Source organism: Camelus bactrianus, chromosome 29 (genome assembly GCF_048773025.1).
Source record: "Camelus bactrianus isolate YW-2024 breed Bactrian camel chromosome 29, ASM4877302v1, whole genome shotgun sequence".
NCBI lineage: Eukaryota > Metazoa > Chordata > Mammalia > Artiodactyla > Camelidae > Camelus > Camelus bactrianus.
Genome location: NC_133567.1, coordinates 31,502,805 through 31,574,893, shown reverse-complemented (window position 1 = coordinate 31,574,893; position 72,089 = coordinate 31,502,805). Strand labels below are relative to the sequence as shown.

Genomic DNA, 72,089 nt, shown 5'->3' with positions numbered 1-72,089 from the left:
GCGTGCATTATTATTCATAAATATTGATTCATAAGTGCAAATCGTGACCCAAATCAAATGACGGTTTTGAATAATATTGGGTCATAGAACATGATAAAGGCTTACAAGTTTTCCAACAGAATGAACGAATGCCATATTGTACCCTACTTAGCGAAGAAATGGCATTAGAATTTAGCAAAGACAAGTAGGTCTGCAAAACTGTACTAAGAGCAAACGATACAGACAGTAAAGTGCACATTGGGATTGGTTTCACTTCTTGGAATTTCACACCCATGAAAAAAATGGATCCATTTCCTGAGAGTGTGGGTGTTTCAGCAGAAAGAAACAGAAGGATATGTATTCCGGGTGAATGGATTTTACACAAACATGAGTTTTCTTTAGTGGGTCTCTTTGTACTGTGAACTCTTAGAACGTTTCAAGATGTGTGAAACCGTAAACTGTAAATGAACACAATTCCTTCAGTTTGTACAGAGTAAAAAGATATGGAACAAAGGAAAGAGGGAAGAAAAAAGGACCATGGGACGCTAGTGGATTGAATCACATATCCCTTAGGAACCTCTATTTTAATGCAGCCCCTCCACCATCACTGTAATTATGCAGCAAACATTGGGGAAGGCATTTATCGGATGGAATTCCTGATGGAATGTTGGTGTGTACAGCGAGGCTTGTTGTTGCTGGTGGATCCAAGGTAACTGGGCAGAATTCTGTCGGTGGATCAGTGTGATGGAGGGGTTGCCACCCTCTGTGGAGATTGGCTTTTGTCTTTTTCTCAGGAATCTCTGTTAGTTCGAGTTACTGCTGCTGCCCTAAGACCTGAGTTTAAGGGTAAGTTTCCAGAATCTGAAAGGGCAGACAGTTGAAGATCTGCCTATCATCAGATTACTGGTGAGGCTCCGAGGTACATTCAGACTTCCCAGTCCTGTTGAAGTCAACGTTATGGGAGACAAGAAGAGAACCTGGCAGAAAAGCTGGCTGGACGGATTGAGCTGAGATGCGAACATATTGATGAGAGTTCTTCTTCTACAATGGAGAATACCAGCATGGAGACATCTCTAGAGAATACCAGGCTCGAAAGCCTTTCATGAGACCTACTGAACCTCAGTGATACTGGTAGAAATATACGGAGTGTCAACGTGCACTAGAGAAATTTACTCAATTCCCTGCTCCAAGAATGGGACCAAGATTCCTGAAGGCTAAAAGAGAAGAGATGGCAGAGTTGATAAAAGCACTCATGTTCTTGGAAGAGGTCATGAGAATCCACAGGTCCCAAGGGGCATTTACAAACCATTCAGACCAAAATGCACCAAGACCCGGTAAGCCTTTTCCCAGTTTTGGGCATAGCTATCAAGCACTTGCTCTTCCCTCCCCTGCACTAAGTCATCCATTTTAAAGGATCAGATCCTGAGCTGCAATGAAGCCAGTAGGAGAAGAGCAAGCCCCTCCTAGAATCAGAGTTCCTCCAAATTCACACACTGTGAACAACGGTGTTCTCCTTAAAGTTCAAATACTCTCGACTATAATAGATAGGCATTGAATACTTAGCTCACACGAAGAAATGATGACCTTCCCCTAGATTCAGCAAATGCTGGGTTATGAATTCTTTTTGGTGAAGGGAGTGTGGTAAGTGAGGGGAATCTTTGACTGAATTTGAATATGTATTCTGCCTCAGATTTTGTAGACAGTATAATCAAATATTAAAATCAGATAGTGAACTGAACTGTAAAAACGTGAAAGACTATAAAGAGACAGGTTTTGTGGAGCGTCTTTCCCTTCTGTCAAGCCACGGATGCACGATATCATGGGGGTGCACTCTTGGTTGTGTTAAATTGCTTTACCCTATATGATCGGGTGTTTAAGCGTTCTCATCAATGATAGAAGAACACCTGGTTCTCAATTGCCCAGCATAGATGCATCAGGTATCTCATAAATAAAATGCCTGTAGGTGCTTATGGAATCAAGCCTAAATGTATATATTTTGTTTGGTTTATCTTCTATATTCCTAAAGGTGAATGTTACCCCTTGAAATGCCAACATTGGCCAGTATGTGTCATTGGGAGTAAAGGGAACCACATGCACAAGAGAAACCCAGGTTCTCGGCTATTTCATGGTTCCAATAGGAACTTCATATTTCTGGTTGGTGTTGGAGGCTTCAACAGTAAATAGTTGAAATATCCCCTTCAACATATTGGACAGTGATTTTACTTTCTAACTGTCTATATTTTTCTTAGAGATGACAAAATATTACAAACTGACAATTCTGGAATCTAGGTGGATTTAGTATGTTTCAAAAACTAACTTCATTTTCTTATAAATCACAAAACATGTAAACAAATTCTATTAACCTTCTTAAAAACTGCAACTGGGTTATCAACACAATGTCAAAAATTTTGTCTATGGACAAAACCTCCCACCATGTCTGTATAGAAAACAGAGCTAAACAAACATCACTTTTCTGTGAATTATATTTGGAAAGTGTTGATTTATCAATGCTCATTTGGCAGAGTACCATTGTAACTGTTGCTCCCTCACTCCCATGTACACAGCAATGTAAACATCCACTCACCCTGCCCTTGGCACAGGAAATATGCCGAAGAGGTTTCTGTTACTTCCAAAGACTGAATGAGGCCTAAGAAAACCTGGAAGCAGGAGAAGGTAATGTAGAGAATGGAAACCAGTGCAGGATCTGACCTCTGGTAATGAAGTTTCAAAGGTGAAACTCTGTTTTACTTAGATGCACACTCTCAAGCGGGCAGCACACATGGGATTGAAGGTGATGCGCTGAGTGTTAGAAGCGTTCACAGCAGATGCTTGGCTGACAGAACTCAAAGCAATCAGCACAATATATCCCACCAATTGAATCTGACACCAAGATTCGAGCTGTCAAATTTGATCTAGCAGAGGCAGCAGAAAAAGTTGTATAGGGCTATGGATGATGGCACACGCAGGACTCAGGGTTCTAGAGTGCATTGTCGGTTATGGCGGCATCAAGAGAGCAAACTGAAATGTGACTTCAGTGAGAAAGCAAACAAACTTGCGTGTGAGATAGGGTTTATCAATATGTCCTATGGCCACATCCACTGCATCTTCAAGACCAGGGACAATTTGTCATTTTGCAACTAGAGAATGTGTGGGGCTAAATCAGAGATATCATGCATCTGGGCTGAGGTTACCAGGGGGCGTTGGGGTTGAAATCAGTATTAAAAGTTTTAGTATATGCTACATTCGTAAACTGGACAGGGATTATGGTCTGGTTTGAGTCAGAGGATGCCGAACAGCCCTGTGGTTGCCTTCGTGAACCCATGACACAAGGATGAGGGAACAAGGAATAGTGGTCAAATTCCACAGAGTGAGAAGATGAAGCATTTCCTTCAGCATTATCTCCCAAATGCAGAAGCTACATTTTGGATGGCACTCACATGGTACTGCACAGAGGAAATATAGGTCGGTCTGTGGGATCATTCCAGCAGGCCCTGAAGTATGACATCCATACATATGTTTCCACTGGTGTTTCTGAAGACAGGGAAGCTCTGGGAAGAACTGGTAACATTGGGACATTCCCATGGAAATAAAACTTAGAAGCGCACTGTCAGTTGGCTGTGTTGGAAACACACCAATAAGACATACAGAAGAATGCAAAGCTGAAACTCTTTAGAAGCTTCATTTCCACTAGAGGAATGGCCCTGTGCACTTTCTGAACTGTGAGATTTGCATAATAAAACAGAGGTTATACTAATTGAAATAGTATGGTGTGTTCATCACAACAAATGCAACACCAGCAATTAGAGATATACCAGACAACACACAGAGGAACAGGACATGGCATCAATGTCTAGGGAAAATTGTCCTCACAGAAATATCATGGAATTGTGTACACCAAAGAGTCTAAAGTTTTCACTTATCCAAGCCTTTTAAGTCTATATTAGATACCTGATATTACTTGACCAGTAGAGGAATAGAAGTATAGTAAAAGAAACAGGAAGTACAATTTTAGTTCCAAAGAGACTGAAGGCCCAAACAATAAGCTTTCAAGCATCTGGATGGCAAAATGCTACCAGAGCAAGCTTTGAAAATGGAGGTGAGGAAAACACAGAAGAAAAACTGTGTCTCAGAATCACAAAAGGCAGAATACACGAAAAGGGGAAGGGAAACTCTAAAGAAGAACCAAATAATATAAGAAAACTCAATGGATGAGATAATAACTGGGCTACAGTCAGTCCTAAGCAGACTAGATAATGCAGAGGGACTCGTGAATGACTGTGAAGACAGGGGAACCGAAATCCCTCGATCAGAAGAAGACATAGGAAACCAAGTGCAAACCAATGCAAACATCGCTGTTGAATCCTGGGGTAAGACAAAGAATGAAAGAATAGGATTCATAAGAGTCCCAAATGGAAAAGCAAGAGATAAAATAAAAAATTCTGAAAAGGTATTTGTAGAAAAATCACAATGAAACATGCTGAAAGCCAAGAAAGGATCATCTATACGAATTCAGGAAGGACAAAGTGTCCAAAGAAGGTGAAGAAGCAATAGACCAAAAAGCAGCTGTAGAATTCAAATAACCAAAGTTCATGATCATCCCAGTGATCTAAAATGCACCTTGAGGTAAACAACTTAGTCACAACAGAACCTCCAGAGGGGTTTCAGCTCATATCTTGGCCAAAATTTTGCAAAATAGGGAGGAGTGCCAGGACATAGGCCATATCCTGAATAAGAAAAAGCTGCAATCTAAGGTAGCCAATGCCAAATGCCCGCCATTTCTAAGAACGGCAGAGCTAGGGAATTTCACTGACCGGCAAATCTTAAAAGAATTCAGCAGTTTGAAACTGATCCTAAAACACAAGTTGAGAATAGTTAACTGAATAGAAAAGTAGCAAGATGAAATGGAAATAAGAAAACCATTATTGGAAATGCAAGAAGAGCATGAGTTGCAAAGAAGAAATAGGAAGAAGGCAAAGAGGACATCACAGTCCTAAACATGGGAGATTTTAGCAGGAAATCATAGGTGATTTTAAGCACTATCTTAAGTGAATCAGCTTATATGACTGTCTGTCTGAAGCCAAAGGAGAGATGCATGGCCTAATGTGTTTGCAAAACAAACAATCAAACAAAGAAACAAACACCAAAATGTTAAAGTTTGCTGACATATACCAAATAACCATATATTTTCAATACAAGATACTCAAAGTGATGTCAAGGATCATTCAGCACGCATCAACCCAGTATGGCGGCTAGCATGTATTCAACACACTTGTATTCAGAAAACAGATGCGTGCATTATTATTCATAAATATTGATTCATAAGTGCAAATCGTGACCCAAATCAAATGACGGTTTTGAATAATATTGGGTCATAGAACATGATAAAGGCTTACAAGTTTTCCAACAGAATGAACGAATGCCATATTGTACCCTACTTAGCGAAGAAATGGCATTAGAATTTAGCAAAGACAAGTAGGTCTGCAAAACTGTACTAAGAGCAAACGATACAGACAGTAAAGTGCACATTGGGATTGGTTTCACTTCTTGGAATTTCACACCCATGAAAAAAATGGATCCATTTCCTGAGAGTGTGGGTGTTTCAGCAGAAAGAAACAGAAGGATATGTATTCCGGGTGAATGGATTTTACACAAACATGAGTTTTCTTTAGTGGGTCTCTTTGTACTGTGAACTCTTAGAACGTTTCAAGATGTGTGAAACCGTAAACTGTAAATGAACACAATTCCTTCAGTTTGTACAGAGTAAAAAGATATGGAACAAAGGAAAGAGGGAAGAAAAAAGGACCATGGGACGCTAGTGGATTGAATCACATATCCCTTAGGAACCTCTATTTTAATGCAGCCCCTCCACCATCACTGTAATTATGCAGCAAACATTGGGGAAGGCATTTATCGGATGGAATTCCTGATGGAATGTTGGTGTGTACAGCGAGGCTTGTTGTTGCTGGTGGATCCAAGGTAACTGGGCAGAATTCTGTCGGTGGATCAGTGTGATGGAGGGGTTGCCACCCTCTGTGGAGATTGGCTTTTGTCTTTTTCTCAGGAATCTCTGTTAGTTCGAGTTACTGCTGCTGCCCTAAGACCTGAGTTTAAGGGTAAGTTTCCAGAATCTGAAAGGGCAGACAGTTGAAGATCTGCCTATCATCAGATTACTGGTGAGGCTCCGAGGTACATTCAGACTTCCCAGTCCTGTTGAAGTCAACGTTATGGGAGACAAGAAGAGAACCTGGCAGAAAAGCTGGCTGGACGGATTGAGCTGAGATGCGAACATATTGATGAGAGTTCTTCTTCTACAATGGAGAATACCAGCATGGAGACATCTCTAGAGAATACCAGGCTCGAAAGCCTTTCATGAGACCTACTGAACCTCAGTGATACTGGTAGAAATATACGGAGTGTCAACGTGCACTAGAGAAATTTACTCAATTCCCTGCTCCAAGAATGGGACCAAGATTCCTGAAGGCTAAAAGAGAAGAGATGGCAGAGTTGATAAAAGCACTCATGTTCTTGGAAGAGGTCATGAGAATCCACAGGTCCCAAGGGGCATTTACAAACCATTCAGACCAAAATGCACCAAGACCCGGTAAGCCTTTTCCCAGTTTTGGGCATAGCTATCAAGCACTTGCTCTTCCCTCCCCTGCACTAAGTCATCCATTTTAAAGGATCAGATCCTGAGCTGCAATGAAGCCAGTAGGAGAAGAGCAAGCCCCTCCTAGAATCAGAGTTCCTCCAAATTCACACACTGTGAACAACGGTGTTCTCCTTAAAGTTCAAATACTCTCGACTATAATAGATAGGCATTGAATACTTAGCTCACACGAAGAAATGATGACCTTCCCCTAGATTCAGCAAATGCTGGGTTATGAATTCTTTTTGGTGAAGGGAGTGTGGTAAGTGAGGGGAATCTTTGACTGAATTTGAATATGTATTCTGCCTCAGATTTTGTAGACAGTATAATCAAATATTAAAATCAGATAGTGAACTGAACTGTAAAAACGTGAAAGACTATAAAGAGACAGGTTTTGTGGAGCGTCTTTCCCTTCTGTCAAGCCACGGATGCACGATATCATGGGGGTGCACTCTTGGTTGTGTTAAATTGCTTTACCCTATATGATCGGGTGTTTAAGCGTTCTCATCAATGATAGAAGAACACCTGGTTCTCAATTGCCCAGCATAGATGCATCAGGTATCTCATAAATAAAATGCCTGTAGGTGCTTATGGAATCAAGCCTAAATGTATATATTTTGTTTGGTTTATCTTCTATATTCCTAAAGGTGAATGTTACCCCTTGAAATGCCAACATTGGCCAGTATGTGTCATTGGGAGTAAAGGGAACCACATGCACAAGAGAAACCCAGGTTCTCGGCTATTTCATGGTTCCAATAGGAACTTCATATTTCTGGTTGGTGTTGGAGGCTTCAACAGTAAATAGTTGAAATATCCCCTTCAACATATTGGACAGTGATTTTACTTTCTAACTGTCTATATTTTTCTTAGAGATGACAAAATATTACAAACTGACAATTCTGGAATCTAGGTGGATTTAGTATGTTTCAAAAACTAACTTCATTTTCTTATAAATCACAAAACATGTAAACAAATTCTATTAACCTTCTTAAAAACTGCAACTGGGTTATCAACACAATGTCAAAAATTTTGTCTATGGACAAAACCTCCCACCATGTCTGTATAGAAAACAGAGCTAAACAAACATCACTTTTCTGTGAATTATATTTGGAAAGTGTTGATTTATCAATGCTCATTTGGCAGAGTACCATTGTAACTGTTGCTCCCTCACTCCCATGTACACAGCAATGTAAACATCCACTCACCCTGCCCTTGGCACAGGAAATATGCCGAAGAGGTTTCTGTTACTTCCAAAGACTGAATGAGGCCTAAGAAAACCTGGAAGCAGGAGAAGGTAATGTAGAGAATGGAAACCAGTGCAGGATCTGACCTCTGGTAATGAAGTTTCAAAGGTGAAACTCTGTTTTACTTAGATGCACACTCTCAAGCGGGCAGCACACATGGGATTGAAGGTGATGCGCTGAGTGTTAGAAGCGTTCACAGCAGATGCTTGGCTGACAGAACTCAAAGCAATCAGCACAATATATCCCACCAATTGAATCTGACACCAAGATTCGAGCTGTCAAATTTGATCTAGCAGAGGCAGCAGAAAAAGTTGTATAGGGCTATGGATGATGGCACACGCAGGACTCAGGGTTCTAGAGTGCATTGTCGGTTATGGCGGCATCAAGAGAGCAAACTGAAATGTGACTTCAGTGAGAAAGCAAACAAACTTGCGTGTGAGATAGGGTTTATCAATATGTCCTATGGCCACATCCACTGCATCTTCAAGACCAGGGACAATTTGTCATTTTGCAACTAGAGAATGTGTGGGGCTAAATCAGAGATATCATGCATCTGGGCTGAGGTTACCAGGGGGCGTTGGGGTTGAAATCAGTATTAAAAGTTTTAGTATATGCTACATTCGTAAACTGGACAGGGATTATGGTCTGGTTTGAGTCAGAGGATGCCGAACAGCCCTGTGGTTGCCTTCGTGAACCCATGACACAAGGATGAGGGAACAAGGAATAGTGGTCAAATTCCACAGAGTGAGAAGATGAAGCATTTCCTTCAGCATTATCTCCCAAATGCAGAAGCTACATTTTGGATGGCACTCACATGGTACTGCACAGAGGAAATATAGGTCGGTCTGTGGGATCATTCCAGCAGGCCCTGAAGTATGACATCCATACATATGTTTCCACTGGTGTTTCTGAAGACAGGGAAGCTCTGGGAAGAACTGGTAACATTGGGACATTCCCATGGAAATAAAACTTAGAAGCGCACTGTCAGTTGGCTGTGTTGGAAACACACCAATAAGACATACAGAAGAATGCAAAGCTGAAACTCTTTAGAAGCTTCATTTCCACTAGAGGAATGGCCCTGTGCACTTTCTGAACTGTGAGATTTGCATAATAAAACAGAGGTTATACTAATTGAAATAGTATGGTGTGTTCATCACAACAAATGCAACACCAGCAATTAGAGATATACCAGACAACACACAGAGGAACAGGACATGGCATCAATGTCTAGGGAAAATTGTCCTCACAGAAATATCATGGAATTGTGTACACCAAAGAGTCTAAAGTTTTCACTTATCCAAGCCTTTTAAGTCTATATTAGATACCTGATATTACTTGACCAGTAGAGGAATAGAAGTATAGTAAAAGAAACAGGAAGTACAATTTTAGTTCCAAAGAGACTGAAGGCCCAAACAATAAGCTTTCAAGCATCTGGATGGCAAAATGCTACCAGAGCAAGCTTTGAAAATGGAGGTGAGGAAAACACAGAAGAAAAACTGTGTCTCAGAATCACAAAAGGCAGAATACACGAAAAGGGGAAGGGAAACTCTAAAGAAGAACCAAATAATATAAGAAAACTCAATGGATGAGATAATAACTGGGCTACAGTCAGTCCTAAGCAGACTAGATAATGCAGAGGGACTCGTGAATGACTGTGAAGACAGGGGAACCGAAATCCCTCGATCAGAAGAAGACATAGGAAACCAAGTGCAAACCAATGCAAACATCGCTGTTGAATCCTGGGGTAAGACAAAGAATGAAAGAATAGGATTCATAAGAGTCCCAAATGGAAAAGCAAGAGATAAAATAAAAAATTCTGAAAAGGTATTTGTAGAAAAATCACAATGAAACATGCTGAAAGCCAAGAAAGGATCATCTATACGAATTCAGGAAGGACAAAGTGTCCAAAGAAGGTGAAGAAGCAATAGACCAAAAAGCAGCTGTAGAATTCAAATAACCAAAGTTCATGATCATCCCAGTGATCTAAAATGCACCTTGAGGTAAACAACTTAGTCACAACAGAACCTCCAGAGGGGTTTCAGCTCATATCTTGGCCAAAATTTTGCAAAATAGGGAGGAGTGCCAGGACATAGGCCATATCCTGAATAAGAAAAAGCTGCAATCTAAGGTAGCCAATGCCAAATGCCCGCCATTTCTAAGAACGGCAGAGCTAGGGAATTTCACTGACCGGCAAATCTTAAAAGAATTCAGCAGTTTGAAACTGATCCTAAAACACAAGTTGAGAATAGTTAACTGAATAGAAAAGTAGCAAGATGAAATGGAAATAAGAAAACCATTATTGGAAATGCAAGAAGAGCATGAGTTGCAAAGAAGAAATAGGAAGAAGGCAAAGAGGACATCACAGTCCTAAACATGGGAGATTTTAGCAGGAAATCATAGGTGATTTTAAGCACTATCTTAAGTGAATCAGCTTATATGACTGTCTGTCTGAAGCCAAAGGAGAGATGCATGGCCTAATGTGTTTGCAAAACAAACAATCAAACAAAGAAACAAACACCAAAATGTTAAAGTTTGCTGACATATACCAAAGAACCATGATTATTCAATACAAAATACTCAAAGTGATGTCAAGGATCATTCAGCATGAATCAACCCAGTATGGCAGCTAGCATGTACTCAACACACTTGTATTCAGAAAACAGATGCGTGCACTAATATTCATAAATATTGATTCATAAGTGCATATCGTGACCGAAATCAAATGACGGTTTTGAATAATATTGGGTCATAGAACATGATAAAGGCTTACAAGTCTTCCAACAGGATGAACGAATGCCATATTCTACCCTACTTAGAGAAGAAATGGCATAAGCCTATAGCAAAGACAATTAGCTCTGCAAAACTGAACTAAGAGAAAAAGAGACAGACAGTAATGTGCACATTGGGATTGGTTTCACTTCTTGGAATTTCACACCCATGAAAATAATGGATCCATTTTCTGAGAGTGTGGGTGTTTCAGCAGAAAGCAACAGAAGGATTTGTATTCTGGGTGAATTAATATTACAAAAACGTGAGTTTCTTTAGTTGGTCTCTGTGTAATGTGAATTGTTACAAAGTTTCAAAATGTGTGAAACCGTAAACAAAAATTGGGCACACTTCCCTCCGTTTGTTCTATGTATAAACAACTTGACGAAAGGAAAGAGGGAAGAAAAAAGGACCATGGGACGCTCCTGGATTGAATCACATTTCCCTTAGGAACCTCTATTTTAATGCAGCCCCTCGCCCATCAATGATATAATGCAGCAAACATTGGGGACGGCAGTTACCGGATGGAATTCCAGATGGAATGTTGGTGCATACCGCGAGGCGTGTTGTGGCTGGTGGATCCAAAGTAACTGGGCAGAATTCTGTCGGTGGATCAGTTTGATGGAAGAGCTGCCACCCTCTGTGGAGATTGGCTTTGTTCTTTTGCTCGGGAAGCTGTGTAATTTCGAGTTACTGCTGCTGCTCTAAGACCTGAGTTCAAGGGTAAGTTTCCAGAATCTGAAAGAGCAGACAGTGGAAGATCTGCCTGTCATCAGATTACTGGTGAGGCTCCGAGGTACATTCAGACTTTCCAGTCCTGTTGAAGTCGACTTTATTGGAGACAAGAAGAGAAACTTGCAGAAAAGCTGGATGCACAGATTTAGCTGAGATGCGAACATATTGATGAGAGTTGTTCTGCTACAACGGACAATATCGGCATGGAGACATCTCTAGAGAATACCAGGCTCGAAATACTTTCATGAGACCTACTTGACCTCGGTGATACTGGTAGAAATTTACGGAGTGTTAACGTGAACTAGAGAAAGTTACTCAATTCCCTGCTCCAAGAACGTGTCCAAGGTTCATGACGTCTAAAAGAGAAGAGATGGCAGAGATGATAAAAGCGCTCATGTTCTTGGAAGAGGTCATGAGAATCCACAGGTCGCAAGGGGCAATTATAAACCATTCATACCAAAATGCACCAAACCCTGGTAAGCCTTTTCCCAGGTTTTGGCATAGCTATCAAGCACTTACTCTTCCCTCCCCTCCAGTCAGTCATCCATTTTAAAGGATCAGATCCTGAGCTGCAATGAAGCCAGTAGGAGAAGAGCAAGCCCCTCCTAGAATCAGAGTTCTTCCAAATTCACACTCTGTGAACAACGGTGAACTCCTTAAAGGTCAAATACTCTCGATTAAATAGATAGGAATTGAATACTTAGCTCACACAAAGAAATGATGACCTACGCCTAGATTCAGCAAATGCTGGGTTTATGTATTCTTTGGGGTGAAGGGAGTGTGGTAAGTGAGGGGAAACTTTGACTGAACTTGAATATGTATTTGGCCTCTGGTTTTTATAAAGTATAGTGGAATATTATAAGACAGATTGTGAACTGAAGTGTAAAAGTTATGAAAGACATTAAAGACACAGCTTTTGTAGAGCGTCTTATACTTCTGTCAAGACCCGGGTGCACGATATCATGGGGGTCCACACTTGGTTGTGTTAAATTCCTTTACGCAATATGATCGGATGTTTAAGCGTTCTCATCAATGATACAAGAACACCTGGTTCTCAATTGCCTAGCATACCTGCATCAGGGTTCTCATTGCTAAAATGCCTGTAGGTGCTTTTGGAATCAAGCCTAAATGTATATATATTGTTTGGTTTTTGTTGTATTTCTCTAAAGAATAATGTTACCGTTGAAATGCCTACATTGGCCAGTATGTGTCATTGGGAGTAAAGGGAACCACATGCACAAGGGAAACCCAGGTTCTCGGTTATTTCATGGTTCCAATAGATACTTCTTGGTTCCGGTTGGTGTTGGAGGCTTCAACAGTAAAGAGTTGACATATCCCCTTCAACATATTGGACAGCATTTTTACTTTATATCTTTCTATATTTTTCTTAGAGTTGACATAATCTTACAAAATTGACATGTCTGGCATCTAGGTGGATTTAGTATGTTTCAAATTCTAACTTCATTTTCTTATAAATCCCAAAACATATAAATCAATTCTATTAACATTCTTAAAAACAGCAACTGAGTTATCAACACTTGTCAAAATTGAAGTCTACGAACAAACCCACCCACCATGGCTGTATAGAAAACAGAGCTAATCAAACATCACATTTCTTTGAATTATATCTGGAATGTGTTGATTTATCAATGCTCAGTTAGCAGAGAACAAGTGTAACCTGTGCTCACTCCTTCCCATGTACACAGCAATGTAAACATCCACTCACCAAGCCCTTGGCACAGGAAACTTGCTGAAGAATGTTCTGGTATTTTGAAAGACAGGATGAGGCCTCAGAAAACCTGGAAGCAGGAAATGGCAATGTAGATAATGGAAACCAGTGCAGGATCTGACCTCTGGTAATGGAGCATCAGTGGTGAAACTTTGTTTTACTTGGACGCACACTCTCAAGCGGGCATCACACATGGGATTGAAGGTGATGCGCTGAGTGTTAGAAGAGTGCACAGCAGATACTTGGCTGACAGAACTCAAAGCAATCAGCACAATATATCCCCACAATTGAATCTGAGACCAAGATCCGAGCTGCAAAATTTGAGCTAGCAGACGCAGCGGAAAAAGGAGGATAGGGCTATGGATGACTTCACACGCAGAACTCAGGAATCTAGAGTGCTTTGTGGGTTATGGTGGGTCCTATAAAGACAGCAAACAGAACTGTGACCTCAGTGAGAAATCAACCACACTGGCGTGTGAGGTTGAGTTTATCAATATGTCCTAATGCCTCATCCACTGCATCCGCAGTATAAGGGACCAATTTGGCATTTTTCAAATAGAGAACGTGTGCAGCTCAATCAGCGTCATCATGCATCTAGTCTGAGGGTTACAGAGGCATTGGGGTTGAAATAACTGTTAAAAGATTTAGGATAAGCTACATTCATAACCTGGACTGGGATTATGGTCTGGTTTGAGGCAGAGGATGCGGAAAAGCTCTGTGGTTGCCTTCGTGAACCCATGACACAAGGATGAGAGAACAAGGAATAGTGGTCAAATTCCATAGAGTGAGAAGATGAAGCATATCCTTCAGCATTATCTCCCAAATGCAGAAGCTACATTTTGGATGGCACTCACATGGTACTGCACAGAGGAAATATAGGTCGGTCTGTGGGATCATTCCAGCAGGCCCTGAAGTATGACATCCATACATATGTTTCCACTGGTGTTTCTGAAGACAGGGAAGCTCTGGGAAGAACTGGTAACATTGGGACAATCCCATGAAAATAAAAATTACAAGCACACTGTCCGTTGGCTTGGTTTGAAACACACCAATATGACATACAGAAGAATGCAGAGCTGAAATCCTCCAGAAGCTTCATTTCCACTAGAGGAAGTGCCCTGTGCACTTTCTGAATTGTAAGATTAGCATAATACAAATGAGGATATACTAATTGAAATATTATGCTGTGTTCATCACAACAAAGGCATCACCAGCAATTAGAGATATACCAGACAACACACACAGGAACAGGACATGGCATCAATGTCTAGGGAAAATTGTCCTCACATAAATATCATGGAATTGCGTACACCAAGAGTCTAAAGTTTTCACTTAACCAAGCCTTGTAAGTCTATATTAGATACCAGATGGTACTTGACAAGTAGAGAAAAGGAAGTATAGTAAAAGAAACCAGAAATACCATTTCAGTTCCAGAGAGTTTGAAGGCCCAAACTATAAGTTTCAAGCAACTAGACAGAAAAATACTACCAGAGCAAGCATTGAAAATGGAGGTGAGGAAAACACTGAAGAACCACAGTGTCTCAGAATCACAAAAGGCAGAATACCAGAAAAGGGGAAGGGAAACTCTAAAGAAGAACCAAATAATATAAGAAAACTCAATGGATGAGATAATAACTGGGCTACAGTCAGTCCTAAGCAGACTAGATAATGCAGAGGGACTCGTGAATGACTGTGAAGACAGGGGAACAGAAATCCCTCGATCAGAAGAAGACATAGGAAACCAAGTGCAAACCAATGCAAACATCGCTGTTGAATCCTGGGGTAAGACAAAGAATGAAAGAATAGGATTCATAAGAGTCCCAAATGGAAAAGCAAGAGATAAAATAAAAAATTCTGAAAAGGTATTTGTAGAAAAATCACAATGAAACATGCTGAAAGCCAAGAAAGGATCATCTATACGAATTCAGGAAAGACAAATTGTCCAAAGAAGGTGAAAAAGCAATAGACCAAAAAGCAGCTGTAGAATTCAAATAACCAAAGTTCATGATCATCCCAGTGATCTAAAATGCACCTTGAGGTAAACAACTTAGTTACAACAGAACCTCCAGAGGGGTTTCAGCTCATATCTTGGCCGAAGTTGTGCAAAACAGGAAGGAGTGCCAGGACATAGGCCATATCCTGAATGAGAAAAAGCTGCAATCTAGGGTAGCCAATGCCAAATGATCACCATTTCTAAGAACGGCAGAGCTAGGGAATTTCACTGACCGGCAAATCTTAAAAGAATTCAGCAGTTTGAAACTGATCCTAAAGCACAAGTTGATAATAGTTAACTGAATAGAAAAGTAGCAAGATGAAATGGAAATAAGAAAACCATTATTGGAAATGCAAGAAGAGCATGAGTTGCAAAGAAGAAACAGGAAGAAGGCGAAGAGGACATCACAGTCCTAAACATGGGAGAGTTTAGCTGGAAATCATAGGTGATTTTAAGCACTATCTTAAGTGAATCAGCTTATATGACTGTCTGTCTGAAGCAAAAGGAGAGATGTATGGCCTAATGTGTTTGCAAAACAAACAATCAAACAAACAAACAAACACTAAAAGGTTACAGTTGGCTGACATATACCAAAGAACCATGATTATTTGATAAAAAATACTCAAAGTGATGTCAAGGATCATTCAGCACGCATGAACCCACTATGGCGGAAAGCATGTACTCAACACACTTGTATTCAGAAAACAGATGCGTGCACTAATATTCATAAATATTGATTCATAAGTGCATATCGTGACCGAAACCAAATGACGGTTTTGAATAATATTGGGTCATAGAACGTGATAAAATCTTACAAGTCTTCCAACAGGATGAACGAATGCCATATTCTACCCTACTTAGAGAAGAAATGGCATAAGAATATAGCAAAGACATGTAGCTCTATAAAACTGTACTAAGAGGAAAAGAGACAGCCAGTAAAATGCACATTGGGATTGGTTTCACTTCTTGGATTTTCACACCCATGAAAAAAATGGATCAATTTTCTGAGAGTGTGGGTGTTTCATCAGAAAGCAACAGAAGTTTATGTATTCTGGGTGAATTAATATTACAAAAACATGAGTTTCCTTTAGTGGGTCTCTGTGTACTGTGAATTGTTACAAAGTTTCAAGACGTGTGAAACCATAAACTAAAAATATACACAATTCCCTCTGTTTGTTTTGTGTATAAACAACTGGACCAAAGGAGAGAGGGAAGAAAAAAGGACCATGGGACTCTAGTTGATTGAATCACATTTCCCTTAGGAACCTCTAGTTTAATGCAGCCCCTCCCCCATCAATTAAATAATGCAGCAAACTTTGGGGATGTCAGTTACCGGATGGAATTCCAAATGGAATGTTGGTGTGTACCACAAGGCTTGTTGTGGCTGGTGGATCCAAGGTAACTGGGCAGAATTCTCTGGGTGGATCCGTATGATGGAGGGGATGCCACCCTCTGTGGAGATTGGCTTTGATCTTTTGCTCGGGAATCTGTGTTAGTTCGAGTTACTGCTGCTGCCCAAAGACCTGAGTTCAAGTGTACTTTTCCAGAATCTGAAAGGGTAGACAGTGGAATATCTGCCTGTCATCAGCTTACTAGTGAGGCTCCGAGGTATATTCAGACTTGCCCAGTCCTGTTGAAGTCGACTTTATGGGAGACACGAAAAGAACCTGGGAGAATAGCTGGCTGGAATTATTGAGCCAAGATGCGAACATATTGATGAGAGTTGTTATGCTACAATGGAGAATACCGGCATGGAGACATCTCTAGAGAATTCCAGGGTCAAAAGTCTTTCATGACACATACTGAAACTCGGTGATACTGGCAGAAACATCCGGAGTGTCAACGTGCACTTGAGAAAGTTACTCAATTCCCTGCTCCAAGAACGGGTCAAGATTCCTGACGTCTAAAAGAGAAGAGATGGCAGAGATGATAAAAGCACTCATGTTCAGGGAAGACGTCAAGAAAATCCACAGGTCCCAAGGGGCATTTAAAAACAATTCAGACCAAAATGCACCAAGACCCGGTATGTCTTTTCCCAGGTTTGGGCATAGCTATCAAGCACTTGCACTTCCCTCCCCTCCACTCAGTCATCCATTTTAAGGATCAGAACCTGAGCTGCAATGAAGCCAGTAGGAGAAGTGCAAGTCCCTCCTAGAAACAGATTTCCTCCATCTTCACACTCTGTGAAGAACTGTGAACTCCTTAAAGGTCAAATACTCTCGACTAAGATAGATAGGAATTGAGTAATCAGCTCACACAAAGAAATGATGACCTTTCCCTAGATTTAGCAAATGCTTTGTTTATGTCTTCTTTGGGGTGAAGGGAGTGTGGTAAGTGAGGAAACTCTTTGACTGAACTTGAATATGTATTATGCCTCAGTATTTCAAGACAGTATACTCAAATATTGTAAGTCAGATAGTGAACTCAACTGTAAAATTCGTGAAAGACATTAAAGACACAGGTTATTTGGAACATCTTTCTTTTCAATCAAGCCCCGGGTGCACGATATCTTGGGGGTGCACACGGGTGTGTTAAATTGCTTTATCAAATATGATCGGATGATTAAGCGTTCTCATCACTGGTAGAAGAACACCTGCTTTTCAAAAGCCTAGCATAGCTGCAGCAGGGTTCTCATAGCTAAATTGTCCTTAGGTGCTTTTGGAATCAAGCCTAAATATACATATTTTGTTTCGTTTTTCTTGTATTTTCCTAAAGAGGAATGTTACCCCTTGAAATGGCAACATTGGCCAGTATGTGTCATTGGGAGTAAAGGGCACCACATTCACAAGGGGAACCCATGTTCTTGGTTATTTCATGGTTCCAATATGTACTTCATGGTTCATGTTGTTGTTGGAGACATCAAAATAAATGTTTGACATGTCCCCTTCAAAATTTTGGACTGTGATTTTAGTATGTGTCTATTTTTTTCTTAGAGCTTACATAATGTTAAAAAATTGAAAAGTCTGGCTTCTAGTTTGATGTATTATGTTTCAAAAACTAACTACATTTTCATATGAATCCCAAAGTATGTAAATCAATTCTATTAAACTTCTTAAAATCTGCAACTGTGTTATCAACACAATTTCAAAACTGGAGTCTTTGGACAAGCCCTCTCACCATGGCTGTATAGAAAACAGAGTTAAAGAAACATCATATTTTTGTGAATTATATTTGGATAATGTTGATATATTGATGCCCAGATGGCAGAGAAGCATTGTAACCTGTGTTCACTCCCTCCCATGTACATAGAAATATAAACAGCCTCTCACACAGCCCTTGGCACAGGATACTTGCCAAAGGGTGGTCTGTTATTTCCAAAGACTTGATGATGCCTTAGAAACCCTGGAAGCAGGAGACGGCAAATTAGAGAATGGAAACCAGTGCAGGATCTGACCTCTGGTAATGGAGCATCAAAGGTAAGGTCAAACTCTGTTTTACTTGGACGCACACTCTCAAGTGGGCAGCAAGCATGGGATTGAAGGTGATGCGCTGAGAGTTAGAAGAGTGTAAAGCAGATATTTGGCTGACAGAAATCAAAGAAATCAGCACAAAATATCCACAAAATTGACTCTGAGACCAAGATACGATCTGCCAAATTTGAGCTATCAGAGCAGCGGAAAATTAGGAATAGTGCTGTGCATGATGGCACACGCTGAGTCTCAGGCATTTGGAGTGTGTTGTGGATTGTGGTGGGTACTATCAAGAGATCAAACAGGCCTGGGTCCCCAATGAGTAAGCAAACACCATGGCACGCCAAGTTGTGTTTATCAATATGTCCCATGGCCACATCCACTGCATTTGCAGAACCAGGTATCAATTTGGCAATTTGCGAATAGAGCACAAGTGGGGCTCAATCTGAGATATTGTGCATATGCTCTGAGTGATCCAGGAGGCCTTGTGTTTGAAATCAGTATTAAAAGTTTTAGGATACTGCACATTCACAATCTGGAATGGGATTACGGTCTGGTTTTAGGCAAAGGATGTGGAAAACCGCTGTGGTTGAGTTTGTGAACACATGAAACAAGGATGAGAGAACAAGGAACAGTGGTCAAAGTCCACAGCATGAGAAGTTGAAGCATTACCTTCAGCATTATCTCCCAAATGCAGATGCTACATTCTGGATGGCACTGACATGGTACTGACAAGAGGACAAAAATATCGGTCTGCAGGATCATTCCAGCAGGCCCTGAAGTATGACATCCAAACAAATGCTTTCACTAGAGTTTCTGTAGACAGAGAAGCTCTGGGAAGAACTGGTAACATTGGGACATTCCCATGGCAATAGAAAGCACAAGCGCACTCTCAGTTTGCTGTTTTGGAAAGACTCCACTATAACACACAGCAGAATGCCGAGCTGAAAACTTTTAAACTTCATTTCCAGAAGAGGAAGTGTACTCTGCACTTTCAGAATTTTGAGGTAAGTGCAAAAAAACGAAGTCTTAATAATTGAAATAATATGGTGTGCTCATCACAATAAAGGCAACACCAGCAATTAGAGATATACCAGACAACACACACAGGAACAGGACATGGCATCAATGCCTAGGGAAAAATGTCCTCACAGAAATATCATGGAACTTTGTACACCCATAGGTCTAAAATTTACACTTAACAAAGCCCTATAAATCTATATAAGATACCTGAAATTACTTGACCAGTAGAGATAAAGAAGAATAGTAAAAGAAACAGGAAGTACAATTTTCAGTTCCAAAGAGTCTGAAGGACACAAAAATAAGCTTTCAAACATCTAGACTGCAAAACACTACCAGAGCAACTATTGAAAACGGAAGTGAGGAAAACATGAAGTACAACAGTGTCTCAGAATCACAAAAGGCAGTATACCAGGAAAGGGGAAGAGAAACTCTAAAAACGAGCAAAAAAATATCAGACAACCCAAGGATGAGACAATACCAGGGCTAAAGCCAGGCCAAATCAGACTTGATAATGCAGACGGACTCGTGAAAGACTGTGAAGATAGGGGAACAGAAATCTCTCGATCAGAAGAAGACATAGAAAAAGAAGTGCAAACCAATGCAAACATTGCTGATGAAGCATGACATAAGACAAAGCATAAAAGTGTAAGATGAGTAAGGGTCCCAGATGGAAAAGCAAGATTAACAAAAAATGTCTGAAAAAATATTTGTAGAAAAATCAGACTGAAACTTGCTGAAAGACAAGAAAGAATCTTCTATACGAATTCAGGAACTACACAGAGTCCAAAGGAGGTGTAATACAAATAGAAATATTTGCAGCTGTATAATTCAAATCAACAAAGTTCATGATCACCCCAGTGATTTAAAATGCATTGAGAGGAAAGAAATTTAGTCACAACAGAACCTAAGAGGGGTTTCACTACATATCTCGGGAGATATATTGCAGAACAGGGAGGAGTGCAGGGACATAGGCAATATACTGAATGAGAAAACCTGTAATCATGGGTAGCCTATGCCACATGACTGCCATTTCTAATAACGGCAGAGCTAGGGAAATTCACAGACCAGCAAAGCTTAAAAGAATTCAGCAGTTCAAAACTTATCCTAAAAGAAAGATTGAGAATTATACCCTGCATTGAAAAGTAGCAAGATGAAATGGAAATAAGAAAAACCATTATTGGAAATGCAAGAAGAGCGTGAGTTACAAACAAGAAACAAGAAGAAGGCAAGGAGGACATCAAAGCCATAAGATGGGAGAGGGTAGCAGGAAATCATAGGTGATTTTAAGCACTATCTTAAGTGATTCACATATATGACTCTCTGATTGAAGCAAACGGAGTGATGCATGGCCTAATGTGTTTGCAAAACCAACAACAAGCAAACAAACAAACAGACACCAAAAGGGTACGGTTGCCTGACATATACCAAAGAAACCATGAGTATTCAAAACAAAATACTCAAATTGATGTCAAGGATCATTCAGCACGCATCGACCCAGTATCGCAGCTTAAATGTACTCAACACACTTCTTTAAGAACACAGACGCGTGCATTAATATTCATAAACATTGATTCAAAAGAGCATATCGTGACCTAACCCAAATGCAGATTTTGAATAAGATTTGGTCATAGTCCGTGATATAGACTTACAATTCTTCCAACAGCAAGAATGAATGCCATATACTACCCTAAGTAGAGAAGAAACGGCATAAGCCTATAACAAAGACAAGTAGCTCTGCAAAACTGTACTAAGAGCAAACGAGACAGACAGTAAAGTGCACATTGGGATTGGTTTCATTTCTCGGAATTTCAGCCCCCATGAAACAAGTGGATCCATTTTCTGAGAGCGTGAGTGTTTCAGCAGAAAGCAACCGACGGATATGTATTCTGGGTGAATGGATATTACACAAACATGAGTTTCCTTTAGTGGGGTCTCTGTGTACTGTGAGCTATTAGAAAGTTTCAAGACGTGTGAAACCATAAACTAAAAATGGACACACTTCCCTCCGTTTGTACTGTATATACAGATATGAACCAAAGGAAAGAGGGAAGATAAAAGGACAATGGCACGCTAGTTGATAGAATCACATTTAACTTAGGAACCTCTCGTTTGATGCAGCCCCTCCCCCAACACTGACAGTATTCAGCAACCATTGGGGATGGCAATTACCGGTTGGATTCTAGGTGGAATCTTGGTGTGTACCTCGAGGCTTGTTGTGGCTGGTGGATCCAAGGTAACTGGGCAGAATTCTGTGGGTGGAACAGTGTGATGGAGGGGCTGCCGCCCTTTGTGGAGATTGGCTTAGGTCTTTTGTTCGGGACGCTGTGTAAGTTCGAGATAATGCTGCTGCCCAAAGACCTAAGATCACGGGTAAGATTCCAGAACCTGAGAGGGCAGAGAGTGGAAGAACTGCCTGTCATCAGCTTACTGGTGAGGCTCCGAGATACTTTCAGACTTGCCCAGTCCTTTGAAGTCGACTTTATGGGAGACACGAAGAGAAGCTGGCAGAAAAGCTGGCTGCACGTACTGAGGAGAGATGCGAACATATTGATGAGAGTTGTTCCGCTATAATGGAGAATACCGGCATGGAGACATCTCTAGAAGATACCAGGCTCGAAAGACATTCAAGAGACCTACTGATCCTCTGTGATACTGGCAGAAACATTCGGAGTGTCAACGTGCACTTGAGAAAGTCACTCAATTCTCTGCTCCAAGAATGGCTTCAAGATTCCTGACGTCTTAAAGAGAAGAGATGGCAGAGATGATAAAGCGCTCATGTTCTTGGAAGAGGTCATGAGAATCCACAGGTCTCAAGGGGCATTTAGAAACCATACAGACCAAAATGCACCAAGCCCAGGTAAGCCTTTTCCCAGGTTTGGGCCTTGCTATCAAGCACTTGCTCTTCCCTCCCCTCCACTCAGGCATCCATTTTAAAGGATCAGAATCTGAGCTGCAATGAAGCCAGTAGGAGAAGAGCAAGCCCCTCCTAGAATCAGAGTTCCTCCATCTTCACACTCTGTGAACAACAGTGAACCCCTTAAAGGTCAAATACTCTCGCCTAAAATAGTTAGGATTTGAATAGTTATCTCACACAATGAAATGATGACCTTCCCCTAGATTCAGGAAATGCTGGGTTTATGCCTTGTCTGGGGTGAAGGGAGTGTGGTAAGTGAGAGGAATCTTTGACTGAACTTGAATATGTACTAGGCCTCAGTTTTTCAAGACAGTATATATAGGTAAATATTATGTCAGATAGTGACCTGAACTGTTAAAAGTCGTGAAAGACTTTAAAGACACAGGTTTTGTGGACCGTCTTTCTCTTCAGTCAAGCACCGGGTGCACGATATATTGGGGGTGCAAACTTGCTTGTGTTAAATTGCTTTACCCAACATGATCGTGTGATTAAGCGTTCTCATCACTGATAGAAGAACACCTGCTTTTCAGTAGCCTAGCATAGCTGCAGCAGGTTTCTCATAGCTAAAATGACTGTATGTGTTTTGGAATCAAGCCTAAATGTATATATTTTGTTTGGTTTTTCTTGTACTTTCCTAGAGAGGAACTTTATCTGTTGAAATGCCAACATTGGCCAGTATGTGTCATTGGGAGTATAGGGCACCACATGCACAACGGAAACCCAGGTTCTCGGTTATTTCATGGTTTCAATAGGTACTTAATTGTTCCTGCTGGTGTTGGAGGCTTCAACAGTAAAGAGTTGACATGTCCCCTTCAACATTTTGGACTGTGATTTTACTTTCTATCTGTCTACATTTTTCTTAGAGCTGACATAATGTTACAAAAATTGACAAGTCTGACTTCTAGGTAAATTTAGTACGTTTGAAACACTAATTTCACTTTCATATAAATCCCGAAACATGTAAATCAATTCTATTAACCTTCTTAAAACCTGCAACTGTGTTATCAACACAATGTCAAAATTGGAGTCTTCGGACAATCCCTCCAACCATGGCTTTATAGAAAACAGAGCTAAACAAACATCACATTTCTGTGAATTATATCTGGAAAGTGTTGATTTATCGATGCCCAGTTGGCAGAGAACCAGTGCAACCTGCGCTCACTCCCTCCCATGTACACAGCAATGTAAACTTCCACTCACACAGCCCTTGGCACAGGACAATTTCCGAAGAGTGGTCTGTTACTTCCAAAGACAGGATGAGGCCTCAGGAAACCTGGAAGCAGGAGAAGGCAACGTAGAGAATGGAAATCTGTGCAGGATCTAACCTCTGCTGATGGATCAGCAAAGGTGAAACTCTGTTTTACTTGGACGCACACTCTCAAGCGGACAGCACACATGGGACTGTACGTAATGCGCTGAGTGTTAGAAGAGTGCACAGCAGATGCTTGGCTGACATAACTCATAGAAATCAGCACAAAATATCCCCACAATTGATTCTGAGACCAAGATCTGATCCGCCAAATTTGAGTTAGCAGAGGCAGCAGAAAATGAGGTATAGAGCTACAGATAATGGCACACGCTGAGTCTCAGGGCTCTGGAGTGTGTTGTGGGTTGTGGTGGGTTCTATCAACAGAGCAAGCCGACCTGTTACCCCATTAAAAGCAAACACATTGGCGTGTGAGGTTGAGTTTTCCATATGTGCCATGGCCACATCAACTGCATCTTGCAGGCCCAGGATCAATTTGGCATTTTGCCAATACAGCACGTGTGGGGCTCAACTAGAGAAGCCGTGCATCTGGTCTGAGGGATTCAGTGGCCCTTGGGTTTGAAATCAGTATTAAAAGCTTCAGGATCTGCTACAGTCATAACCTGGACAGGGATTACGGATTGGTTTGAGGAAGAGTATTCGGTACAGCTCTGTGGTTGCATTCGTGCACACATGACCCAAGGATGAGGGATCAAGGAATAGTGGTCAAAATCCACAAAGTGAAAAGTTGAAGCATTCCTTTCAGCATTATCTCCCAAATGCAGATGCTACATTTTGGATGGCACTGACATGGTACTGCCCAGGGGACACAAAGTTCGGTCTGTGGGATCATTCCAGCAGGCCCTGATGTATGACATCCATACATATGTTTCCACTGGTGTTTCTGTATTCAGAGAAGCTCTGGGATGAACTGGTAACATTGGGACATTCCCATGGCAAAGAAAGCAAAAGCGCACTCTCAGTTTTCTGTTTTGGAAAGACTCCAACATGACGTACAGCAGAATGCCGAGCTGAAAACCTTTAAGCTTCATTTCCAGAAGAGGAAGTGTACTCTGCACTTTCAGAATTGTGAGTTAAGTGCAATAAAATGAAGTTTTATTAATTGAAATTATATGGTGTGCTCATCACAACAAAGGCAACACCAGCAATTAGAGAAATACCAGACAACACACACAGGAACAGGACATGGCATCAATGCCTAGGGAAAATTGTCCTCACAGAAATATCATGGAACTTTGTACACCCAATGGCCCTTAATTTTCACTTAACAAAGCCCTATAAATCTATATTATTTACCTGATATTACTTGACCAGTAGAGATAAAGAAGTATAGTATAAGAAACATGAAGTACCATTTTCAGTTCCAAAGAGTTTGAAGGCCCAAAAAATAAGCTTTCAAACATCTAGACTGCAAAACGCTACCAGAGCAAGTATTGAAAACTGAGGTGAGGAAAACGTGAAGTATAACAGGGTCTCAGAATCACAAAAGGCAGTATACCAGGAAAGGGGAAGAGAAACTCTTAAAACGAGCCAAATAATACCAGAAAACACAAGGATGAGACAATACCAGGGCTAAAGTCAGTCCAAAGCAGACTTGATAATGCAGACGGACTCGTGAAAGACTGTGAAGACAGGGGAACAGAAATCCCTCGATCAGAAGAAGACATAGAAAAAGAAGTGCAAACCAATGCAAACATTGCGGTTGAAGCCTGGGGTAAGACAAAGCATGAAAGAGTATGATTCGTAAGAGTCCCAGATGGAAAAGCAAGTTTAACCAAAAAAAGCCTGCAAAGATAATTGTAGAAAAGTCAGACTGTAACTTGCTGAAAGACAAGAAAGAATCATCCATACAAATTCAGGATCTACACAGAGTCCAAAGGAGGTGGAATCCCAATAGACCTACTTGCAGCTGTATAATTCAAATCAACAAAGTTCATGATCACCCCAGTGTTTTAAAATGCATCTAGAGGAAAGCAATTTATTCACAACAGAAACTCCAGAGGGGTTTCAGCTCATATCTCGGCAGAAATATCGCAGAACAGGGAGGAGTGCAAGGACATAGGCCATATCCTGAATGAGAAAAAGCTGTAATCATGGGTAGCCTATGCCACATGACTGCCATTTCTAATAACGGCAGAGCTAGGGAAATTCACAGACCAGCAAAGCTTAAAAGAATTCAGCAGTTCAAAACTTATCCTAAAAGAAAGATTGAGAATTCTACCCTGCATTGAAAAGTAGCAAGATGAAATGGAAAAAAGAAAAACCATTATTGGAAATGCAAGAAGAGCGTGAGTTACAAACAAGAAACAAGAAGAAGGCAAGGAGGACATCAAAGCCATAAGATGGGAGAGGGTAGCAGGAAATCATAGGTGATTTTAAGCACTATCTTAAGTGATTCACATATATGACTCTCTGATTGAAGCAAACGGAGTGATGCATGGCCTAATGTGTTTGCAAAACCAACAACAAGCAAACAAACAAACAGACACCAAAAGGGTACGGTTGCCTGACATATACCAAAGAAACCATGAGTATTCAAAACAAAATACTCAAATTGATGTCAAGGATCATTCAGCACGCATCGACCCAGTATCGCAGCTTAAATGTACTCAACACACTTGTATTCAGAACACAGACGCGTGCATTAATATTCATAAATATTGATTCAAAAGAGCATATCCTGACCTAACCCAAATGCCGATTTTGAATAAGATTTGCTCATAGTCCGTTATATACAATTACAATTCTTCCAAAAGCAAGAATGAATGCTGTATACTACCCTAAGTAGAGAAGAAACGGCATAAGCCTATAACAAAGACAAGTAGCTCTGCAAAACTGTACTAAGAGCAAACGAGACTGACAGTAAAGTGCACATTGGGATTGGTTTCATTTCTCGGAATTTCAGCCCCCATTAAAAAAAATGGATCCATTTTCTGAGAGAGTGATTGTTTCAGCAGAAAGCAACAGACGTATATGTATTCTGGGTGAATGGATATTACACAAACATGAGTTTCCTTTAGTGGGGTCTCTGTGTACTGTGAGCTGTTAGAAAGTTTCAAGACGTGTGAAAACATAAAATAAAAATGGACACACTTCCCTCCGTTTGTACTGTATATACAGATCTGACCGAAAGGAAAGAGGGAAGATAAAAGGACAATGGCACGCTAGTGGATAGGATCACATTTAACTTTGGAACCTCTCGTTTGATGCAGCCCCTCCCCCAACACTGACAATATTCAGCAACTATTGGGGATGTCAGTTACCGTTTGGATTCTATGTGGTATCTTGGTGTGTACCTTGAGGCTTGTTGTGGCTGGTGTATCCAAGTTAACTGGGCAGAATTCTGTGGGTGGATCAGTGTGATGGAGGGGTTGCAGCCCTTTGTGGAGATTGGCTTAGTTCTTTTTTTCGGGACGCTTTGTAAGTTCGAGATAATGCTGCTGCCCAAAGACTTAAGCCCACGGGTAAATTTCCAGAACCTGAAAGGGCAGACAGTGGAAGATCTGCCTGTCATCAGCTTACTGGTGAGGCTCCGAGGTACTTTCAGACATGCCCAGTCCTGTTGAAGTCGACTTTATGGGAGACACGAAGAGAAGCTGGCAGAAAAGCTGGCTGCACGGACTGAGGAGAGATGCGAACATATAGATGAGAGCTGTTCCGCTACAATGGAGAATACCGGCATGGAGACATCTCTAGAGAATACCAGGCTCGAAAGGCATTCATGAGCTCTACTGATCCTCTGTGATACTGGCAGAAACATTCGGAGTGTCAACGTGAACTTGAGAAAGTCACTCAATTCTCTGGTCCAAGAACGGCTCCAAGATTCCTGACGTCTAAAAGAGAAGAGATGGCAAAGATGATAAAAGCGCTCATGTCCTTGGAAGAGGTCATGAGAATCCACAGGTCCCAAGGGGCATTTAGAAACCATTCAGACCAAAATGCACCAAGCCCAGGTAAGCCTTTTCCCAGGTTTGGGCCTTGCTATCAAGCACTTGCTCTTCCCTCCCCTCCACTCAGGCATCCATTTTAAAGGATCAGAACCTGAGCTGCAATGAAGCCATTAGGAGAAGAGCAAGCCCCTCCTAGAATCAGAGTTCCTCAGTCTTCACACTCTGTGAACAATAGTGAACTCCTTAAAGGTCAAATACTCTCGCCTAAAATAGTTAGGAGTTGAATACTTATCTCACACAAAAAATGATGACCTTCCCCTAGATTCAGGAAATGCTGGGTTTATGTCTTGTCTGGGGTGAAGGGAGTGTGGTAAGTGAGAGGAATCTTTGACTGAACTTGAATATGTACTAGGCCTCAGTTTTTCAAGACAGCATATATAGGTAAATATTATGTCAGATAGTGACATCAACTGTTAAAAGTCCTGAAAAACTTTAAAGACACAGGTTTTGTGGACCGTCTTTCTCTTCAGTCAAGCACCGGGTGCACGATATATTGGGGGTGCAGACATGCTTGTGTTAAATTGCTTTACCCAACATGATCGGATGATTAAGCGTTCTCATCACTGATAGAAGAACACCTGTTTTCAATAGCCTAGCATAGCTGCAGCAGGGTTCTCAAAGCTAAAATGCCTGTATGTGCTTTTGGAATCAAGCCTAAAAGTGTATATTTTGTTTGGTTTTTCTTGTACATTCCTAGAGAAGAATGTTACACGTTGAAATGCCAACATTGGCCAGTATGTGTCATTGGGAGTATAGGGCACCACATGCACAACGGAAACCCAGGTTCTCGGTTATACCATGGTTTCAATAGGTACTTCATGGTTCCTGTTGCTGTTGGAGGCTTCAACAGTAAAGAGTTGACATGTCCCCTTCAACATTTTGGACTGTGATTTTACTTTCTATCTGTCTACATTTTTCTTAGAGCTGACATAATTTTACAAAAATTGACAAGTCTGACTTCTAGGTAAATTTAGTACGTTTGAAACACTAATTTCACTTTCATATAAATCCCAAAACATGTAAATCAATTCTATTAACCTTCTTAAAACCTGCAACTGTGTTATCAACACAATGTCAAAATTGGAGTCTTCGGACAATCCCTCCAACCATGGCTTTATAGAAAACAGAGCTAAACAAACATCACATTTCTGTGAATTATATCTGGAAAGTATTGATTTATCGATGCCCAGTTGGCAGAGAACCAGTGCAACCTGCGCTCACTCCCTCCCATGTACACAGCAATGTAAACTTCCACTCACACAGCCCTTGGCACAGGACACTTTCCGAACAGAGGTCTGTTACTTCCAAAGACAGGATGAGGCCTCAGGAAACCTGGAAGCAGGAAAAGGCAATGTCGAGATTGGAAATCTGTGCAGGATCTGACCTCTGCTAATGGAGCAGCAAAGGTGAAACTCTGTTTTACTTGGACGCACACTCTCAAGCCGACAGCACACATGGGACTGTACGTAATGCGATGAGTGTTAGAAGAGTGCACAGCAGATGCTTGGCTGACATAACTCATAGAAATCAGCACAAAATATCCCCACAATTGATTCTGAGACCAAGATCCCATCTGCCAAATTTGAGCTAGCAGAGGCAGCGGAAAATGAGGTATAGAGCTACAGATAATTTCACACGCTGAGTCTCAGGGTTCTGGAGTGTGTTGTGTGATGCGGTGGGTTCTATCAAGAGAGCAAACCGACCTGTTACCCCAGTAAGAAAGAAACACATTGGCGTGTGAGGTTGAGTTTTTCGATAAGTGCCATAGCCACATCCACTGCATCTTTCAGGCCCAGGATCAATTTGGCATTTTGCCAATAGAGCACATGTGGGGCTCAACTACAGAAGCCGTGAATCTGGTCTGAGGGATTCAGTGGCCCTTGGGTTTGAAATCAGTATTAAAACTTCAGGATCTGCTACAGTCATAACCTGGACAGGGATTATGGATTGGTTTGAGGAAGAGAATTCGGTACAGCTCTGTGGTTGCATTCGTGCACCCATGACCCAAGGATGAGGGATCAAGGAAGAGTGGTCAAAGTCCACAGTGTGAGATGTTGAAGCATTTCCTTCAGCATTATCTGCCAAATGCAGATGCGACATTTTGAATGGCACTGACATGGTACTGACCAGAGTACACAAAGATCGGTCTGCGGGATCATTCCAGCAGGCCCTGATGTATGACATCAATACATATGTTTCCACTGGTGTTGCTGTATACAGATAAGCTCTGGGAAGGACTGGTAACATTGGGACATTCCCATGGCAATAGAAAGCACAAGCACACTCTCAGTTTGCTGTTTGGAAAGACTCCAATATGACCTACAGCAGAATGCCGAGCTGAAAACCTTTAAGCTTCATTTCCAGAAGAGGAAGTGTACTCTGCACTTTCAGAAATGTGAGGTAAGTGCAATAAAAAGAAGTTTTACTAATTGAAATATTATAGTGTGCTCATCACAACAAAGGCAACACCAGCAATAAGAGATAACCAGACAACACACACAGGAACAGGACATGGCATCAATGCCTAGGGAAAATTGTCCTCACAGAAATATCTTGGAACTTTGTACACCCAATTGTCCTAAATTTTCACTTAACAAAGACCTATAAATCTATATTAGATACCTGATATTACTTGTCCACTAGAGATAAAGTAGTATAGTAAAAGAAACAGGAAGTACCATTTTCAGTTCCAAAGAATTTGAAGGCCCAAAAAGTAAGCTTTCAAACATCTAGACTGCAAAACGCTACGAGAGCAAGTATTGAAAACTGAGGTGAGGAAAACATGAAGTACAAAAGTGTCTCAGAAACACAAAAGGCATTATACCAGGAAAGGGGAAGGGAAACTCTAAAAACGAGACAAAAAATATCAGAAAACTCAAGGATGAGACAATACCAGGGCTAAAGTCAGTCCAAAGCAGACTTGATTATGCAGACGGATTCGTGAAGGACTGTGAAGACAGGGGAACAGAAATCCCTCGATCAGAAGAAGACATAGAAAAAGAAGTGCAAACCAATGCAAACATTGCTGTTGAAGCCTGGGGAAAGACAAAGCATGAAAGAGTATGACTCGTAAGAATCCCAGATGGAAAAGCAAGATTAACAAAAAAATGCCTGCAAAGATAATTGTAGACAAGTCACACTGAAACTTGCTGAAAGACAAGAAAGTATCATCTATACGAATTCAGGATCTACACAGAGTCCAAAGGAGTTGGAATCCCAATAGACCTACTTGCAGCGGTATAATTCAAACCTACAAAATTCATGATCACCCCAGTGATTTAAAATGCGTCTAGAGGAAAGCAATTTAGTCACAACAGGACCTCCAGAGGGGTTTCAGCTCATATCTCGGCAGAAATATCGCAGAACAGGGAGGAGTGCAAGGACATAGGCCATATCCTGAATGAGAAAAAGCTGTAATCATGGGTAGCCTATGCCACATGACTGCCATTTCTAATAACGGCAGAGCTAGGGAAATTCACAGACCAGCAAAGCTTAAAAGAATTCAGCAGTTCAAAACTTATTCTAAAAGAAAGATTGAGAATTCTACCCTGAATAGAAAAGTAGCAAGATGAAATGGAAATAAGAAAAACCATTATTAGAAATGAAAGAAGAGCGTGAGTTACAAACAAGAAACAAGAAGAAGGCAAGGAGGACATCAAAGCCATAAGATGGGAGAGGGTAGCAGGAAATCATAGGTGATTTTAAGCACTATCTTAATTGATTCACATATATGACTCTCTGATTGAAGCAAACGGAGTGATGCATGGCCTAATGTGTTTGCAAAACCAACTACAAACAAATAAACAAACAATCAAACAAACAGACAGACACAAAAAGAGTACGGTTTGCTGACATATACCAAAGAAACCATGAGTATTCAAAACAAAATACACAAATTGATGTCAAGGATCATTCAGCATGCATCGACCCAGTATCGCAGCTAAAATGTACTCAACACACTTGTATTCAGAACACAGACGCGTGCATTAATATTCATAAATATTGATTCAAAAGAGCATATCGTGACCTAACCCAAATGCCGATTTTGAATAAGATTTGGTCATAGTCCGTGATATAGGCTTACAATTCTTCCAACAGCAAGAATGAATGCCATATTCTACCCTAACTAGAGAAGAAAAGGCATAAGCATATAACAAAGACAAGTAGCTCGGCAAAACTGTACTAAGAGGAAACGAGAAAGACAGTAAAGTGCACATTGGGATTGGTTTCATTTCTCGGAATTTCAGCCCCCATGAAACAAATGGATCCATTTCCTGAGAGCGAGGGTGTTTCAGCAGAAAGCAACAGACGTATATGTATTCTGGTTGAATGGATATTACACAAACATGAGTTTCCTTTAGTGGGGTCTCTGTGTACTGTGAGCTGTTAGAAAGTTTCAAGACGTGTGAAACCATAAACTAAAAATGGACACACTTCCCTCCGTTGGTTCTGTATATAAATATCTGAACCAAAGGAAAGAGGGAAGATAAAAGGACAATGGCACGCTAGTGGATAGAATCATATTTAACTTAGGAACCTCTCGTTTGATGCAGCCCCTCCCCCAACACTGACAATTTTCAGCAACCATTGTGGATTTCAATTACCGGTTGGATTCTAGTTGGAATCTTGGTGTGTACCGCGAGGCTTGTTGTCGCTGGTGGATCCAAGGTAACTGGGCAGAATTCTGTGGGTGGATCAGTGTGATGGTGGGTCTGCCGCCCTTTGTGGAGATTGGCTTAGGTCTTTTGTTCGGGACGCTGTGTAAGTTCGAGATAATGCTGCTGCCCAAAGACCTAAGTTCACGGGTAAGTTTCCAGAACCTGAAAGTTCAGACAGTGGAATATCTGCCTGTCATCAGCTTACTGGTGAGGCTCCGAGGTACTTTCAGACTTGCCCAGTCCTGTTGAAATCGACTTTATGGGAGACACGAAGAGAAGCTGGCAGAAAAGCTGGCTGCACTGACTGAGGAGAGATGCGAACATATTGATGAGAGTTGTTCCGCTACAATGGAGAATACCGGCATGGAGACATCTCTAGAGAATACCAGGCTCGAAAGATATTCATGAGCCATACTGATCCTCTGTGATACTGGCAGAAACATTCGGAGTGTCAATGTGCACTTGAGAAAGTCACTCAATTCTCTGCTCCAAGAACGGCTCCAAGATTCCTGACGTCTAAAAGAGAAGAGATGGCAGAAATGAAAAAAGCGCTCATGTTCTTGGAAGAGGTCATGAGAATCCACAGGTCCCAAGGGGCATTTAGAAACCATTCAGACCAAAATGCACCAAGCCCAGGTAAGCCTTTTCCCAGGTTTGGGCCTTGCTATCAAGCACTTGCTCTTCCCTCCCCTCCACTCAGGCATCCATTTTAAAGGATCAGAACCTGAGCTGCAATGAAGCCAGTAGGAGAAGAGCAAGCCCCTCCTAGAATCAGAGTTCCTCCATCTTCACACTCTGTGAACAACAGTGAATTCCTTAAAGTTCAAATACTCTCGCCTAAAATAATTGGTATTTGAATACTTAGCTCACACCAAGAAATGATGACCTTACCCTTGATTCAGCAAATGCTGGGTTTATGTCTTGTCTGGGGTGAAGGGAGTGTGGTAAGTGAGAGGAATCTTTGACTGAACTTGAATATGTACTAGGCCTCAGTTTTTCAAGACACTATATATAGGTAAATATTATGTCAGATAGTGACCTGAACTCTAAAAGTCGTGAAAGGCTTTAAAGACACAGGTTTGGTGGACCGTTTTTCTTTTCAGTCAAGCACCGGGTGCACGATATATTGGGGGTGCCGATTTGGTTGTGTTAAATTGCTTTACCCAACATGATGGTATGATTAAGCGTTCTCATCACTGATAAAATAACACCAGCTTTTCAATAGCTTAGCATAGCTGCAGCAGGTTTCTGATAGCTAAAATGCCTGTATGTGCTTTTGGAATCAAGCCTAAATGCATAAATTTTGTTTGGTTTTTCTTGTACTTTCCTAGAGAGGAATGTTACCCCTTGAAATGCCAACATTGGTCAGCATGTGTCATTGGGAGTATAGGGCACCACATGCCCAACGGAAAACCAGGTTCTCGGATATTTCATGTTATCAATAGGTACTTCATGGTTCCTGTTGGTGTTGGAGGCTTCAACAGTAAAGAGTTGACATATCCCCTTCAACATTTTAGACTGTGATTTTACTTTCTGTCTACATTTTTTTTAGAGCTGACATAATGTTACAAAAATTGAGAAGTCTGACTTCTAGGTAAATTTAGTTCGTTTCAAACACTAACTTCATTTTCATATAAATCCCAAAACTTGTATATCAATTCTATTAACCTTCATAAAACCTGCAACTGTGTTATCAACACAATGTCAAAATTACAGTCTTCGGACAATCCCTCCAACTATGGCTTTATATAAAACAGAGCTTAACAAATATCACATTTCTATGAATTATATCTGGAAAGTATTGATTTATCGATGCCCAGTTGGCAGAGAACAAGTGCAACCTGCGCTCACTCCCTCCCATGTACACAGCAATGTAAACTTTCACTCATCCAGCCCTTGGCACAGGACACTTTCCGAAGAGTGGTCTGTAACATCCAAAGACAGCATGAGGCCTCATGAAACCTGGAAGCAGGAGAAGGCAAAGTAGGGAATGGAAATCTGTGCAGGATCTGACCTCTGCTGATGAAGCAGCAAAGGTGAAACTCTGTTTTACTTGGACGCACACTCTCAAGCCGACAGCACACATGGGACTGTAGGTAATGCGCTGAGTGTTAGAAGATTGCACAGCAGATGCTTGGCTGACATAACTCATAGAAATCAGCACAAAATATCCCCACAATTGATTCTGAGACCAAGATCCCATCTGCCAAATTTGAGCTAGCAGAGGCAGCGGAAAATGAGGGATAGAGCTACAGATGATTTCACACGCTGAGTCTCAGGGCTCTGGAGTGTGTTGTGGGTTGTGGTGGGTTCTATCAACAGAGCAAACCGACCTGTTACCCCAGTAAGAAAGCAAACACATTGGCGTGTGAGGTTGAGTTTTCCATATGTGCCATGGCCACATCAACTGCAACTTGCAGGCCCAGGATCAATTTGGCATTTTGCCAATAGAGCACTTGTGGGGCTCAACTAGGGAAGCTGTGCATCTGGTCTGAGGGATTCAGTGGCCCTTGGGTTTGAAATCAGTATAAAAAGCTTCAGGATCTGCTACAGTCATAACCTGGACAGGGATTACGGATTGGTTTGAGGAAGAGAATTCGGTACAGCTCTGTGGTTGCATTCGTGCACCCATGACCCAAGGATGAGGGATCAAGGAATAGTGGTCAAAATCCACAAAGTGAAAAGTTGAAGCATTTCCTTCAGCATTATCTCCCAAATGCAGATGCTATATTTTGGATGGCACTGACATGGTACTGCCCAGGGGAAACATAGATCGGTCTGTGGGATCATTCCAGCAGGCCCTGATGTATGACATCCATACATATGTTTCCACTGGTGTTTCTGTATTCAGAGAAGCTCTGGGATGAACTGGTAACATTGGGACATTCCCATGGCAAAAGAAAGCACAAGTGCACTCTCAGTTTTCTGTTTTGGAAAGACTCCAACATGACGTAAAGCAGAATGCCGAGCTGAAAACCTTTAAGCTTCATTTCCAGAAGAGGAAGTGTACTCTGCACTTTCAGAATTGTGAGTTAAGTGCAATAAAATGAAGTTTTACTAATTGAAATTATATGGTGTGCTCATCACAACAAAGGCAACACCAGCAATTAGAGAAATACCAGACAACACACACAGGAACAGGACATGGCATCAATGCCTAGGGAAAATTGTCCTCACAGAAATATCATGGAACTTTGTATACCCAATGGCCCTTAATTTTCACTTAACAAAGCCCTATAAATCTATATTATTTACCTGATATTACTTGACCAGTAGAGATAAAGAAGTATAGTATAAGAAACATGAAGTACCATTTTCAGTTCCAAAGAGTTTGAAGGCCCAAAAAATAAGCTTTCAAACATCTAGACTGCAAAACGCTACCAGAGCAAGTATTGAAAACTGAGGTGAGGAAAACGTGAAGTACAACAGGGTCTCAGAATCACAAAAGGCAGTATACCAGGAAAGGGGAAGAGAAACTCTAAAAACGAGCCAAATAATAACAGAAAACCCAAGGATGAGACAATACCAGGGCTAAAGTCAGTCCAAAGCAGACTTGATAATGCAGACGGACTCGTGAAAGACTGTGAAGACAGGGGAACAGAAATCCCTCGATCAGAAGAAGACATAGAAAAAGAAGTGCAAACCAATGCAAACATTGCTGTTGAAGCCTGGGGTAAGACAAAGCATGAAAGAGTATGATTCGTAAGAGTCCCAGATGGAAAAGCAAGTTTAACCAAAAAAAGCCTGCAAAGATAATTGTAGAAAAGTCAGACTGTAACTTGCTGAAAGACAAGAAAGAATCATCCATACAAATTCAGGATCTACACAGAGTCCAAAGGAGGTGGAATCCCAATAGACCTACATGCAGCTGTATAATTCAAATCAACAAAGTTCATGATCACCCCAGTGTTTTAAAATGCATCTAGAGGAAAGCAATTTATTCACAACAGAAACTCCAGAGGGGTTTCAGCTCATATCTCGGCCGAAATATCGCAGAACAGGGAGGAGTGCAAGGACATAGGCCATATCCTGAATGAGAAAAAGCTGTAATCATGGGTAGCCTATGCCACATGACTGCCATTTCTAATAACGGCAGAGCTAGGGAAATTCACAGACCAGCAAAGCTTAAAAGAATTCAGCAGTTCAAAACTTATCCTAAAAGAAAGATTGAGAATTCTACCCTGAATAGAAAAGTAGCAAGATGAAATGGAAATAAGAAAAACCATTATTGGAAATGCAAGAAGAGCGTGAGTTACAAACAAGAAACAAGAAGAAGGCAAGGAGGACATCAAAGCCATAAGATGGGAGAGGGTAGCAGGAAATCATAGGTGATTTTAAGCACTATCTTAATTGATTGACGTATATGACTCTCTGATTGAAGCAAACGGAGTGATGCATGGCCTAATGTGTTTGCAAAACCAACAACAAGCAAACAAACAAACAGACACCAAAAGGGTACGGTTGCCTGACATATACCAAAGAAACCATGAGTATTCAAAACAAAATACTCAAATTGATGTCAAGGATCATTCAGCACGCATCGACCCAGTATCGCAGCTTAAATATACTCAACACACTTGTATTCAGAACACAGACGCGTGCATTAATATTCATAAATATTGATTCAAAAGAGCATATCCTGACCTAACCCAAATGCCGATTTTTAATAAGATTTGCTCATAGTACGTTATATACAATTACAATTCTTCCAAAAGCAAGAATGAATGCCGTATACTACCCTAAGTAGAGAAGAAACGGCATAAGCCTGTAACAAAGACAAGTAGCTCTGCAAAACTGTACTAAGAGCAAACGAGACAGACAGTAAAGTGCACATTGGGATTGCTTTCATTTCTCGGAATTTCAGCCCCCATGAAAAAAATGGATCCATTTACTGAGAGCGTGAGTGTTTCAGCAGAAAGCAACCGACGGATATGTATTCTGGGTGAATGGATATTACACAAACATGAGTTTCAGTTAGTGGGGTCTCTGTGTACTCTGAGCTGTTAGAAAGTTTCAAGACGTGTGAAACCATAAACTAAAAATGGACACACTTCCCTCCGTTTGTACTGTATATACAGATATGAACAAAAGGAAAGAGGGAAGATAAAAGGACAATGGCACGCTAGTGGATAGAATCACATTTAACTTTGGAACCTCTCGTTTGATGCAGCCCCTCCCCCAACACTGACAATATTCAGCAACTATTGGGGATGTCAGTTACCGTTTGGATTCTAGGTGGTATCTTGGTGTGTACCTTGAGGCTTGTTGTGGCTGGTGTATCCAAGTTAACTGGGCAGAATTCTGTGGGTGGATCAGTGTGATGGAGGGGCTGCAGCCCTTTGTGGAGATTGGCTTAGTTCTTTTTTTCGGGACGCTTTGTAAGTTCGAGATAATGCTGCTGCCCAAAGACTTAAGACCACGGGTAATTTTCCAGAACCTGAAAGGGCAGACAGTGGAAGATCTGCCTGTCATCAGCTTACTGGTGAGGCTCCGAGGTACTTTCAGACTTGCCCAGTCCTGTTGAAGTCGACTTTATGGGAGACACGAAGAGAAGCTGGCAGAAAAGCTGGCTGCACGGACTGAGGAGAGATGCGAACATATAGATGAGAGCTGTTCCGCTACAATGGAGAATACCGGCATGGAGACATCTCTAGAGAATACCAGGCTCGAAAGGCATTCATGAGCCCTACTGATCCTCTGTGATACTGGCAGAAACATTCGGAGTGTCAACGTGCACTTGAGAAAGTCACTCAATTCTCTGCTCCAAGAACGGCTCCAAGATTCCTGACGTCTAAAATAGAAGAGATGGCAGAGATGATAAAAGCGCTCATGTTCTTGGAAGAGGTCATGAGAATCCACAGGTCCCAAGGGGCATTTAGAAACCATTCAGACCAAAATGCACCAAGCCCAGGTAAGCCTTTTCCCAGGTTTGTGCCTTGCTATCAAGCACTTGCTCTTCCCTCCCCTCCACTCAGGAATCCATTTTAAAGGATCAGAACCTGAGCTGAAATGAAGCCATTAGGAGAAGAGCAAGCCCCTCATAGAATCAGAGTTCCTCAGTCTTCACACTCTGTGAACAACAGTGAACTCCTTAAAGGTCAAATACTCTCGCCTAAAATAGTTAGGAGTTGAATACTTATCTCACACAAAAAATGATGACCTTCCCCTAGATTCAGGAAATGCTGGGTTTATGTCTTGTCTGGGGTGAAGGGAGTGTGGTAAGTGAGAGGAATCTTTGACTGAACTTGAATATGTACTAGGCCTCAGTTTTTCAAGACAGCATATATAGGTAAATATTATGTCAGATAGTGACATCAACTGTTAAAAGTCGTGAAAGACTTTAAAGACACAGGTTTTGTGGACCGTCTTTCTCTTCAGTCAAGCACCGGGTGCACGATATATTGGGGGTGCCGATTTGGTTGTGTTAAATTGCTTTACCCAACATGATCGGGTGATTAAGCGTTCTCATCACTGATAGAAGAACACCTGTTTTCAATAGCCTAGCATAGCTGCAGCAGGGTTCTCAAAGCTATAATGCCTGTATGTGCTTTTGGAATCAAGCCTAAAAGTGTATATTTTGTTTGGTTTTTCTTGTACTTTCCTAGAGAAGAATGTTACCCGTTGAATAGCCAACATTGGCCAGTATGTGTCATTGGGAGTATAGGGCACCACATGCACAACGGAAACCCAGGTTTTCGGTTATTTCATGGTTTCAATAGGTACTTCATGGTTCCTGTTGGTGTTGGAGGCTTCAACAGTAAAGAGTTGACATGTCCCCTTCAACATTTTGGACTGTGATTTTACTTTCTATCTGTCTACATTTTTCTTAGAGCTGACATAATGTTACAAAAATTGACAAGTCTGACTTCTAGGTAAATTTAGTACGTTTGAAACACTAATTTCACTTTCATATAAATCCCAAAACATGTAAATCAATTCTATTAACCTTCTTAAAACCTGCAACTGTGTTATCAACACAATGTCAAAATTGGAGTCTTCGGACAATCCCTCCAACCATGGCTTTATAGAAAACAGAGCTAAACAAACATCACATTTCTGTGAATTATATCTGGAAAGTATTGATTTATCGATGCCCAGTTGGCAGAGAACCAGTGCAACCTGCGCTCACTCCCTCCCATGTACACAACAATGTAAACTTCCACTCACACAGCCCTTGGCACAGGACACTTTCCGAACAGAGGTCTGTTACTTCCAAAGAAAGGATGAGGCCTCAGGAAACCTGGAAGCAGGAGAAGGCAAAGTAGAGAATGGAAATCTGTGCAGGATCTGACCTCTGCTAATGGAGCAGCAAAGGTGAAACTCTGTTTTACTTGGACGCACACTCTCAAGCCGACAGCACACATGGGACTGTACGTAATGCGCTGAGTGTTAGAAGAGTGCACAGCAGATGCTTGGCTGACATAACTCATAGAAATCAGCACAAAATACCCCACAATTGATTCTGAGACCAAGATCCCATCTGCCAAATTTGAGCTAGCAGAGGCAGCGGAAAATGAGGTATAGAGCTACAGATATTTTCACACGCTGAGTCTCAGGGTTCTGGAGTGTGTTGTGTGATGCGGTGGGTTCTATCAAGAGAGCAAACCGACCTGTTACCCCAGTAAGAAAGCAAACACATTGGCGTGTGAGGTTGAGTTTTTCGATAAGTGCCATGGCCACATCCACTGCATCTTTCAGGCCCAGGTTCAATTTGGCATTTTGCCAATAGAGCACGTGTGGGGCTCAACTACAGAAGCCGTGAATCTGGTCTGAGGGATTCAGTGGCCCTTGGGTTTGAAATCAGTATATAAAGCTTCAGGATCTGCTACAGTCATAACCTGGACAGGGATTATGGATTGGTTTGAGGAAGAGAATTCGGTACAGCTCTGTGGTTGCATTCGTGCACCCATGACCCAAGGATGAGGGATCAAGGAAGAGTGGTCATAGTCCACAGTGTGAGAAGTTGAAGCATTTCCTTCAGCATTATCTCCCAAATACAGATGCGACATTTTGAATGGCACTGACATGGTACTGACCAGAGTACACAAAGATCGGTCTGCGGGATCATTCCAGCAGGCCCTGATGTATGACATCCATACATATGTTTCCACTGGTGTTTCTGTAGACAGAGAAGCTCTGGGATGAACTGGTAACATTGGGACATTCCCATGGAAATTGAAAGCACAAGCGCACTCTCAGATTGCTGTTTGGAAAGACTCCAATATGACGTACAGCAGAATGCCGAGCTGAAAACCTTAAGCTTCATTTCCAGAAGAGGAAGTGTACTCTGCACTTTCAGAATTGTGAGGTAAGTGCAATAAACAAAGATTTATTAATTGAAAAAATATGGTGTGCTCATCACAAGAAAGGCAACACCAGCAATTAGAGATATACCAGACAACACACACAGGAACAGGACGTGGCATCAATGCCTAGGGTATATTGTCCTCACAGAAATATCATGGAACTTTGTACACCAAATGGTCTAAAATTTTCACTTAACAAAGCCCTATAAATCTATATTAGATACCTGATATTACTTGCCAGTAGAGATAAAGAAGTATAGTAAAAGAAACAGGAAGTACCATTTTCAGTTCCAAAGAGTTTGAAGGCCCAGAAAATAAGCTTTCAAACATCTAGACTGCAAAACGCTACCAGAGCAAGTATTGAAAACTGAGGTGAGGAAAACATGAAGTACAACAGTGTCTCAGAATCACAAAAGGCATTATACCAGGAAAGGGAAGGGAAACACTAAAAACGAGCCAAATAATATCAGAAAACCCAAGAATGAGACAATAAAAGGGCTAAAGTCAGTCCAAAGCAGACTTGATAATGCAGACGGACTCATGAAAGACTGTGAAGACAGGGGAACAGAAATCCCTCGATCAGAAGAAGGCATAGAAAAAGAAGTGCAAACCAATGCAAACATTGCTGTTGAAGCCTGGGGTAAGACAAAGCATGAAAGAGTATGATTCGTAAGAGTCCCAGATGGAAAAGAAAGTTTAACCAAAAAAAGCCTGCAAAGATAATTGTAGAAAAGTCAGACTGTAACTTGCTGAAAGACAAGAAAGAAACATCCATACAAATTCAGGATCTACACAGAGTCCAAAGGAGGTGGAATCCCAATAGACCTACTTGCAGCTGTATAATTCAAATCAACAAAGTTCATGATCACCCCAGTGTTTTAAAATGCATCTAGAGGAAAGCAATTTATTCACAACAGAAACTCCAGAGGGGTTTCAGCTCATATCTCGGCCGAAATATCGCAGAACAGGGAGGAGTGCAAGGACATAGGCCATATCCTGAATGAGAAAAAGCTGTAATCATGGGTAGCCTATGCCACATGACTGCCATTTCTAATAACGGCAGAGCTAGGGAAATTCACAGACCAGCAAAGCTTAAAAGAATTCAGCAGTTCAAAACTTATCCTAAAAGAAAGATTGAGAATTCTACCCTGAATAGAAAAGTAGCAAGATGAAATGGAAATAAGAAAAACCATTATTGGAAATGCAAGAAGAGCGTGAGTTACAAACAAGAAACAAGAAGAAGGCAAGGAGGACATCAAAGCCATAAGATGGGAGAGGGTAGCAGGAAATCATAGGTGATTTTAAGCACTATCTTAATTGATTGACGTATATGACTCTCTGATTGAAGCAAACGGAGTGATGCATGGCCTAATGTGTTTGCAAAACCAACAACAAGCAAACAAACAAACAGACACCAAAAGGGTACGGTTGCCTGACATATACCAAAGAAACCATGAGTATTCAAAACAAAATACTCAAATTGATGTCAAGGATCATTCAGCACGCATCGACCCAGTATCGCATCTTAAATGTACTCAACACACTTGTATTCAGAACACAGACGCGTGCATTAATATTCATAAATATTGATTCAAAAGAGCATATCGTGACCTAACCCAAATGCCGATTTTGAATAAGATTTGCTCATAGTCCGTTATATACAATTACAATTCTTCCAAAAGCAAGAATGAATGCCGTATACTACCCTAAGTAGAGAAGAATCGGCATAAGCCTATAACAAAGACAAGTAGCTCTGCAAAACTCTACTAAGAGCAAACGAGACTGACAGTAAAGTGCACATTGGGATTGGTTTCATTTCTCGGAATTTCAATCCCCCATTAAAAAAAATGGATCCATTTTCTGAGAGCTTGAGTGCTTCAGCAGAAAGCAACCGACGGATATGTATTCTGGGTGAATGGATATTACACAAACATGAGTTTCCTTTAGTGGGGTCTCTGCGTACTGTGAGCTGTTAGAAAGTTTCAAGACGTGTGAAACCATAAACTAAAAATGGACACACTTCCCTCCGTTTGTACTGTATATACAGATCTGACCGAAAGGAAAGAGGGAAGATAAAAGGACAATGGCACGCTAGTGGATAGGATCACATTTAACTTTGGAACCTCTCGTTTGATGCAGCCCCTCCCCCAACACTGACAATATTCAGCAACCATTGGGGATGTCAGTTACCGTATGGATTCTAGGTGGAATCTTGGTGTGTAACGCGAGGCTTGTTGTGGCTGGTGTATCCAAGTTAACTGGGCAGAATTCTGTGGGTGGATCAGTGTGATGGAGGGGTTGCAGCCCTTTGTGGAGATTGGCTTAGTTCTTTTTTTCGGGACGCTTTGTAAGTTCGAGATAATGCTGCTGCCCAAAGACTTAAGCCCACGGGTAAATTTCCAGAACCTGAAAGGGCAGACAGTGGAAGATCTGCCTGTCATCAGCTTACTGGTGAGGCTCCGAGGTACTTTCAGACATGCCCAGTCCTGTTGAAGTCGACTTTATGGGAGACACGAAGAGAAGCTGGCAGAAAAGCTGGCTGCACGGACTGAGGAGAGATGCGAACATATAGATGAGAGCTGTTCCGCTACAATGGAGAATACCGGCATGGAGACATCTCTAGAGAATACCAGGCTCGAAAGGCATTCATGAGCTCTACTGATCCTCTGTGATACTGGCAGAAACATTCGGAGTGTCAACGTGAACTTGAGAAAGTCACTCAATTCTCTGGTCCAAGAACGGCTCCAAGATTCCAGACGTCTAAAAGAGAAGAGATGGCAAAGATGATAAAAGCGCTCATGTCCTTGGAAGAGGTCATGAGAATCCACTGGTCCCAAGGGGCATTTAGAAACCATTCAGACCAAAATGCACCAAGCCCAGGTAAGCCTTTTCCCAGGTTTGGGCCTTGCTATCAAGCACTTGCTCTTCCCTCCCCTCCACTCAGGCATCCATTTTAAAGGATCAGAACCTGAGCTGCAATGAAGCCATTAGGAGAAGAGCAAGCCCCTCCTAGAATCAGAGTTCCTCAGTCTTCACACTCTGTGAACAATAGTGAACTCCTTAAAGGTCAAATACTCTCGCCTAAAATAGTTAGGAGTTGAATACTTATCTCACACAAAAAATGATGACCTTCCCCTAGATTCAGGAAATGCTGGGTTTATGTCTTGTCTGGGGTGAAGGGAGTGTGGTAAGTGAGAGGAATCTTTGACTGAACTTGAATATGTACTAGGCCTCAGTTTTTCAAGACAGCATATATAGGTAAATATTATGTCAGATAGTGACATCAACTGTTAAAAGTCCTGAAAAACTTTAAAGACACAGGTTTTGTGGACCGTCTTTCTCTTCAGTCAAGCACCGGGTGCACGATATATTGGGGGTGCAGACATGCTTGTGTTAAATTGCTTTACCCAACATGATCGGATGATTAAGCGTTCTCATCACTGATAGAAGAACACCTGTTTTCAATAGCCTAGCATAGCTGCAGCAGGGTTCTCAAAGCTAAAATGCCTGTATGTGCTTTTGGAATCAAGCCTAAAAGTGTATATTTTGTTTGGTTTTTCTTGTACATTCCTAGAGAAGAATGTTACACGTTGAAATGCCAACATTGGCCAGTATGTGTCATTGGGAGTATAGGGCACCACATGCACAACGGAAACCCAGGTTCTCGGTTATACCATGGTTTCAATAGGTACTTCATGGTTCCTGTTGCTGTTGGAGGCTTCAACAGTAAAGAGTTGACATGTCCCCTTCAACATTTTGGACTGTGATTTTACTTTCTATCTGTCTACATTTTTCTTAGAGCTGACATAATTTTACAAAAATTGACAAGTCTGACTTCTAGGTAAATTTAGTACGTTTGAAACACTAATTTCACTTTCATATAAATCCCAAAACATGTAAATCAATTCTATTAACCTTCTTAAAACCTGCAACTGTGTTATCAACACAATGTCAAAATTGGAGTCTTCGGACAATCCCTCCAACCATGGCTTTATAGAAAACAGAGCTAAACAAACATCACATTTCTGTGAATTATATCTGGAAAGTATTGATTTATCGATGCCCAGTTGGCAGAGAACCAGTGCAATCTGCGCTCACTCCCTCCCATGTACACAGCAATGTAAACTTCCACTCACACAGCCCTTGGCACAGGACACTTTCCGAACAGAGGTCTGTTACTTCCAAAGACAGGATGAGGCCTCAGGAAACCTGGAAGCAGGAAAAGGCAATGTCGAGATTGGAAATCTGTGCAGGATCTGACCTCTGCTAATGGAGCAGCAAAGGTGAAACTCTGTTTTACTTGGACGCACACTCTCAAGCCGACAGCACACATGGGACTGTACGTAATGCGATGAGTGTTAGAAGAGTGCACAGCAGATGCTTGGCTGACATAACTCATAGAAATCAGCACAAAATATCCCCACAATTGATTCTGAGACCAAGATCCCATCTGCCAAATTTGAGCTAGCAGAGGCAGCGGAAAATGAGGTATAGAGCTACAGATAATTTCACACGCTGAGTCTCAGGGTTCTGGAGTGTGTTGTGTGATGCGGTGGGTTCTATCAAGAGAGCAAACCGACCTGTTACCCCAGTAAGAAAGAAACACATTGGCGTGTGAGGTTGAGTTTTTCGATAAGTGCCATAGCCACATCCACTGCATCTTTCAGGCCCAGGATCAATTTGGCATTTTGCCAATAGAGCACATGTGGGGCTCAACTACAGAAGCCGTGAATCTGGTCTGAGGGATTCAGTGGCCCTTGGGTTTGAAATCAGTATTAAAACTTCAGGATCTGCTACAGTCATAACCTGGACAGGGATTATGGATTGGTTTGAGGAAGAGAATTCGGTACAGCTCTGTGGTTGCATTCGTGCACCCATGACCCAAGGATGAGGGATCAAGGAAGAGTGGTCAAAGTCCACAGTGTGAGATGTTGAAGCATTTCCTTCAGCATTATCTGCCAAATGCAGATGCGACATTTTGAATGGCACTGACATGGTACTGACCAGAGTACACAAAGATCGGTCTGCGGGATCATTCCAGCAGGCCCTGATGTATGACATCAATACATATGTTTCCACTGGTGTTGCTGTATACAGATAAGCTCTGGGAAGGACTGGTAACATTGGGACATTCCCATGGCAATAGAAAGCACAAGCACACTCTCAGTTTGCTGTTTGGAAAGACTCCAATATGACCTACAGCAGAATGCCGAGCTGAAAACCTTTAAGCTTCATTTCCAGAAGAGGAAGTGTACTCTGCACTTTCAGAAATGTGAGGTAAGTGCAATAAAAAGAAGTTTTACTAATTGAAATATTATAGTGTGCTCATCACAACAAAGGCAACACCAGCAATAAGAGATAACCAGACAACACACACAGGAACAGGACATGGCATCAATGCCTAGGGAAAATTGTCCTCACAGAAATATCTTGGAACTTTGTACACCCAATTGTCCTAAATTTTCACTTAACAAAGACCTATAAATCTATATTAGATACCTGATATTACTTGTCCACTAGAGATAAAGTAGTATAGTAAAAGAAACAGGAAGTACCATTTTCAGTTCCAAAGAATTTGAAGGCCCAAAAAGTAAGCTTTCAAACATCTAGACTGCAAAACGCTACGAGAGCAAGTATTGAAAACTGAGGTGAGGAAAACATGAAGTACAAAAGTGTCTCAGAAACACAAAAGGCATTATACCAGGAAAGGGGAAGGGAAACTCTAAAAATGAGACAAAAAATATCAGAAAACTCAAGGATGAGACAATACCAGGGCTAAAGTCAGTCCAAAGCAGACTTGATTATGCAGACGGATTCGTGAAGGACTGTGAAGACAGGGGAACAGAAATCCCTCGATCAGAAGAAGACATAGAAAAAGAAGTGCAAACCAATGCAAACATTGCTGTTGAAGCCTGGGGAAAGACAAAGCATGAAAGAGTATGACTCGTAAGAATCCCAGATGGAAAAGCAAGATTAACAAAAAAATGCCTGCAAAGATAATTGTAGACAAGTCACACTGAAACTTGCTGAAAGACAAGAAAGTATCATCTATACGAATTCAGGATCTACACAGAGTCCAAAGGAGTTGGAATCCCAATAGACCTACTTGCAGCGGTATAATTCAAACCTACAAAATTCATGATCACCCCAGTGATTTAAAATGCGTCTAGAGGAAAGCAATTTAGTCACAACAGGACCTCCAGAGGGGTTTCAGCTCATATCTCGGCAGAAATATCGCAGAACAGGGAGGAGTGCAAGGACATAGGCCATATCCTGAATGAGAAAAAGCTGTAATCATGGGTAGCCTATGCCACATGACTGCCATTTCTAATAACGGCAGAGCTAGGGAAATTCACAGACCAGCAAAGCTTAAAAGAATTCAGCAGTTCAAAACTTATTCTAAAAGAAAGATTGAGAATTCTACCCTGAATAGAAAAGTAGCAAGATGAAATGGAAATAAGAAAAACCATTATTAGAAATGAAAGAAGAGCGTGAGTTACAAACAAGAAACAAGAAGAAGGCAAGGAGGACATCAAAGCCATAAGATGGGAGAGGGTAGCAGGAAATCATAGGTGATTTTAAGCACTATCTTAATTGATTCACATATATGACTCTCTGATTGAAGCAAACGGAGTGATGCATGGCCTAATGTGTTTGCAAAACCAACTACAAACAAATAAACAAACAATCAAACAAACAGACAGACACAAAAAGAGTACGGTTTGCTGACATATACCAAAGAAACCATGAGTATTCAAAACAAAATACACAAATTGATGTCAAGGATCATTCAGCATGCATCGACCCAGTATCGCAGCTAAAATGTACTCAACACACTTGTATTCAGAACACAGACGCGTGCATTAATATTCATAAATATTGATTCAAAAGAGCATATCGTGACCTAACCCAAATGCCGATTTTGAATAAGATTTGGTCATAGTCCGTGATATAGGCTTACAATTCTTCCAACAGCAAGAATGAATGCCATATTCTACCCTAACTAGAGAAGAAAAGGCATAAGCATATAACAAAGACAAGTAGCTCGGCAAAACTGTACTAAGAGGAAACGAGAAAGACAGTAAAGTGCACATTGGGATTGGTTTCATTTCTCGGAATTTCAGCCCCCATGAAACAAATGGATCCATTTCCTGAGAGCGAGGGTGTTTCAGCAGAAAGCAACAGACGTATATGTATTCTGGTTGAATGGATATTACACAAACATGAGTTTCCTTTAGTGGGGTCTCTGTGTACTGTGAGCTGTTAGAAAGTTTCAAGACGTGTGAAACCATAAACTAAAAATGGACACACTTCCCTCCGTTGGTTCTGTATATAAATATCTGAACCAAAGGAAAGAGGGAAGATAAAAGGACAATGGCACGCTAGTGGATAGAATCATATTTAACTTAGGAACCTCTCGTTTGATGCAGCCCCTCCCCCAACACTGACAATTTTCAGCAACCATTGTGGATTTCAATTACCGGTTGGATTCTAGTTGGAATCTTGGTGTGTACCGCGAGGCTTGTTGTCGCTGGTGGATCCAAGGTAACTGGGCAGAATTCTGTGGGTGGATCAGTGTGATGGTGGGTCTGCCGCCCTTTGTGGAGATTGGCTTAGGTCTTTTGTTCGGGACGCTGTGTAAGTTCGAGATAATGCTGCTGCCCAAAGACCTAAGTTCACGGGTAAGTTTCCAGAACCTGAAAGTTCAGACAGTGGAATATCTGCCTGTCATCAGCTTACTGGTGAGGCTCCGAGGTACTTTCAGACTTGCCCAGTCCTGTTGAAATCGACTTTATGGGAGACACGAAGAGAAGCTGGCAGAAAAGCTGGCTGCACTGACTGAGGAGAGATGCGAACATATTGATGAGAGTTGTTCCGCTACAATGGAGAATACCGGCATGGAGACATCTCTAGAGAATACCAGGCTCGAAAGATATTCATGAGCCATACTGATCCTCTGTGATACTGGCAGAAACATTCGGAGTGTCAATGTGCACTTGAGAAAGTCACTCAATTCTCTGCTCCAAGAACGGCTCCAAGATTCCTGACGTCTAAAAGAGAAGAGATGGCAGAAATGAAAAAAGCGCTCATGTTCTTGGAAGAGGTCATGAGAATCCACAGGTCCCAAGGGGCATTTAGAAACCATTCAGACCAAAATGCACCAAGCCCAGGTAAGCCTTTTCCCAGGTTTGGGCCTTGCTATCAAGCACTTGCTCTTCCCTCCCCTCCACTCAGGCATCCATTTTAAAGGATCAGAACCTGAGCTGCAATGAAGCCAGTAGGAGAAGAGCAAGCCCCTCCTAGAATCAGAGTTCCTCCATCTTCACACTCTGTGAACAACAGTGAATTCCTTAAAGTTCAAATACTCTCGCCTAAAATAATTGGTATTTGAATACTTAGCTCACACCAAGAAATGATGACCTTACCCTTGATTCAGCAAATGCTGGGTTTATGTCTTGTCTGGGGTGAAGGGAGTGTGGTAAGTGAGAGGAATCTTTGACTGAACTTGAATATGTACTAGGCCTCAGTTTTTCAAGACACTATATATAGGTAAATATTATGTCAGATAGTGACCTGAACTCTAAAAGTCGTGAAAGGCTTTAAAGACACAGGTTTGGTGGACCGTTTTTCTTTTCAGTCAAGCACCGGGTGCACGATATATTGGGGGTGCCGATTTGGTTGTGTTAAATTGCTTTACCCAACATGATGGTATGATTAAGCGTTCTCATCACTGATAAAATAACACCAGCTTTTCAATAGCTTAGCATAGCTGCAGCAGGTTTCTGATAGCTAAAATGCCTGTATGTGCTTTTGGAATCAAGCCTAAATGCATAAATTTTGTTTGGTTTTTCTTGTACTTTCCTAGAGAGGAATGTTACCCCTTGAAATGCCAACATTGGTCAGCATGTGTCATTGGGAGTATAGGGCACCACATGCCCAACGGAAAACCAGGTTCTCGGATATTTCATGTTATCAATAGGTACTTCATGGTTCCTGTTGGTGTTGGAGGCTTCAACAGTAAAGAGTTGACATATCCCCTTCAACATTTTAGACTGTGATTTTACTTTCTGTCTACATTTTTTTTAGAGCTGACATAATGTTACAAAAATTGAGAAGTCTGACTTCTAGGTAAATTTAGTTCGTTTCAAACACTAACTTCATTTTCATATAAATCCCAAAACTTGTATATCAATTCTATTAACCTTCATAAAACCTGCAACTGTGTTATCAACACAATGTCAAAATTACAGTCTTCGGACAATCCCTCCAACTATGGCTTTATATAAAACAGAGCTTAACAAATATCACATTTCTATGAATTATATCTGGAAAGTATTGATTTATCGATGCCCAGTTGGCAGAGAACAAGTGCAACCTGCGCTCACTCCCTCCCATGTACACAGCAATGTAAACTTTCACTCATCCAGCCCTTGGCACAGGACACTTTCCGAAGAGTGGTCTGTAACATCCAAAGACAGCATGAGGCCTCATGAAACCTGGAAGCAGGAGAAGGCAAAGTAGGGAATGGAAATCTGTGCAGGATCTGACCTCTGCTGATGAAGCAGCAAAGGTGAAACTCTGTTTTACTTGGACGCACACTCTCAAGCCGACAGCACACATGGGACTGTAGGTAATGCGCTGAGTGTTAGAAGATTGCACAGCAGATGCTTGGCTGACATAACTCATAGAAATCAGCACAAAATATCCCCACAATTGATTCTGAGACCAAGATCCCATCTGCCAAATTTGAGCTAGCAGAGGCAGCGGAAAATGAGGGATAGAGCTACAGATGATTTCACACGCTGAGTCTCAGGGCTCTGGAGTGTGTTGTGGGTTGTGGTGGGTTCTATCAACAGAGCAAACCGACCTGTTACCCCAGTAAGAAAGCAAACACATTGGCGTGTGAGGTTGAGTTTTCCATATGTGCCATGGCCACATCAACTGCAACTTGCAGGCCCAGGATCAATTTGGCATTTTGCCAATAGAGCACTTGTGGGGCTCAACTAGGGAAGCTGTGCATCTGGTCTGAGGGATTCAGTGGCCCTTGGGTTTGAAATCAGTATAAAAAGCTTCAGGATCTGCTACAGTCATAACCTGGACAGGGATTACGGATTGGTTTGAGGAAGAGAATTCGGTACAGCTCTGTGGTTGCATTCGTGCACCCATGACCCAAGGATGAGGGATCAAGGAATAGTGGTCAAAATCCACAAAGTGAAAAGTTGAAGCATTTCCTTCAGCATTATCTCCCAAATGCAGATGCTATATTTTGGATGGCACTGACATGGTACTGCCCAGGGGAAACATAGATCGGTCTGTGGGATCATTCCAGCAGGCCCTGATGTATGACATCCATACATATGTTTCCACTGGTGTTTCTGTATTCAGAGAAGCTCTGGGATGAACTGGTAACATTGGGACATTCCCATGGCAAAAGAAAGCACAAGTGCACTCTCAGTTTTCTGTTTTGGAAAGACTCCAACATGACGTAAAGCAGAATGCCGAGCTGAAAACCTTTAAGCTTCATTTCCAGAAGAGGAAGTGTACTCTGCACTTTCAGAATTGTGAGTTAAGTGCAATAAAATGAAGTTTTACTAATTGAAATTATATGGTGTGCTCATCACAACAAAGGCAACACCAGCAATTAGAGAAATACCAGACAACACACACAGGAACAGGACATGGCATCAATGCCTAGGGAAAATTGTCCTCACAGAAATATCATGGAACTTTGTATACCCAATGGCCCTTAATTTTCACTTAACAAAGCCCTATAAATCTATATTATTTACCTGATATTACTTGACCAGTAGAGATAAAGAAGTATAGTATAAGAAACATGAAGTACCATTTTCAGTTCCAAAGAGTTTGAAGGCCCAAAAAATAAGCTTTCAAACATCTAGACTGCAAAACGCTACCAGAGCAAGTATTGAAAACTGAGGTGAGGAAAACGTGAAGTACAACAGGGTCTCAGAATCACAAAAGGCAGTATACCAGGAAAGGGGAAGAGAAACTCTAAAAACGAGCCAAATAATAACAGAAAACCCAAGGATGAGACAATACCAGGGCTAAAGTCAGTCCAAAGCAGACTTGATAATGCAGACGGACTCGTGAAAGACTGTGAAGACAGGGGAACAGAAATCCCTCGATCAGAAGAAGACATAGAAAAAGAAGTGCAAACCAATGCAAACATTGCTGTTGAAGCCTGGGGTAAGACAAAGCATGAAAGAGTATGATTCGTAAGAGTCCCAGATGGAAAAGCAAGTTTAACCAAAAAAAGCCTGCAAAGATAATTGTAGAAAAGTCAGACTGTAACTTGCTGAAAGACAAGAAAGAATCATCCATACAAATTCAGGATCTACACAGAGTCCAAAGGAGGTGGAATCCCAATAGACCTACATGCAGCTGTATAATTCAAATCAACAAAGTTCATGATCACCCCAGTGTTTTAAAATGCATCTAGAGGAAAGCAATTTATTCACAACAGAAACTCCAGAGGGGTTTCAGCTCATATCTCGGCCGAAATATCGCAGAACAGGGAGGAGTGCAAGGACATAGGCCATATCCTGAATGAGAAAAAGCTGTAATCATGGGTAGCCTATGCCACATGACTGCCATTTCTAATAACGGCAGAGCTAGGGAAATTCACAGACCAGCAAAGCTTAAAAGAATTCAGCAGTTCAAAACTTATCCTAAAAGAAAGATTGAGAATTCTACCCTGAATAGAAAAGTAGCAAGATGAAATGGAAATAAGAAAAACCATTATTGGAAATGCAAGAAGAGCGTGAGTTACAAACAAGAAACAAGAAGAAGGCAAGGAGGACATCAAAGCCATAAGATGGGAGAGGGTAGCAGGAAATCATAGGTGATTTTAAGCACTATCTTAATTGATTGACGTATATGACTCTCTGATTGAAGCAAACGGAGTGATGCATGGCCTAATGTGTTTGCAAAACCAACAACAAGCAAACAAACAAACAGACACCAAAAGGGTACGGTTGCCTGACATATACCAAAGAAACCATGAGTATTCAAAACAAAATACTCAAATTGATGTCAAGGATCATTCAGCACGCATCGACCCAGTATCGCAGCTTAAATATACTCAACACACTTGTATTCAGAACACAGACGCGTGCATTAATATTCATAAATATTGATTCAAAAGAGCATATCCTGACCTAACCCAAATGCCGATTTTTAATAAGATTTGCTCATAGTACGTTATATACAATTACAATTCTTCCAAAAGCAAGAATGAATGCCGTATACTACCCTAAGTAGAGAAGAAACGGCATAAGCCTGTAACAAAGACAAGTAGCTCTGCAAAACTGTACTAAGAGCAAACGAGACAGACAGTAAAGTGCACATTGGGATTGCTTTCATTTCTCGGAATTTCAGCCCCCATGAAAAAAATGGATCCATTTACTGAGAGCGTGAGTGTTTCAGCAGAAAGCAACCGACGGATATGTATTCTGGGTGAATGGATATTACACAAACATGAGTTTCAGTTAGTGGGGTCTCTGTGTACTCTGAGCTGTTAGAAAGTTTCAAGACGTGTGAAACCATAAACTAAAAATGGACACACTTCCCTCCGTTTGTACTGTATATACAGATATGAACAAAAGGAAAGAGGGAAGATAAAAGGACAATGGCACGCTAGTGGATAGAATCACATTTAACTTTGGAACCTCTCGTTTGATGCAGCCCCTCCCCCAACACTGACAATATTCAGCAACTATTGGGGATGTCAGTTACCGTTTGGATTCTAGGTGGTATCTTGGTGTGTACCTTGAGGCTTGTTGTGGCTGGTGTATCCAAGTTAACTGGGCAGAATTCTGTGGGTGGATCAGTGTGATGGAGGGGCTGCAGCCCTTTGTGGAGATTGGCTTAGTTCTTTTTTTCGGGACGCTTTGTAAGTTCGAGATAATGCTGCTGCCCAAAGACTTAAGCCCACGGGTAATTTTCCAGAACCTGAAAGGGCAGACAGTGGAAGATCTGCCTGTCATCAGCTTACTGGTGAGGCTCCGAGGTACTTTCAGACTTGCCCAGTCCTGTTGAAGTCGACTTTATGGGAGACACGAAGAGAAGCTGGCAGAAAAGCTGGCTGCACGGACTGAGGAGAGATGCGAACATATAGATGAGAGCTGTTCCGCTACAATGGAGAATACCGGCATGGAGACATCTCTAGAGAATACCAGGCTCGAAAGGCATTCATGAGCCCTACTGATCCTCTGTGATACTGGCAGAAACATTCGGAGTGTCAACGTGCACTTGAGAAAGTCACTCAATTCTCTGCTCCAAGAACGGCTCCAAGATTCCTGACGTCTAAAATAGAAGAGATGGCAGAGATGATAAAAGCGCTCATGTTCTTGGAAGAGGTCATGAGAATCCACAGGTCCCAAGGGGCATTTAGAAACCATTCAGACCAAAATGCACCAAGCCCAGGTAAGCCTTTTCCCAGGTTTGTGCCTTGCTATCAAGCACTTGCTCTTCCCTCCCCTCCACTCAGGAATCCATTTTAAAGGATCAGAACCTGAGCTGAAATGAAGCCATTAGGAGAAGAGCAAGCCCCTCATAGAATCAGAGTTCCTCAGTCTTCACACTCTGTGAACAACAGTGAACTCCTTAAAGGTCAAATACTCTCGCCTAAAATAGTTAGGAGTTGAATACTTATCTCACACAAAAAATGATGACCTTCCCCTAGATTCAGGAAATGCTGGGTTTATGTCTTGTCTGGGGTGAAGGGAGTGTGGTAAGTGAGAGGAATCTTTGACTGAACTTGAATATGTACTAGGCCTCAGTTTTTCAAGACAGCATATATAGGTAAATATTATGTCAGATAGTGACATCAACTGTTAAAAGTCGTGAAAGACTTTAAAGACACAGGTTTTGTGGACCGTCTTTCTCTTCAGTCAAGCACCGGGTGCACGATATATTGGGGGTGCCGATTTGGTTGTGTTAAATTGCTTTACCCAACATGATCGGGTGATTAAGCGTTCTCATCACTGATAGAAGAACACCTGTTTTCAATAGCCTAGCATAGCTGCAGCAGGGTTCTCAAAGCTATAATGCCTGTATGTGCTTTTGGAATCAAGCCTAAAAGTGTATATTTTGTTTGGTTTTTCTTGTACTTTCCTAGAGAAGAATGTTACCCGTTGAATAGCCAACATTGGCCAGTATGTGTCATTGGGAGTATAGGGCACCACATGCACAACGGAAACCCAGGTTTTCGGTTATTTCATGGTTTCAATAGGTACTTCATGGTTCCTGTTGGTGTTGGAGGCTTCAACAGTAAAGAGTTGACATGTCCCCTTCAACATTTTGGACTGTGATTTTACTTTCTATCTGTCTACATTTTTCTTAGAGCTGACATAATGTTACAAAAATTGACAAGTCTGACTTCTAGGTAAATTTAGTACGTTTGAAACACTAATTTCACTTTCATATAAATCCCAAAACATGTAAATCAATTCTATTAACCTTCTTAAAACCTGCAACTGTGTTATCAACACAATGTCAAAATTGGAGTCTTCGGACAATCCCTCCAACCATGGCTTTATAGAAAACAGAGCTAAACAAACATCACATTTCTGTGAATTATATCTGGAAAGTATTGATTTATCGATGCCCAGTTGGCAGAGAACCAGTGCAACCTGCGCTCACTCCCTCCCATGTACACAACAATGTAAACTTCCACTCACACAGCCCTTGGCACAGGACACTTTCCGAACAGAGGTCTGTTACTTCCAAAGAAAGGATGAGGCCTCAGGAAACCTGGAAGCAGGAGAAGGCAAAGTAGAGAATGGAAATCTGTGCAGGATCTGACCTCTGCTAATGGAGCAGCAAAGGTGAAACTCTGTTTTACTTGGACGCACACTCTCAAGCCGACAGCACACATGGGACTGTACGTAATGCGCTGAGTGTTAGAAGAGTGCACAGCAGATGCTTGGCTGACATAACTCATAGAAATCAGCACAAAATACCCCACAATTGATTCTGAGACCAAGATCCCATCTGCCAAATTTGAGCTAGCAGAGGCAGCGGAAAATGAGGTATAGAGCTACAGATATTTTCACACGCTGAGTCTCAGGGTTCTGGAGTGTGTTGTGTGATGCGGTGGGTTCTATCAAGAGAGCAAACCGACCTGTTACCCCAGTAAGAAAGCAAACACATTGGCGTGTGAGGTTGAGTTTTTCGATAAGTGCCATGGCCACATCCACTGCATCTTTCAGGCCCAGGTTCAATTTGGCATTTTGCCAATAGAGCACGTGTGGGGCTCAACTACAGAAGCCGTGAATCTGGTCTGAGGGATTCAGTGGCCCTTGGGTTTGAAATCAGTATATAAAGCTTCAGGATCTGCTACAGTCATAACCTGGACAGGGATTATGGATTGGTTTGAGGAAGAGAATTCGGTACAGCTCTGTGGTTGCATTCGTGCACCCATGACCCAAGGATGAGGGATCAAGGAAGAGTGGTCATAGTCCACAGTGTGAGAAGTTGAAGCATTTCCTTCAGCATTATCTCCCAAATGCAGATGCGACATTTTGAATGGCACTGACATGGTACTGACCAGAGTACACAAAGATCGGTCTGCGGGATCATTCCAGCAGGCCCTGATGTATGACATCCATACATATGTTTCCACTGGTGTTTCTGTAGACAGAGAAGCTCTGGGATGAACTGGTAACATTGGGACATTCCCATGGAAATTGAAAGCACAAGCGCACTCTCAGATTGCTGTTTGGAAAGACTCCAATATGACGTACAGCAGAATGCCGAGCTGAAAACCTTAAGCTTCATTTCCAGAAGAGGAAGTGTACTCTGCACTTTCAGAATTGTGAGGTAAGTGCAATAAACAAAGATTTATTAATTGAAAAAATATGGTGTGCTCATCACAAGAAAGGCAACACCAGCAATTAGAGATATACCAGACAACACACACAGGAACAGGACGTGGCATCAATGCCTAGGGTATATTGTCCTCACAGAAATATCATGGAACTTTGTACACCAAATGGTCTAAAATTTTCACTTAACAAAGCCCTATAAATCTATATTAGATACCTGATATTACTTGCCAGTAGAGATAAAGAAGTATAGTAAAAGAAACAGGAAGTACCATTTTCAGTTCCAAAGAGTTTGAAGGCCCAGAAAATAAGCTTTCAAACATCTAGACTGCAAAACGCTACCAGAGCAAGTATTGAAAACTGAGGTGAGGAAAACATGAAGTACAACAGTGTCTCAGAATCACAAAAGGCATTATACCAGGAAAGGGAAGGGAAACACTAAAAACGAGCCAAATAATATCAGAAAACCCAAGAATGAGACAATAAAAGGGCTAAAGTCAGTCCAAAGCAGACTTGATAATGCAGACGGACTCATGAAAGACTGTGAAGACAGGGGAACAGAAATCCCTCGATCAGAAGAAGGCATAGAAAAAGAAGTGCAAACCAATGCAAACATTGCTGTTGAAGCCTGGGGTAAGACAAAGCATGAAAGAGTATGATTCGTAAGAGTCCCAGATGGAAAAGAAAGTTTAACCAAAAAAAGCCTGCAAAGATAATTGTAGAAAAGTCAGACTGTAACTTGCTGAAAGACAAGAAAGAAACATCCATACAAATTCAGGATCTACACAGAGTCCAAAGGAGGTGGAATCCCAATAGACCTACTTGCAGCTGTATAATTCAAATCAACAAAGTTCATGATCACCCCAGTGTTTTAAAATGCATCTAGAGGAAAGCAATTTATTCACAACAGAAACTCCAGAGGGGTTTCAGCTCATATCTCGGCCGAAATATCGCAGAACAGGGAGGAGTGCAAGGACATAGGCCATATCCTGAATGAGAAAAAGCTGTAATCATGGGTAGCCTATGCCACATGACTGCCATTTCTAATAACGGCAGAGCTAGGGAAATTCACAGACCAGCAAAGCTTAAAAGAATTCAGCAGTTCAAAACTTATCCTAAAAGAAAGATTGAGAATTCTACCCTGAATAGAAAAGTAGCAAGATGAAATGGAAATAAGAAAAACCATTATTGGAAATGCAAGAAGAGCGTGAGTTACAAACAAGAAACAAGAAGAAGGCAAGGAGGACATCAAAGCCATAAGATGGGAGAGGGTAGCAGGAAATCATAGGTGATTTTAAGCACTATCTTAATTGATTGACGTATATGACTCTCTGATTGAAGCAAACGGAGTGATGCATGGCCTAATGTGTTTGCAAAACCAACAACAAGCAAACAAACAAACAGACACCAAAAGGGTACGGTTGCCTGACATATACCAAAGAAACCATGAGTATTCAAAACAAAATACTCAAATTGATGTCAAGGATCATTCAGCACGCATCGACCCAGTATCGCATCTTAAATGTACTCAACACACTTGTATTCAGAACACAGACGCGTGCATTAATATTCATAAATATTGATTCAAAAGAGCATATCGTGACCTAACCCAAATGCCGATTTTGAATAAGATTTGCTCATAGTCCGTTATATACAATTACAATTCTTCCAAAAGCAAGAATGAATGCCGTATACTACCCTAAGTAGAGAAGAATCGGCATAAGCCTATAACAAAGACAAGTAGCTCTGCAAAACTCTACTAAGAGCAAACGAGACTGACAGTAAAGTGCACATTGGGATTGGTTTCATTTCTCGGAATTTCAATCCCCCATTAAAAAAAATGGATCCATTTTCTGAGAGCTTGAGTGCTTCAGCAGAAAGCAACCGACGGATATGTATTCTGGGTGAATGGATATTACACAAACATGAGTTTCCTTTAGTGGGGTCTCTGCGTACTGTGAGCTGTTAGAAAGTTTCAAGACGTGTGAAACCATAAACTAAAAATGGACACACTTCCCTCCGTTTGTACTGTATATACAGATCTGACCGAAAGGAAAGAGGGAAGATAAAAGGACAATGGCACGCTAGTGGATAGGATCACATTTAACTTTGGAACCTCTCGTTTGATGCAGCCCCTCCCCCAACACTGACAATATTCAGCAACCATTGGGGATGTCAGTTACCGTATGGATTCTAGGTGGAATCTTGGTGTGTAACGCGAGGCTTGTTGTGGCTGGTGTATCCAACTTAACTGGGCAGAATTCTGTGGATGGATCAGTATGATGGAGGGTCTGCCGCCCTTTGTGGAGATTGGCTTAGTTCTTTTTTTCGGGACGCTTTGTAAGTTCGAGATAATGCTGCTGCCCAAAGACCTAAGACCACGGGTAATTTTCCAGAACCTGAAAGGGCAGACAGTGGAAGATCTGCCTGTCATCAGCTTACTGGTGAGGCTCCGAGGTACTTTCAGACTTGCCCAGTCCTGTTGAAGTCGTCTTTATGGGAGACAGGAAGAGAAGCTGGCAGAAAAGCTGGCTGCACGGACTGAGGAGAGATGCGAACATATAGATGAGAGCTGTTCCGCTACAATGGAGAATACCGGCATGGAGACATCTCTAGAGAATACCAGGCTCGAAAGGCATTCATGAGCCCTACTGATCCTCTGTGATACTGGCAGAAACATTCGGAGTGTCAACGTGCACTTTAGAAAGTCACTCAATTCTCTGCTCCAAGAACGGCTCCAAGATTCCTGACATCTTAAAGAGAAGAGATGGCAGAGATGATAAAAGCGCTCATGTTCTTGGAAGAGGTCATGAGAATCCACAGGTCCCAAGGGGCATTTAGAAACCATTCAGACCAAAATGCACCAAGCCCAGGTAAGCCTTTTCCCAGGTTTGGGCCTTGCTATCAAGCACTTGCTCTTCCCTCCCCTCCACTCAGGAATCCATTTTAAAGGATCAGAACCTGAGCTGCAATGAAGCCAGTAGGAGAAGAGCAAGCCCCTCCTAGAATCAGAGTTCCACAGTCTTCACACTCTGTGAACAATAGTGAACTCTTTAAAGGTCAAAAACTCTCGCCTAAAATAGTTAGGAGTTGAATACTTATCTCACACAAAAAATGATGACCTTCCCCTAGATTCAGCAAATGCTGGTTTTATGTCTTGTCTGGGGTGAAGGGAGTGTGGTAAGTTAGAGGAATCTTTGACTGAACTTGAATATGTACTAGGCCTCAGTTTTTCAAGACAGCATATATAGGTAAATATTATGTCAGATAGTGACCTGAACTGTTAAAAGTCGTGAAAGACTTTAAAGACACAGGTTTTGTGGACCGTCTTTCTCTTCAGTCAAGCACCGGGTGCACGATATATTGGGGGTGCAGACTTGCTTGTGTTAAATTGCTTTACCCAACATGAACGTGTGATTAAGCGTTCTCATCACTGATAGAAGAACACCTGCTTTTCAGTAGCCTAGCATAGCTGCAGCAGGTTTCTCATAGCTAAAATGACTGTATGTGTTTTGGAATCAAGCCTAAATGTATATATTTTGTTTGGTTTTTCTTGTACTTTCCTAGAGAGGAATGTTACCCGTTGAAATGCCAACATTGGCCAGTATGTGTCATTGGGAGTATAGGGCACCACATGCACAACGGAAACCCAGGTTCTCGGTTATTTCATGGTTTCAATAGGTACTTCATTGTTCCTGCTGGTGTTGGAGGCTTCAACAGTAAAGAGTTGACATGTCCCCTTCAACATTTTGGACTGCGATTTTACTTTCTAGCTGTCTACATTTTTTTAGAGCTGACATAATGTTACAAAAATTGACAAGTCTGACTTCTAGGTAAATTTAGTACGTTTGAAACACTAATTTCACTTTCATATAAATCCCAAAACATGTATATCAATTCTATTAACCTTCTTAAAACCTGCAACTGTGTTATCAACACAATGTCAAAATTGGAGTCTTCGGACAATCCCTCCAACCATGGCTTTATAGAAAACAGAGCTAAACGAACATCACATTTCTGTGAATTATATCTGGAAAGTATTGATTTATCGATGCCCAGTTGGCAGAGAACCAGTGCAAACTGCGACACTCCCTCCCATGTACACAGCAATGTAAACTTCCAGTCACCCAGCCCTTGGCACAGGACACTTTCCGAAGAGTGGTCTGTTACTTCCAAAGACAGGATGAGGCCTCAGGAAACCTGGAAGCAGGAAAAGGCAAAGTAGAGAATGGAAATCTGTGCAGGATCTGACCTCTGCTGATGGAGCAGCAAAGGCGAAACTCTGTTTTATTTGGACGCACACTCTGAAGCCGACAGCACACATGGGACTGTAGGTAATGCGCTGAGTGTTAGAAGAGTGCACAGCAGATGCTTGGCTGACATAACTCATAGAAATCAGCACAAAATATCCCCACAATTGATTCTGAGACCAAGATCTGATCCGCCAAATTTGAGTTAGCAGAGGCAGCGGAAAATGAGGAATAGAGCTACAGATAATGGCACACGCTGAGTCTCAGGGCTCTGGAGTGTGTTGTGGGTTGTGGTGGGTTCTATCAACAGAGCAAACCGACCTGTTACCCCAGTAAGAAAGCAAACACATTGGCGTGTGAGGTTGAGTTTTCCATATGTGCCATGGCCACATCAACTGCAACTTGCAGGCCCAGGATCAATTTGGCATTTTGCCAATAGAGCACTTGTGGGGCTCAACTAGGGAAGCTGTGCATCTGGTCTGAGGGATTCAGTGGCCCTTGGGTTTGAAATCAGTATAAAAAGCTTCAGGATCTGCTACAGTCATAACCTGGACAGGGATTACGGATTGGTTTGAGGAAGAGAATTCGGTACAGCTCTGTGGTTGCATTCGTGCACCCATGACCCAAGGATGAGGGATCAAGGAATAGTGGTCAAAATCCACAAAGTGAAAAGTTGAAGCATTTCCTTCAGCATTATCTCCCAAATGCAGATGCTATATTTTGGATGGCACTGACATGGTACTGCCCAGGGGAAACATAGATCGGTCTGTGGGATCATTCCAGCAGGCCCTGATGTATGACATCCATACATATGTTTCCACTGGTGTTTCTGTATTCAGAGAAGCTCTGGGATGAACTGGTAACATTGGGACATTCCCATGGCAAAAGAAAGCACAAGTGCACTCTCAGTTTTCTGTTTTGGAAAGACTCCAACATGACGTAAAGCAGAATGCCGAGCTGAAAACCTTTAAGCTTCATTTCCAGAAGAGGAAGTGTACTCTGCACTTTCAGAATTGTGAGTTAAGTGCAATAAAATGAAGTTTTACTAATTGAAATTATATGGTGTGCTCATCACAACAAAGGCAACACCAGCAATTAGAGAAATACCAGACAACACACACAGGAACAGGACATGGCATCAATGCCTAGGGAAAATTGTCCTCACAGAAATATCATGGAACTTTGTATACCCAATGGCCCTTAATTTTCACTTAACAAAGCCCTATAAATCTATATTATTTACCTGATATTACTTGACCAGTAGAGATAAAGAAGTATAGTATAAGAAACATGAAGTACCATTTTCAGTTCCAAAGAGTTTGAAGGCCCAAAAAATAAGCTTTCAAACATCTAGACTGCAAAACGCTACCAGAGCAAGTATTGAAAACTGAGGTGAGGAAAACGTGAAGTACAACAGGGTCTCAGAATCACAAAAGGCAGTATACCAGGAAAGGGGAAGAGAAACTCTAAAAACGAGCCAAATAATAACAGAAAACCCAAGGATGAGACAATACCAGGGCTAAAGTCAGTCCAAAGCAGACTTGATAATGCAGACGGACTCGTGAAAGACTGTGAAGACAGGGGAACAGAAATCCCTCGATCAGAAGAAGACATAGAAAAAGAAGTGCAAACCAATGCAAACATTGCTGTTGAAGCCTGGGGTAAGACAAAGCATGAAAGAGTATGATTCGTAAGAGTCCCAGATGGAAAAGCAAGTTTAACCAAAAAAAGCCTGCAAAGATAATTGTAGAAAAGTCAGACTGTAACTTGCTGAAAGACAAGAAAGAATCATCCATACAAATTCAGGATCTACACAGAGTCCAAAGGAGGTGGAATCCCAATAGACCTACATGCAGCTGTATAATTCAAATCAACAAAGTTCATGATCACCCCAGTGTTTTAAAATGCATCTAGAGGAAAGCAATTTATTCACAACAGAAACTCCAGAGGGGTTTCAGCTCATATCTCGGCCGAAATATCGCAGAACAGGGAGGAGTGCAAGGACATAGGCCATATCCTGAATGAGAAAAAGCTGTAATCATGGGTAGCCTATGCCACATGACTGCCATTTCTAATAACGGCAGAGCTAGGGAAATTCACAGACCAGCAAAGCTTAAAAGAATTCAGCAGTTCAAAACTTATCCTAAAAGAAAGATTGAGAATTCTACCCTGAATAGAAAAGTAGCAAGATGAAATGGAAATAAGAAAAACCATTATTGGAAATGCAAGAAGAGCGTGAGTTACAAACAAGAAACAAGAAGAAGGCAAGGAGGACATCAAAGCCATAAGATGGGAGAGGGTAGCAGGAAATCATAGGTGATTTTAAGCACTATCTTAATTGATTGACGTATATGACTCTCTGATTGAAGCAAACGGAGTGATGCATGGCCTAATGTGTTTGCAAAACCAACAACAAGCAAACAAACAAACAGACACCAAAAGGGTACGGTTGCCTGACATATACCAAAGAAACCATGAGTATTCAAAACAAAATACTCAAATTGATGTCAAGGATCATTCAGCACGCATCGACCCAGTATCGCAGCTTAAATATACTCAACACACTTGTATTCAGAACACAGACGCGTGCATTAATATTCATAAATATTGATTCAAAAGAGCATATCCTGACCTAACCCAAATGCCGATTTTTAATAAGATTTGCTCATAGTACGTTATATACAATTACAATTCTTCCAAAAGCAAGAATGAATGCCGTATACTACCCTAAGTAGAGAAGAAACGGCATAAGCCTGTAACAAAGACAAGTAGCTCTGCAAAACTGTACTAAGAGCAAACGAGACAGACAGTAAAGTGCACATTGGGATTGCTTTCATTTCTCGGAATTTCAGCCCCCATGAAAAAAATGGATCCATTTACTGAGAGCGTGAGTGTTTCAGCAGAAAGCAACCGACGGATATGTATTCTGGGTGAATGGATATTACACAAACATGAGTTTCAGTTAGTGGGGTCTCTGTGTACTCTGAGCTGTTAGAAAGTTTCAAGACGTGTGAAACCATAAACTAAAAATGGACACACTTCCCTCCGTTTGTACTGTATATACAGATATGAACAAAAGGAAAGAGGGAAGATAAAAGGACAATGGCACGCTAGTGGATAGAATCACATTTAACTTTGGAACCTCTCGTTTGATGCAGCCCCTCCCCCAACACTGACAATATTCAGCAACTATTGGGGATGTCAGTTACCGTTTGGATTCTAGGTGGTATCTTGGTGTGTACCTTGAGGCTTGTTGTGGCTGGTGTATCCAAGTTAACTGGGCAGAATTCTGTGGGTGGATCAGTGTGATGGAGGGGCTGCAGCCCTTTGTGGAGATTGGCTTAGTTCTTTTTTTCGGGACGCTTTGTAAGTTCGAGATAATGCTGCTGCCCAAAGACTTAAGCCCACGGGTAATTTTCCAGAACCTGAAAGGGCAGACAGTGGAAGATCTGCCTGTCATCAGCTTACTGGTGAGGCTCCGAGGTACTTTCAGACTTGCCCAGTCCTGTTGAAGTCGACTTTATGGGAGACACGAAGAGAAGCTGGCAGAAAAGCTGGCTGCACGGACTGAGGAGAGATGCGAACATATAGATGAGAGCTGTTCCGCTACAATGGAGAATACCGGCATGGAGACATCTCTAGAGAATACCAGGCTCGAAAGGCATTCATGAGCCCTACTGATCCTCTGTGATACTGGCAGAAACATTCGGAGTGTCAACGTGCACTTGAGAAAGTCACTCAATTCTCTGCTCCAAGAACGGCTCCAAGATTCCTGACGTCTAAAATAGAAGAGATGGCAGAGATGATAAAAGCGCTCATGTTCTTGGAAGAGGTCATGAGAATCCACAGGTCCCAAGGGGCATTTAGAAACCATTCAGACCAAAATGCACCAAGCCCAGGTAAGCCTTTTCCCAGGTTTGTGCCTTGCTATCAAGCACTTGCTCTTCCCTCCCCTCCACTCAGGAATCCATTTTAAAGGATCAGAACCTGAGCTGAAATGAAGCCATTAGGAGAAGAGCAAGCCCCTCATAGAATCAGAGTTCCTCAGTCTTCACACTCTGTGAACAACAGTGAACTCCTTAAAGGTCAAATACTCTCGCCTAAAATAGTTAGGAGTTGAATACTTATCTCACACAAAAAATGATGACCTTCCCCTAGATTCAGGAAATGCTGGGTTTATGTCTTGTCTGGGGTGAAGGGAGTGTGGTAAGTGAGAGGAATCTTTGACTGAACTTGAATATGTACTAGGCCTCAGTTTTTCAAGACAGCATATATAGGTAAATATTATGTCAGATAGTGACATCAACTGTTAAAAGTCGTGAAAGACTTTAAAGACACAGGTTTTGTGGACCGTCTTTCTCTTCAGTCAAGCACCGGGTGCACGATATATTGGGGGTGCCAATTTGGTTGTGTTAAATTGCTTTACCCAACATGATCGGGTGATTAAGCGTTCTCATCACTGATAGAAGAACACCTGTTTTCAATAGCCTAGCATAGCTGCAGCAGGGTTCTCAAAGCTATAATGCCTGTATGTGCTTTTGGAATCAAGCCTAAAAGTGTATATTTTGTTTGGTTTTTCTTGTACTTTCCTAGAGAAGAATGTTACCCGTTGAATAGCCAACATTGGCCAGTATGTGTCATTGGGAGTATAGGGCACCACATGCACAACGGAAACCCAGGTTTTCGGTTATTTCATGGTTTCAATAGGTACTTCATGGTTCCTGTTGGTGTTGGAGGCTTCAACAGTAAAGAGTTGACATGTCCCCTTCAACATTTTGGACTGTGATTTTACTTTCTATCTGTCTACATTTTTCTTAGAGCTGACATAATGTTACAAAAATTGACAAGTCTGACTTCTAGGTAAATTTAGTACGTTTGAAACACTAATTTCACTTTCATATAAATCCCAAAACATGTAAATCAATTCTATTAACCTTCTTAAAACCTGCAACTGTGTTATCAACACAATGTCAAAATTGGAGTCTTCGGACAATCCCTCCAACCATGGCTTTATAGAAAACAGAGCTAAACAAACATCACATTTCTGTGAATTATATCTGGAAAGTATTGATTTATCGATGCCCAGTTGGCAGAGAACCAGTGCAACCTGCGCTCACTCCCTCCCATGTACACAACAATGTAAACTTCCACTCACACAGCCCTTGGCACAGGACACTTTCCGAACAGAGGTCTGTTACTTCCAAAGAAAGGATGAGGCCTCAGGAAACCTGGAAGCAGGAGAAGGCAAAGTAGAGAATGGAAATCTGTGCAGGATCTGACCTCTGCTAATGGAGCAGCAAAGGTGAAACTCTGTTTTACTTGGACGCACACTCTCAAGCCGACAGCACACATGGGACTGTACGTAATGCGATGAGTGTTAGAAGAGTGCACAGCAGATGCTTGGCTGACATAACTCATAGAAATCAGCACAAAATACCCCACAATTGATTCTGAGACCAAGATCCCATCTGCCAAATTTGAGCTAGCAGAGGCAGCGGAAAATGAGGTATAGAGCTACAGATAATTTCACACGCTGAGTCTCAGGGTTCTGGAGTGTGTTGTGTGATGCGGTGGGTTCTATCAAGAGAGCAAACCGACCTGTTACCCCAGTAAGAAAGCAAACACATTGGCGTGTGAGGTTGAGTTTTTCGATAAGTGCCATGGCCACATCCACTGCATCTTTCAGGCCCAGGTTCAATTTGGCATTTTGCCAATAGAGCACGTGTGGGGCTCAACTACAGAAGCCGTGAATCTGGTCTGAGGGATTCAGTGGCCCTTGGGTTTGAAATCAGTATATAAAGCTTCAGGATCTGCTACAGTCATAACCTGGACAGGGATTATGGATTGGTTTGAGGAAGAGAATTCGGTACAGCTCTGTGGTTGCATTCGTGCACCCATGACCCAAGGATGAGGGATCAAGGAAGAGTGGTCATAGTCCACAGTGTGAGAAGTTGAAGCATTTCCTTCAGCATTATCTCCCAAATACAGATGCGACATTTTGAATGGCACTGACATGGTACTGACCAGAGTACACAAAGATCGGTCTGCGGGATCATTCCAGCAGGCCCTGATGTATGACATCCATACATATGTTTCCACTGGTGTTTCTGTAGACAGAGAAGCTCTGGGATGAACTGGTAACATTGGGACATTCCCATGGAAATTGAAAGCACAAGCGCACTCTCAGATTGCTGTTTGGAAAGACTCCAATATGACGTACAGCAGAATGCCGAGCTGAAAACCTTAAGCTTCATTTCCAGAAGAGGAAGTGTACTCTGCACTTTCAGAATTGTGAGGTAAGTGCAATAAACAAAGATTTATTAATTGAAAAAATATGGTGTGCTCATCACAAGAAAGGCAACACCAGCAATTAGAGATATACCAGACAACACACACAGGAACAGGACGTGGCATCAATGCCTAGGGAATATTGTCCTCACAGAAATATCATGGAACTTTGTACACCAAATGGTCTAAAATTTTCACTTAACAAAGCCCTATAAATCTATATTAGATACCTGATATTACTTGCCAGTAGAGATAAAGAAGTATAGTAAAAGAAACAGGAAGTACCATTTTCAGTTCCAAAGAGTTTGAAGGCCCAGAAAATAAGCTTTCAAACATCTAGACTGCAAAACGCTACCAGAGCAAGTATTGAAAACTGAGGTGAGGAAAACATGAAGTACAACAGTGTCTCAGAATCACAAAAGGCATTATACCAGGAAAGGGAAGGGAAACACTAAAAACGAGCCAAATAATATCAGAAAACCCAAGAATGAGACAATAAAAGGGCTAAAGTCAGTCCAAAGCAGACTTGATAATGCAGACGGACTCATGAAAGACTGTGAAGACAGGGGAACAGAAATCCCTCGATCAGAAGAAGGCATAGAAAAAGAAGTGCAAACCAATGCAAACATTGCTGTTGAAGCCTGGGGTAAGACAAAGCATGAAAGAGTATGATTCGTAAGAGTCCCAGATGGAAAAGCAAGATTAACCAAAAAAAGCCTGCAAAGATAATTGTAGAAAAGTCAGACTGAAACTTGCTGAAAGACAAGAAAGTATCATCTATACGAATTCAGGTTCTACACAGCGTCCAAAGGAGGTGGAATCCCAATAGACCTACTTGCAGCTGTATAATTCAAATCAACAAAGTTCATGATCACCCCAGTGTTTTAAAATGCATCTAGAGGAAAGCAATTTAGTCACAACAGAACCTGCAGAGGGGTTTCAGCTCATATCTCGGCAGAAATATCTCAGAACAGGGAGGAGTCCAAGGAAATAGGCCATATCCTGAATGAGAAAAAGCTGTAATCATGGGTAGCCTATGCCACATGACTGCCATTTCTAATAACGGCAGAGCTAGGGAAATTCACCGACCAGCAAAGCTTAAAAGAATTCAGCAGTTCAAAACTTATCCTAAAAGAAAGATTGAGAATTCTACCCTGAATAGAAAAGTAGCAAGATGAAATGGAAATAAGAAAAACCATTATTGGAAATGCAAGAAGAGCGTGAGTTACAAACAAGAAACAAGAAGAAGGCAAGGAGGACATCAAAGCCATAAGATGGGAGAGGGTAGCAGGAAATCATAGGTGATTTTAAGCACTATCTTAATTGATTGACGTATATGACTCTCTGATTGAAGCAAACGGAGTGATGCATGGCCTAATGTGTTTGCAAAACCAACAACAAGCAAACAAACAAACAGACACGAAAAGGGTACGGTTGCCTGACATATACCAAAGAAACCATGAGTATTCAAAACAAAATACTCAAATTGATGTCAAGGATCATTCAGCACGCATCGACCCAGTATCGCAGCTTAAATGTACTCAACACACTTGTATTCAGAACACAGACGCGTGCATTAATATTCATAAATATTGATTCAAAAGAGCATATCCTGACCTAACCCAAATGCCGATTTTGAATAAGATTTTGTCATAATCCATGATACAGACTTACAATTCTTCCAACATCAAGAATGAATGCCATATTCTACCCTAAGTAGAGAAGAAACGGCATAAGCCTATAACAAAGACAAGTAGCTCTGCAAAACAGTACTAAGAGCAAACGAGACAGACAGTAAAGTGCACATTGGGATTGGTTTCATTTCTCGGAATTTCAGCCCCCATGAAACAAATGGATCCATTTACTGAGAGAGTGGGTGTTTCAGCAGAAAGCAACCGACGGATATGTATTCTGGGTGAATGGATATTACACAAACATGAGTTTCCTTTAGTGGGGTCTCTGTGTACAGTGAGCTGTTAGAAAGTTTCAAGACTTGTGAAACCATAAACTAAAAATGGACACACTTCCCCCCGTTTGTACTGTATATACAGATCTGACTGAAAGGAAAGAGGGAAGAGAAAGGACAAAGGCACGCTGGTGCATAGAATCACAATTAACTTAGGAACCTCTCGTTTGATGCAGCCCCTCCCCCAACACTGACAATATTCTGCAACCATTGGGGATGTCAGTTACCGGTTGGATTCTAGGTGGAATCTTGGTGTGTACCTCGAGGCTTGTTTTGTCTGCTGGATCCAACGTAACTGGGCAGAATTCTGTGTGTGGATCAGTGTGATGGAGGGGCTGCCGCCATTTGTGGAGATTGGCTTAGTTCTTTTGTTCGGGACGCTGTGTAAGTTCGAGATAATGCTGCTGCCCAAAGACCTAAGTTCACGAGTAAGTTTCCAGAACCTGAGAGGGCAGATAGTGGAAGATCTGCCTGTCATCAGCTTACTGGTGAGGCTCCGAGGTACTTTCAGACTTGCCCAGTCCTGTTGAAGTCGACTTTATGGGAGATACGAAGAGAAGCTGGCAGAAAAGCTGGCTGCACGGACTGAGGAGAGATGCGAACATATTGATGAGAGTTGTTCCGCTACAATGGAGAATACCGGCATGGAGACATCTCTAGAGAATACCAGGCTCAAAAGACATTCATGAGCCCTACTGATCCTTTGTGATACTGGCAGAAACATTCGGAGTGTCAACGTGCACTTGAGAAAGTCACTCAATTCTCTGCTCCAAGAACGGCTACAAGATTCCTGACGTCTAAAAGAGAAGAGATGACAGAGATGATAAAAGCGCTCATGTTCTTGGAAGAGGTCATGAGAATCCACAGGTCCCAAGGGGCATTTAGAAACCATTCAGACCAAAATGCACCAAGCCCAGGTAAGCCTTTTCCCAGGTTTGGGCCTTGCTATCAAGCACTTGTTCTTCCCTCCCCTCCACTCAGGCATCCATTTTAAAGGATCAGAACCTGAGCTGCAATGAAGCCAGTAGGAGAAGAGCAAGCCCCTCCTAGAATCAGAGTTCCACAGTCTTCACACTCTGTGAACAACAGGAACTCCTTAAAGGTCAAATACTCTTGCCTAAAATAGTTAGTTATTGAATACTTAGCTCACATCAAGAAATGATGACCTTCCCCTAGATTCAGGAAATACTGGGTTTATGTCTTGTCTGGGGTGAAGGGAGTGTGGTAAGTGAGAGGAATCTTTGACTGAACTTGAATATGTACTAGGCCTCAGTTTTTCAAGACAGTATATATAGGTAAATATTATGTCAGATAGTGACCTGAACTGTTAAAAGTCGTGAAAGACTTTAAAGACACAGGTTTTGTGGACCGTCTTTCTCTTCAGTCAAGCACCGGGTGCACGATATATTGGGGGTGCAGACATGCTTGTGTTAAATTGCTTTACCCAACATGATCGGATGATTAAGCGTTCTCATCACTGATAGAAGAAAACCTGCTTTTCAATAGCCTAGCATAGCTGCAGCATGGTTCTCAAAGCTAAAATGCCTGTATGTGCTTTTGGAATCAAGCCTAAAAGTGTATATTTTGTTTGGTTTTTCTTGTACTTTCCAAGAGAGGAATGTTAACCGTTGAAATGCCAACATTGGCCAGTATGTGTCATTGGGAGTATAGGGCACCACATGCACAACGGAAACCCAGGTTTTCGGTTATTTCATGGTTTCAATAGGTACTTCATGGTTCCTGTTGCTGTTGGAGGCTTCAACAGTAAAGAGTTGACATGTCCCCTTCAACATTTTGGACTGTGATTTTACTTTCTATCTGTCTACATTTTTCTTAGAGCTGACATAATGTTACAAAAATTGACAAGTCTGACTTCTAGGTAAATTTAGTACGTTTGAAACACTAATTTCACTTTCATATAAATCCCAAAACATGTAAATCAATTCTATTAACCTTCTTAAAACCTGCAACTGTGTTATCAACACAATGTCAAAATTGGAGTCTTCGGACAATCCCTCCAACCATGGCTTTATAGAAAACAGAGCTAAACAAACATCACATTTCTGTGAATTATATCTGGAAAGTATTGATTTATCGATGCCCAGTTGGCAGAGAACCAGTGCAACCTGCGCTCACTCCCTCCCATGTACACAGCAATGTAAACTTCCACTCACACAGCCCTTGGCACAGGACACTTTCCGAACAGAGGTCTGTTACTTCCAAAGACAGGATGAGGCCTCAGGAAACCTGGAAGCAGGAAAAGGCAATGTAGAGAATGGAAAACTGTGCAGGATCTGACCTCTGCTAATGGAGCAGCAAAGGTGAAACTCTGTTTTACTTGGACGCACACTCTCAAGCCGACAGCACACATGGGACTGTACGTAATGCGATGAGTGTTAGAAGAGTGCACAGCACATGCTTGGCTGACATAACTCATAGAAATCAGCACAAAATATCCCCACAATTGATTCTGAGACCAAGATCCCATCTGCCAAATTTGAGCTAGCAGAGGCAGCGGAAAATGAGGGATAGAGCTACAGATAATTTCACACGCTGGGTCTCAGGGTTCTGGAGTGTGTTGTGTGATGCGGTGGGTTCTATCAAGAGAGCAAACCGACCTGTTACCCCAGTAAGAAAGCAAACACATTGGCGTGTGAGGTTGAGTTTTTCGATAAGTGCCATGGCCACATCCACTGCATCTTTCAGGCCCAGGATCAATTTGGCATTTTGCCAATAGAGCACATGTGGGGCTCAACTACAGAAGCCGTGAATCTGGTCTGAGGGATTCAGTGGCCCTTGGGTTTGTAATCAGTATTAAAAAATTCAAGATCTGCTACAGTCATTACCTGGACAGGGATTACGGATTGGTTTGAGGAAGAGAATTCGGTACAGCTCTGTGGTTGCATTCGTGCACCCATGACCCAAGGATGAGGGATCAAGGAAGAGTGGTCAAAGTCCACAGTGTGAGAAGTTGAAGCATTTCCTTCAGCATTATCTCCCAAATGAAGATGCGACATTTTGAATGGCACTGACATGGTACTGACCAGAGTACACAAAGATCGGTCTGCGGGATCATTCCAGCAGGCCCTGATGTATGACATCAATACATATGTTTCC

The 72,089-nt window shown here is 41.7% G+C and overlaps 2 long non-coding RNA genes across 2 annotated transcripts; both read right to left on the bottom strand.

Annotated features, from left to right (window-relative positions):
• Window positions 1-26,605: 26,605 nt before the first annotated feature.
• Window positions 26,606-38,091, bottom strand: LOC141575544 (uncharacterized). Its single transcript, XR_012503183.1, has 4 exons — window positions 37,569-38,091; window positions 32,261-32,830; window positions 28,916-28,988; window positions 26,606-27,539 (listed from the first exon to the last, which is right to left on the bottom strand). It is a non-coding gene; the product is annotated as an uncharacterized LOC141575544 (long non-coding RNA).
• A 6,665-nt stretch (window positions 38,092-44,756) lies between these two features.
• Window positions 44,757-60,661, bottom strand: LOC141575557 (uncharacterized). The gene is made up of 4 exons (XR_012503191.1): window positions 60,596-60,661; window positions 53,410-53,946; window positions 48,102-48,671; window positions 44,757-44,829 (listed from the first exon to the last, which is right to left on the bottom strand). It is a non-coding gene; the product is annotated as an uncharacterized LOC141575557 (long non-coding RNA).
• Window positions 60,662-72,089: the final 11,428 nt, after the last annotated feature.